The sequence below is a fragment of the Lissotriton helveticus genome, chromosome 9 (assembly GCF_964261635.1).
Source record: "Lissotriton helveticus chromosome 9, aLisHel1.1, whole genome shotgun sequence".
Taxonomy (NCBI): domain Eukaryota; kingdom Metazoa; phylum Chordata; class Amphibia; order Caudata; family Salamandridae; genus Lissotriton; species Lissotriton helveticus.
The window spans coordinates 964939687-965011775 of NC_136070.1; the positions used below are offsets into that span (position 1 = coordinate 964939687).

At 43.0% G+C, this 72089-nt stretch overlaps 1 long non-coding RNA gene across 1 annotated transcript; it reads left to right on the top strand.

Annotated features, from left to right (window-relative positions):
- The first annotated feature begins 22511 nt into the window (after positions 1-22511).
- LOC144783092 (uncharacterized) lies at positions 22512-59599 on the top strand. Its single transcript, XR_013601399.1, has 3 exons — positions 22512-22795; positions 58855-58890; positions 59353-59599. It is a non-coding gene; the product is annotated as an uncharacterized LOC144783092 (long non-coding RNA).
- The last annotated feature ends 12490 nt before the right edge of the window (positions 59600-72089 follow it).

The window sequence follows — 72089 nt, forward strand, 5'->3', positions numbered from 1 at the left end:
ATGCAGCGGGTTAATAATTGTTGACATTGTAGCAAAGTGGGGTTTGCAACACTGCATTCCCATTAAGCATAAATACTAACAAAACTTTCCTTAGTGTAATCAGTAGAGCGGCGCAGGGTCTTACAGACGAAATTCAAGCGCCCACTTTACTGCTGTGACTGCGTAGACTTTTAGAACATTAGCTGGAAAAAGGGCAATATCCTGGTATTTCATTAGAGTCAATAGCACGCGTTGCTCTGTATTTAATCAACCCTTGCTTTGACAGCAGTACCTGCTGTTGCCATGGTCGTGCTAAACTCTACAAAACTCACTGCTAATGGAGAGAGAAATCTGGCCCTCAGGGGAAGCTCATTAGAACCACTGGTGGTCCACAGAGCAGGAGTACTAGAATAATAAATAGGGGGAGCACTAATCAGGATGAAAGGTATAAACTTAGAAGTGAATACATTAAAATAAAGCATTGCTTATGATTCAGCCTCACAACTGGCTGATTATACCAAAGCCCCGTTCTTCCATGTACAGATGTTCCATGGTTTCCAGCTGCATGTCCCAGATGGTATGCATTGATATAGTCATTCGAGGCCCGTGCAGGTAAGAGCAGTGGGGTGGTGAAGCCAGGTTGGGGGGGGGGGGGGGTTGGGGGAATCAACAGACGACCACGAGAGCAAATTAAATAAATAATTAATTTTCCCTCATCGTCTGTCAAAATCCCCCCCTCCTGGCCCCAGCGTTCTTACCTGCACCTGCATAGAGTGACGCCAGTTATTGTGCTAACCTGCAAGAGGGATAAACCGAGTCACCGCTTCCTCGCCAGTGCCGCACTCGACGCCTGCAAAATACAGAAAAGGTGAAAGAAGGAGAAGAAAGTTTAGATGTTTTATCGCTTGCTGAAAAGTAGCAGGAAGTTCCAGTTATCTCACTCATTGGGTGTGACTGATCCATTAGGCAGTGCACAACCTATGTCGGAGGGAAGAAAGGACAGTGGTGGCCAAAGGTATAGTACACCCTATCCTGAGGAAGGATGCCAGGGCTGGACTGGAACCAAACGCAGCCCAAGCAAAACTGCTCATGCTAGCCCTGTCCCCTCTGTCTTCTTGTGCTATGTCTCTCCATACAACCATTCTCTCTTTCTCCTTCTCACCTTCTAGTTGCTTGTCCCTCTTTACCCCTATCTTCCTCCTCCCTCACCCTCTTTCTTTCTCTCTTGAAGCCTCCCAATGCTTGTAGCAAGCTGGCTCGCTATATAGTATATTAAAATGAGGTGCACTGTGCAAATAGTCCAGGTATCCCTTATTAGTGTACTTTAACCAAACAGAGTGTCCTTCCTGTAGCCCCTTTAATATGCCCTACCAGAAATGGGGGGACCTCAAAAAAGGAAGAAGACAAAATGGGTGTGCGATTCCAATGTGTACAATGGTGACTCTCTCTAGTATAGAGTTACTGAGACAATCAAAAAGAATATATATATATATATATATATATATGTGTATATGTATATATATATATATATATATATATATATATATATATATATATATATATATATATATATATATATATATATATATATGTGTGTGTGTGTGTAAAGCCAACCCGCCACTGCGGGTGGGAAGGGAAAAGAAACCCTTTTTCTTTAAATTGCCCTCACTCACTCTAATAGTCACATGCTTAATCATAGGGCCATCCCGACTCCTACAGGTCGGGCTGGGTTCAACCATTTTTCAGGGAACACTTAGAGATATTTTGTAAGGGGCACACCATTGAAGATAAAATTCCTCACCCACTCCTAAAGAAATCTTTAATAACAGAGTGGGAGGGAAGATTAAAATACAAATAAACTTGTACAAAGGATGTGATGGTCCTATGGCCCTAAAATCAGCACCAACATGTTTCAGCCCTTCTTAACTGGCCTAAATAAGTCCTGGTGGGATGTAATGAGGTTACTTCCCCCAAAGACGTGAGTGTGAATGTACCATTTGCCACATGAACTATAAATTAAAAATGGAACAAGCCTAATACTTGCCACCGGTCTGGATGAGGAATTACCTATGCAGAAAATGAGAGAAAACAAAATGTGTACTCATTATTATATTTAATGTGATTACCATTGGGTCACCATTTGCACATGGTACCCCCTGTATCCAAAAAGTTGTGATGGTGTCGGGGTGCCACCCATGTTTCTATAGTTCATATCAACATCATATTAATGTGGTTACATCACACAAAATGTTTGCGAATTCCCACCACACCATATACACTTCAGTGGCTATCACAAGTGCTATGGGTAGTGCCTGTATGCATTATTACATCCACAATCTACTTCCATACTTCCCTGTGGTGTGTCTCACCACATTCATTCCCATCTTTACAATTTAAAAACAAGACTCACCCAAACAACTCGGGGTTATTGATTCTCAAGGGAATGCAGGAGGGAGGCTTTGTAGTCACACACTATGGGTGACAAAGTAATGGTGGTGATAATAGTTAGAAAGATATATATAGCCAAAGTGCTTTGCAACCTCTAGGTCATTATCTCGCCGCTCGAGCAGCCGCTCATTTAGATAAATTATGGACACTTACTTCATCAAAGGTCCTTCCCTGCTGGAACCTACGTTTGCTCATGCTCGCCGGCTAGTGCGGTTTGTTCTCTGCTAAGCCGATTGTTAAATACTCTTGTTTTCGTGCATTCGTAGCCACTCATTGCTCAACAGGTCACGACTGCTTAGCGCACGACTTATTGCTGATTGGCTGTCGCTACGGACTCTGCTTGTGTCGTAACAACAGGACTATGACTCCTGCCAATAATCCTCACGTGTGTGCATGGGAATTCTACGTTGTCCATAGTGCCACGACTACTCTGTCTGATACTCTAGTCTGATTCGTGGTTGCTACAGACTCTTTTTTATCCTGACTACTGCTCTGCGATCTGTGCCGAGTTGTCCGTTTTCAAGTTAATGTCTGCACCACTCCGTAAACATGAGAGAGGTACTCACGTATATGTCACGTGACCCGATGTTTTCTGGGTTATCATGTCTGTGGAATAATATACTTGCTATCAGGATCGCTCACCCAGTGCCGTAATACCGATCGTGCTGTAGGTAAATTACCGTCATACAGTATAAGATAAAAAAAAACACAAACAAAAGGTGAAGGAGTGACAAACAGAGCACTGTTACAGTCTTACGCTCTACCAATAACTTTTATGGCTAGTATCTTGTGAAACCTTCAAGTCGACTATAGGTAATTTCTATATACACACATGTACTTGTTTGAATTAGTTGTTGCATCTGGCTCAGAAGGACCTGCCCAGTGGGTCTGGTTCAAGGTGTTAGTTGGAAATATGGGGTTTCCCCCATATATAAAGCGTGTTTTTTTAAGAGGGAAAGTGTCCTGTCACCGAGGAAGACCTCTTATTGTCTACATTGGTATAAAGCCGATGAATTGTTGAAATTTCTTATGGGAGTGCCCACTCTGTTTCTAATATATATATATATATATATATATATATATATATATATATATATATATATATATATATATATATATATATATATATATATATATATATATATATATATATATATATAGGTGTTTTTTCATGAGCATAATATCATTATGCCTAGCTCATACAGTGGCTCCGAATTCTGTAATGGTCATGTGGGCCGGGCGGGCTGATTGGCATTCAATTGGTTTCACAGTATATTATCACTAAGGCCCTGGACATGGGTCTGGAGGCGGTGTACCCAACGCTGTTCCTTTAATAGCAGTGTTTTGTGAGTGGTACTTGTAGGAATAACTTTCTCAATGATGCTCCAAAGTAGGTCTGTGTCTGTATATTTCTTTTCAAGGAAGTGTGCTGTCTGTTTAGTTGTCACTCTACTGCATCTTATGGTACTCCTGTGTTCATTTATGTGGATCTTAACCTTGCATGTGGTCATTCTGATGTATTTAAGCCCACAGGGGCATATAATTACATAAACTACATTGGCACTGTTGCAGTTTGTGTGAGACCGCTGCTCCCATGGAGTTCTCATTCCAAGGTACAGCGTATTTATTTGGGAAGTAAATGGGCACACCGAACAATTACCACACAGGAACTGCCCCAGAACCGGGAGGAGGTTCCACAGTGTGTTCTGTCCTGTAGTGATTTATTCCTTGTGTCACTATGAACCACTCTGTCCCGAATACTCCGATTTTTGCGAAAAGAGAACATAGGTTTCTCAAAATCCAGTGTATTTGACTTAAGAATGCGCCAATGTTTGTTGATTGTTTGTTTCACAAAGTTAGAGCCAGTGCTATAAGCATTGACACAGATCAATTTTGTTTTGTCTGGCCTGTCAATTTTCTCCAGCAGGGATTCCCTCGGGATGTTGCGAACCCTCTTTTTGGCTTTATTGACAATGGAGGCAGGATATCTCCGAGCTTGTAATTTGGTAGCGAAAATGTTAGCTTCTTTCCTGTAATCTTCCAGTCTGGAACAATTGCAACATATGTGCATAAACTGTCCCACTGGGAGAATCTCACAGAGTGTTCTTGATGAGCGGGTTGTTGTTCCATATGTAGAGATCGTCAAACCATCCCATATACAGGCATGCCACACTTGGGGAAAATGTGCTGTCCATGGAAGTCCCGTGGCACTGGATGTAAAATCTGTCTTCAAAACTGAAGACATTTTCAGTCAGGGCTATCCTTGCCAGTTGCATAATCTGGTCCACAGGAGCCTTCTATTGCCACTCTTCATTACCTAAAATGTCCTGGATAGCACCATGGCTTCCCTCTTGGGGGATACTCGTATAGAGTGATTCCACATCCAAGCAAAGTAATGTCTCTACCTCTGGGTTGTAAATTATGTCTTTGAGAATAGTCAACAGGTCTTATCTTATCTTATCTTATCAAGAATTTATAGAGCGCACGTTCACCCAAGGGTTTCATGGCGCTACAGGTGGGAGGTATATTTGCTTTAGTGACCAATGGTCTCAGGTACCAATCTACAAATTGGACAGGGGTTCCAATATAGACCCGATCCCTGAGACTATCGGTATTCCTGGTGGTGGAGTGCGCCCTTTATGTATTTTAGGTATGGTGTAAAACCACGTCACTCTTGGATCTTTGGCTGTCAGAAACTCCTTCTCTTTTTTATTTATCCACCCTCTTTCCATTGCTGTGTCTAGTAAAGGGCCGATCTTCCGTTGGATCTTGCCCGTTGGATCACTTCAAAGGATGGTATAATTTATTTCTTCCTGTAGAAGTATCAGGCATGCTGCTCTGTAATCCTCCTTATCCTGGATAACGATGGCGCCCCTCTTATCAGCAGGTTTCACCACTATGTTTTCTCTCATGGCAAGTGTTCTCAAGTCAGATGATTCTTGTCTTGTTAAGTTGTTGAACCCATTCTGTTTTGGTTGAAAGTTCTCGAAGTCTTTTATGACTGCTTCTTCAAATGCTATAATTTTCGGTGATATAGCTGATGGGGGTGGGTTGAAAGTAGATTTCTTCTTTAGACTGGTATAGCCTTCTTCCTTAGGGGTTTCCTCTTGATTCATAAAGAAGGTTTTTATACAAAGTTTTCTGAAAAACTCAGCCAGTTCGCATCTCAAAAAGAATTTGTCCATAGCTGTAGTAGGGACAAAACCCAACCCCTTGTTGAGGACATCAAGGTTGCCTTTGGTTAGTTGTTCTTTCGATAAGTTGACCACTAGGTCTACTGGTTTCTCTGACCCACTTGTCACTGATCTTTTGTCCTGCTTCTTGTATTGGTTCCGTTCGGTGGCTCGTCTTGCCATTGTACTCTTCGCGACTTCCATCCTCTTCTTCCCCGTCGTCTACCAAACACTAAAAAATGCTGGTTTGGTTGGTAATACGGCATATTCTGTGGTATATTCTGTGGTATTGGAGGTCCCTGATATGGTGGGGGGCGATGTAGCCTCCTGGCCAGTACACCATCGGATGGTTCTGGAACTGTTGGTTCACAAAATTCCCTCTGTGGAATCGTCTGCGGCCTCTTTTTCCTCTGCTAGAGGCTGAATTATCGCTGGACCAGTCATCCGTATCTGTGTGAGTTGATCCGCTATCGCTTCTTTCCGATAGGTCAATATCCAACTCATTTTTCTTATTGTACCCCTCCATAGTGTATGGATACACACGCTCATGGGAAAATCTTTTTAAATCTGTTTGTAGCTTTGCTATTTTACTCTGGAGTTAGAAGTCTTTGTGTTCCGCAATCTCCTTATTCACGTCCTCACGTTTCTTATTAAATATCGAGATCTTGATCTGGGCATTGAGGTTATCTTCACAAATTTTTAATTTTTTCAGTAAAGCCTCTGATATGCGTTTAACAATATTTATGATCAATATTAGTCAATCGCGTGTACACCCCCACGCGATCAGTGACCATTCCTTTCTAAAAAGGGGATCTTGTAGAAAGATACGTGGCTCGTTGGTTACAATGAGTCTCATGGGAGCAGCATTCCCATGCAGTTACTCAGTCATAACTACACCGTGTAGTAAACTTTTGATCTGCTCCCTTTTAAGTTCTTTTATCTCATCCCAATTTTAAGCCTGACTAAGGCTTTGGGTGATATTAGTATCCGGGAGTAGAGAGGGTGCTGACAAGATGAGGGATGCCATCTCATCTGAATAAGCTAGGCCTGTTAGTTCTGTCATTTTTAGTAAATTATTGTCCTTCTGAGCCAGACGCAATAACTAATTCAAACAAGTACATGTGAGTATATAGAAATGATCTATAGACGACTTGAAGGTTTTACGAGAATCTAACCTTAAGAATTATTGGTAGTGCGTAAGACTGTAACCGTGCACTGTTTGTCACTTCTTCACCTTATGTTCGTGCTTCTTTGTCCTTATACTGTCTGAGGGTAATTTACCTACAGCAAGATCTGTATTACGGCACTGGGTGAGCAATCCCGATAGCAAGTATATTATTCCTCAGGCATGGTAACCCGGAAAACATTGGGTTACGTGGCATATACGCGTGTACCTCTCTCATGTTTACGGAGTGGCACAGACATTACCTGGAAAACAGATAACTCGACACAGATCGCTGAGCAGTAACCAGAGTAAAAAAGGAGTCTGTAGCAACCACCAATCAGGCTAGAGTATCAGACAGAGTAGGTGTGGCACTATGGACAACGTAGAATTCCCATGCACGCATGTGAGGATTATCTGCGGGAGTCATAGTCCTGTGCTACAACACGAGCAGAGTCTGTAGTGACAGCCAATCGGCAGCAAGTCTTGCACTAAGCAGGCGTGACCTGGTGAGCAACGTGTGGCTATGAATGCGCAAAAACAAGAGTATTTAATAATCGGCTTAGCAGAAAACAAACCGCACCAGCAGGGGAGCACAAGCAAACATAGGTTACAGCAGGGGAGGACCTTTGATGAAGTAAGTACCGATCATTTATCTAAACGAGCAGCTGCTCGAGTGACGAGACAATGACCTAGAGGTTGAAATGCACTTTGGCTATGTATAGCTTTCTAACTATTATCACCACCATTACTTTGTCACCCAAATTGTGTGACTACTGGGCCTCCCTCCTGCGCTCCCTTGAGAATCAATAACCCCGAGTTGTTGGGGTGAGTTTTTTAAAAAATTGTAAAGATGGGAATGAATGCGGTGAGACACACTACAGGGAAGTATAATGTGGATGAAAAAATGCGTGTATTAGCCACTGAAGTGTATATGGTGTGGTGGGAATTCGCAAAACGTTTGTGTTATGTAACCACATTAATATGATGTTGATATGAACTATAGAAACATGTGTGGCACCCCAACTCCGTCACAACTTTTTGGATACCATGTGCAAATGGTGGCCCAATGGTAATCCCATTGAATATAATAATGAGTACAAATTTTGTTTTCTCTCATTTTCTGCATGGGTAATTACTCATCCAGACCGGTGGCAAGTATTAGGCTTGTTACATTTTTAATTTATAGTGCACATGGCAAATGGTACATTCGCATTCACGTCTTTGAGGGAAGTAACCTCTTTACGTTCCACCCTGACGAAAGCCCAGGACTTATTTAGGCCGATTAAGAAGGGCTGAAACATGTTTGTGCTGATTTTACGGTCATAGGACCATCTCATCCTTTATTCCCGTTTATTTGTATTTTAATCTTCCCTCCCACTCCGTTATTAAAGAGTTCTTTAATATTTTGTGAGGAATTTTATCTTTAATGGTACATCCCCTTACAAAATATATCTCTAAGTGCTCCCTGAAAAATGGTTGAGCCCATCCTGACCTGTAGGAGTCGAGATGGCCCTATGATGAAACATGTCACTATTAGAGCGAGTGAGGGCAATTAAAAGAAAAAGGGTTTCTTTTCCCTTCCCAACTTCAGTGGCGGGTGGCTTTACATATATATATTCTTTTTGATTCTCTCAGTAACTCTATACTAGAGAGAGTCACCATTATTCACATAGGAACTGCAAACCCATTTTGTCTGTTCCCTTTTTTTGAGGTCCCCCCATTTCTGGTAGGGCATATTAAAGGGACTACGGGAAGGACATTCTGTTTGGTTAAAATATATAAAAGAGGGAGAACGTGTCCTTTCTATCCTCGTGATCGAGGACTTCTCTACCTGCCCTGGAAATGCGTAGTCCTGGGAATTTGTGAAACAGATCCCTCATTAATGTACAGGGGCTTGCTCTAGCAATCCCAAGGGGCTCTGTCTATGGTAGTGTGGACAACCAGCCGTAGGCTTATCAGAGGGGAGTGTTAGGCATTGTTGAACACACACTCAATTAGGAAATCCAACACTAATTTAGAAAAATAACAGATTTTTATATTAATTTAGACACCGAGATCTATGAGATCAGGTAAGTACATTTTGAATTAACGATTTTCAACACACTTAGAAAATACCACTGTCAGATTTGAGGCATGAGCCTCGAACGAGGTAATGTTATCCTATAGGGAAACATACCCTGCATAGGGTCACTTGCAAACAACTTACAGGACTGTTCTTCTGGACTTAAGGTAAGTAGTGGCCAAGGTATGTAAAACAAGCAGCAGTTTTGGGTTACCTGCCCTGGTATGTCTGGGTGCAGAACTGTTGGTTGCAAGAATAGCCTTGAACGCTACCGCTAAGTCAGTGGGTAAAAGTACTGGTAGGAAAAAGGCTGCATGTGCGGACTGTGGGACCAGTTTGGCAGAACCCAAAGGGCAGGGGGGCTCGGCTCTTGAGGGTCTCTGGAGCAAAGGTGCACCATTGGTAGGCTCGAAATCTGGCTCTGGTGCAGTGTTGTTTTACCTGGCGGGTCGCTTGCGTTGAAGGCTCTCACTTTTGGGGTCGACCTGGAGCAGGGGACAAAACAGGACAGCAGGGCCACTCTCAGGGATGGTCTCTTTGGTGCTGAAGTCCCATGTTGGTAGGTTGGTCTTGGCGGTGTTGGTGTCCGGAATGTTCACGAAAGAAGCTTTGGTTTCTGCAAGGGGTCTGGTATCCCAGGTTGAGGAGATGGATCTTACCTTCTGAAGCACAGTGACCTCCTCCTGGGCAGAAGCAGCTTGTATTCGGTAAAAGAGGCAGGCGGGGAGGGTTACGGATGGGACACAACGCAGATTTTGTTATCCATTTACAAAAGAGGCTTGGAGGGGGGAAAAGGGGGGACAACGTAAATAAAACTAAATACAAAATTAAACTTCCCCTCTGGCACATCTAATTGCGCTCTTCCATTCCTTTCCGCCGCTGCAGACAGGCAGAGGCTACCAGCCTGCCCTGCGCCCAATCCTGAAGCTGCTCTCACATGAGAGCAGCTTCAGAATTGGCCAGAGCACCGTAAATGTGAACCTCAGGACAGATTGGGAGTCTGTGCCTGCTCTCTCCAGCAATGCAGCTGGGGTTAGGGAGGGGCCACTACACATGTGATTTTCGGCCGGCTTGAGACAGCCGGCCAAAACCCACATGTGCAGTGCAGGTAAAAGCCACCACTGCCACTCTACCCAATCATAACCCTGGCCCCACCCAAGCCTTGGCACAAGCAAAATAAAACAATATAAAAGAGGGGTTTGAACTCATTTTCTTATCATTTTATTTTGAAAAATGTTAAACTGCTGGCAGGGGGGGCGATTCTCCTCCGCCATAGCGGAGGAGCCACTGCTGCTCCTGGCTGACTGCTGTGTTGGTGGACCTGGTGGTCAGCAGATTGGTAGACGCTGTGGTCGTGCCTGCAGGCTGCAGGGAAGTGGCTTCTCCACTTTAAGAGAGAGGCTGATGGGTTGGTGAAGTGCTGGCAGCTCTCAGAGGCTTTTGGAGGCTGCACAACTGCAGGTCGAGTTGGGTCCTTGCTATTGTTGAGACAGGAGCAAGCAGGCAGGCTTTGGTGCCAAGTACACAGCTAGTCTTCAGTTCTTGCATTCTTCAGCTCTTCTTTGTCCTTCTCCTTCTTCGGTCAGGTGAATCTGAGTTCATGGTGTCAGGGTGCCACCTAAATACTGAATGTAGGGGCTTCAGGAGAGGTAGTAGACACTGGGCTACTTACTCATGGGATTACTGCATCACCTATATGACCACTTCCTGTGGAAAGTGGGTATAACCCTGTCCCAGATTTCTTAATTCTACCAAAAACAAAATGGTGGAACCCTTCCTTCGTGGAGCAATTCAGGCAGCCTACCTTAGGGGTGTGACTAGCCTTGTAGTGCAACACGCCTACTTGCATAGCTAATTTTCCACATGTCCTGGTGCCAAATTAGCCTAAGCGCAAGGGGTGGCATATCCCAGGTCTGGGGAAGCCGGGGTCGCATATCAAAGGAGGTAGGGGCTTTGAAGTCCCTGGCTTTGGTGTGCAGATTTCCTAGCCATCCTGCTGAAGGAGGGTTAAACACCGTCCTCCAGAGCAGGCATTGTTTCTGGCCTCAGAGAGTTGGGCTCTCACCTCCAAGCCATCAGACAATTGCCTGTGGTGGCAGGCTGCCAATACCAGTCAGCCAGCACACTAGAGGACTAGTAGGTTTTCAGGGGACACCTCCAAGGTGCCCTCTGGGTGCATGTCATAATAAATCTTGTACTGGAATCAGTACCGATATATTAAGACAAGGTGTTTGATACCAAACACAATCGGTTTCAGTGAGGCCATCATGTAGCTGGGGAACTCGTAATGACCGGTGCCTAGTACATGCACTGTTCACTTGTACTATCTAGCAATTGAACTAGACAGAACAGGGGCATGTCTGCTCATGCAGATATGCCCTCACATGTAATATAATGCACCCTGCCTTATGGTTACAAGGCCTGCTGTAGGGGTGAAGTACATATATTACATACAGTGACTTTGGCATGTTACACAGTAAGTGTGCCATGTCGTGTTTTCACTCATGGTTTGCACCATGGCACGCAGTCTGCAATGGCAGGCTGCATGCAATTTGTATGTGGTGTCCCTTAGGGTGGCATAATACATGCTGCAGCCCTTATGGACCCTCTGTCGTACGCATGCCCTTGGTAAAAGGGGTACCACTTACTAGAAACTTACAGGGGTGCCTAAGTGTGTACCATTTGGTTTACAATTAGTATATTTTAGCGTATTTTAGGGAAAGAGCACTGGCACCGGGGCCTGGTTAGCAGGTTTGAATAACGCAAGAACAAGATCAACCCCAAATAAAGGAGGTGAGTCAGAAATGAACAGCAGGATACAATCATACACCTTGTGAGTTTGGCATTGTCAATGGTGGTTGGCAACCTACCCAATCCCTTCACCGTGGAAAAGGAGGTAACAGCCACTGGACCGGACTTCAAGAAATCAAACACATTCACAAAAGGCATTCAACATCACACTCAGTCTAGATTACACTTGGAGGGCTTAGAAGAACTTCCCTCGTGTACTGATATGAACAACTAGAATGAAACCAGAGACCACACATAAATGAAAGAAAGTTCCTGATGTACAACCACTAAACATTTATCAGCATACCACAAACAAGACATATGTGGTCATCAATGGAAAATGTTAGGACAGTGTTAAATCATTCATATCTCAGATTGCATAAGAATATAAAGAATACCCACAGAGTAGATTAAGGACCACATTGAAGACAGGTCTCCTTGGCTGATAATAGACTGACTGTCTGGCAGACTCCCTGATCTGAAACGTCTTCTCCGGATCCCACGGCTCCCTTCTGTTAGTGAACGGGCTATGTTACTTCAGTCTCTTGCATACACACACACCTACTGCTATGACCCTTTGTTGACTAATTCATACAATGGAACTACCAAGTTTTGAAAAAGCTCTAGGCCTGTGAGTAAAGGAAGGGGCGAAACACGTGTTGGCTGTTCTCTTCTTAATTTCACCTAGACATACGACATGCAAGAGTGTAAAGAACACTAAAAACTAAATAAATTAACTAAAAAAGATTAAAAAATGGGATTATGAACAGCCTGATTGATGTTCTGTGCCACCTATCTATTCTTCTACACCAGGGGTCTCCAACCTTTTGTGTAGTCAGAGCTACTTCTGGCCAGTGAAAATCATCGTGAGCTACTGAACCCGAAGCAACTTGCGCATTTTTCCGAGAGACCCCCCACACCCAGTTTCATTGACTTTAAGCCTAATTTCATCAGAGCCCATACTGTGGTTTGAACAAAATACCCAAGACAGGCCTGACTTAAGAGTTCCGTAGAACACCAAAAGGCCACTCGTTTTCCCCTTGTTTTTGTGCCCCTTTTGCCTTCTGTTCTACTTGTTTTTCCCTCGTTTTTTGTGCCTTTCTGCCCTCTGTTCCACTCGTTTTTGCTTAGTTTTTTGTGCCCTTCTGCCCTCTGTTCCACTCATTTTTTGTACCCTTCTGCCCTCTGTTCCACTCGTTTTTGCTTCGTTTTTTGGTGCCCTCCTGCCCTCTGTTCCACTCGTTTTTTGGGCCCTTCTGCCCTCTGTTCCACTCATTTTTTGTGCCTTTCTGCCCTCTGTTCCACTAGTTTTTTGTGCCCTTCTGCCCTCTGTTCCACTCGTTTTCCCCTTGTTTTTTGTGCCTTTCTGCCCTCTGTTCCACTCGTTTTTTGGGCCTTTCTGCCCTCTGTTCCACTCGTTTTTGCTTTGTTTTTTGTGCCCATCTGCCCTCTGCTAAACTCGTTTTTTGTGCCCTTCTGCCCTCTGTTCCACTCATTTTTTGTGCCTTTCTGCCCTCTGTTCCACTCATTTTTGCTTCATTTTTTGTGCCCTTCTGCCCTCTGTTCCACTCGTTTTTGTGCCCTTCTGCCCTCTGTTCCACTCGTTTTTTGTGCCTTTCTGCCCTCTGTTCCACTTGTTTTTTGTGCCCTTCTGCCCTCTGTTCCACTCGTTTTCCCCTTGTTTTTTGTGCCCTTCTGCCCTCTGTTCCACTCGTTTTTTGTGCCTTTCTGCCCTCTGTTCCACTTGTTTTTTGTGCCCTTCTGCCCTCTGTTCCACTCGTTTTCCCCTTGTTTTTTGTGCCCTTCTGCCCTCTGTTCCACTCGTTTTTTGTGCCTTTCTGCCCTCTGTTCCACTCGTTTTTTGTGCCTTTCTGCCATCTGTTCCACTCATTTTCCCCTAGTTTTTTGTGCCCTCCTGCCCTCTGTTCCACTCGTTTTTTGTGCCTTTCGTGCCCTCTGTTCCACCATCGCTTTCTGACGCCTTGTCAGCCATCCCTCCCATGGGATCCCTAATTCCACCATTGAACTTACCTGCGGTGGAAGGCACGCCTCCTGGTGTTGCAAGGCACGTCTCCTGGCTGCTGCTGGCGTTGGAAGTCACGTCTCCATAACGTCACAAGAGCCAGACTCTCACGAGAGGAGTCTGCAGCTCCAGGAGAGGAGCGTCATCCTTTTCGCCCGCCCCCACCCCAGCTTAGCTCCAATCCGAGCGGCTTGTTTGGGTGAGGGCGGGCAAATGGAGCCGGAAAGGCTAATAGGCCAAAATACCACCAAATACTACTGAAGGGCTACACAAGCTACTCCCGGGGTCTCCGCGAGCTACCGGTAGCTCGAGATCGACCGGTTGGAGACCCCGGTTCTACACTGTCTATTGAATCTGTGAGTTAACCTGAGGTGTTAGCATTCTTTTTATTCTTATGCACAATTGTCTGGAATAGGGTGTCCTATCCAAGGTTACCTGAATACAATAATGCACCAGCCCAATAAATTGGATAATGCTAGCAACTAGCTATATATTGGAGATTCAATGATCTGGGGCTCCAGCTCCAGCCACGTTTCTCCTATATCTAAGATGTATAATGGTAGGGTACCACAATATCTTACCTAACATATGGTCTGACAAAAATAATGTGCACTAATTATAATTTATAAAAACGTGGCTCGTTTTTAAGCAATATTTGGTGTGTGATATGTCTTCTAAAAAATATTTTTGCTAATAATATTCCAATATACACCAGTCACTGCACTACAAATGAATGATACAGAAAACACTGTTGGCAGGGTGTCACTGTGCCAATGCTATACGTAACTGCAGATGTTTAGTAATCAACCACTTTGTACAAGGGGCATGACTATCTATCTATCTATCTATCTATCTATCTATCTATCTATCTATCTATCTATCTATCTATCTATCTATCTGTCTATCTGTCTATCTATCACAATGTTAGTAAATCACCCCACAGCTGTGAATACATTTGTGCACGCACTTATTAAAACACAATAAAATGACTTAATTGCTCTCAATTGTAACCTGTACAAGGGATTCAACATATCCTGTGCTGCAATGGCAATACAAGGAAGTACATACTATTCCTAGGGCCTGGCTGTGACAGCCAGACACTGGCAGTACATCATACTTGTGTTTCCAGACAGTCACAACATTTTTTCTGACTATCTGACCCTCGATTATGTGAGAATCAAGTAGACTGACACTTTCCCAGGCACATGCGTCAGTGCGCATGGGCCTGCCAAAGTCTATAATTTAAATAAGGCTTAAGGGCTTACTTTATGCTAGCTCTAGCCTTCTTTCCTCGATGGTTTTGCAGGACCCCCTCCATATGCCATACAGCAGCGTAATTATTTTAATGCAGCCTGAGATACGTAGGGTATCAGCCTTGTAGTTCATGGGGCTGCATGTAATTTATCTGATCCCGGCCTCACCACCCCACCTTTTCTCAAGTCACCTAAGGGTGGCATGGGATCAGCAAACATCAATAAATCCCACCCCTCCCTGTGATGAGTTGATAAAAGGTAGGGTTACAGTGCAAAAGTGGCAACATAGCACATGAAGATACCGTGTGTCCGGAACTATGAACCTGTCTGTCTGGGGCCTGGAGGAAAGATTAGGCAGCACTGAGCACAGGAGGCTGTTGAAGGGGCTAGCTGGGGATGCCAGTAGCATGGGTAAGGCAACCATCATGAGAAATAAAGCTTTGGCCAAGCCAAAAGGTTTTGCCTATGCAAGAACTATTGGCTTGGGCCATGGTGTTTTTGCCATATTGTACACCAGCGTGGATGCTGTTCAACTTGGCTAAACGTTAGTGGCAAGGAGGAGAGTTGGGTGGTGTTGTAGAGTGGAATGGCCAAGAGTGGAGTAGAGTGTCATAGAGAGGAGTGTTGTGTATTGGAGTGGCACAGTGTGGAGTGGCATAGGGTAGAGTGGACTAGTGCATAGTACATTGGCATTGAGTGTTGCATGAAAGAGTTCAGTGGTGCAAAGTACTGTAAAGTGGCATAGAGCACAGTGGTGTAGAGTGGAGTGGCAAGAGTGCAGTGGCATATAGTGGTGCAGAGTAGAGTGTATATATAATTCTGTAGAGTGCAGTGGCGTAGTGTATAATTCTGTAGAGTGCCGTGGAATACAGTGGAATGCTGCAGAGCGCAGTGGCATGAAGTGATATCGAGCAGAGTGGCATCGATTGCAGAGGTGTAGAGTGTATTGGCATAGAATGCAAAAGTCCAGAGTAGAGTGGCATAGAGTTCAGTAGCGTAGGGTGCAGTGTTGCAGAGTAGAGTGGCTTAGAGTGCCGTGGTGTCGAGTGCAGTGGCATTTAGTTCAGTGGTACAGAGTAGAGTGCAGTGGCCTAGAGTGCAGTGGCATAGAGTGTAGTGGTGTAGAGTGCAGTGGTGCAGAACAGAGTAAAGTGTAGTGAAGTACAGTGGCATGGAGTGGCGTAGAGTAGAGTTGAATGGTGTTCAGTGCATTGGCATAGAGTGTTGCAGACTATGGTGGCATAGAGTGCATTGGCGTAGAGTCCAGCAGCATAGAACTCAGCAGCATACAATGCAGCATCGTAGAATGCAGCGTTGTACATCAGAGTGATGAATATTAGAGAGCAGTGGGTGGAGTGTAGTGGTTTAGAGTGGGGTGGAACAGAGTAGAGTGCCATAGAGTGCAGTGGCTTAGGGTACAGTGGCGTAGAGTGCAGTGTGCAGAGTAGAGTATAGTGGCCTAGAGTGGAGTGGCATAGACTGAAGTGGTGTAGAGTACTGCAGAGATGCAGAGCAGAGTGACGTAGAGTGTATTAGCATTGATTGCAGTAATGCAGACTAGAGTGATAGAGAGTTTTGTGGTGGAGAGTACAGTGTTGCAGAGTAGAGTGTCATAACGTGCAGTGGTGTAGAATGGTGTAAAGTGCATTGGTGTAGAATGCATTGGCATAGAGTGGCATAGAAAGCAGTGAGCAAAGTACAGTACATTGGCATAGAGTAGAGTGGCATAGAGTGAAGCGATGCAGAGTTAAATAGAGTGCACTGGTATAGAGTAGATTGTTTCAGAGTTGAGTGAAGATGAGTGGTGCAGGGTAGAGTGCAGTGGCATAGAATAGAGTGGCATAGAGTGTAATGGTGTAGAGTACAGTGGCATAGAGTGCAGTGGTGCAGAGTAGATTAGAGTGGTGTATAGTGGATTGGCGTAGAGTGCAGGGGCATAGAGTTGAGTGGTACAGAGTAGAGTGAATTGGCATAGAGTGCAGTGGTGTAGAGTGCAGTGGCATAGAGTACAAGGTTGCAGAGTGGAGTTGTGTAACATAAAGTTGAGTGGCCTAGACTGGAGTGGTGTAGAGTGCAGTGGCAAAGACTGCACTGGTGTACAGTAGAGTGGCGTAGAGTGCATTGGCATAGAGTGCAGTTGTTCAGAGTAGAGAAGAGAGGAATAGAGTGATGTGGCATAGAGTGCAGTGGCGTGGAGTGGAGTGGTGCAGAGTGGAGTAGAGTGGAGTGGAGTGGAGTGCAGTGCAGTGGCACAGAGTTCAACGGCATTGAGTGGGGCAGAGTAGAGGGCAGTTGCGTGGAGTGGTGGAGAGTAGAGTGGAGTGACGTAGAGTTGTGTATGCTTGGTGTGGTAGCACATTGCCATTACAGTCAACATATTTTCAATTGAAATGACCATTACATTTGCACATGCATACAGTTTTAATAATAAAACTCTACAGCGCACAAACAATAATGTGTGGAAATGGCATCACCTAGCTTACTGATTTGTTTTTATCATAATAAGTATTTGTTTGCAAAACACTTCAGATTAACAAAAAAGTTGCTTCATTTGTGCATTTCAAATTCTGATGTATTAAGAAATACTTGTGCAGTTTATTTAGATGTTGTTGTATGCTTGAAAAAAACTTTTTCCTGCCCCCAGTATCCAGCAAGATTGTCACTTAAATCCTTTCACTTTAATGACATGTACTGGTGCATGTTGGCAGAAAAAACAACATACCTGGGCAGAGGTTGCCCACGCAAATGGGAAAAAATGTGGTCCCCGTAGTGTTCATTTTGAGGGATGGGAGAGTAGCCCTTGTGTGAACACAGGGCCATGCCCAATGTGTTTTTCAATGTGCTATTTCTGCATAAACCAATGCATTGTTGACTTCCAAATTACATTTGCCTCATGTACGGCTTAAATGATATACAATACCTTCGTGCCTCGTGATTATGCTGCACTGCTTATTTGTATTTTTTGCCTCATAAAATGTAATAAAAAGATTTATATTAACAACAATCTTTCACTTTGAAGTCAGAGAAAGAAAAGTAAACACCCACCTCTCTCCAAAGACAGAGCCTGACAGTTAACCTCTGCCTTAGAAGTCACAGCAAATGTGACAAGATAAGAATAAGATTTACAGGCCTGTTAACAGAAAGGAGCACACCTGGAAGAATACAAGGCGAGGTAGTCTGGCCGCAGCATTCTGAATCATTTGCAGTCTGCGGATCCGATTTGCAGGAAGTCCCAAGTAGCGACTATTTGCATAGTTCAGATGAGATGTAATTAAGGCATGAACTACCGTCCTCCTGCAGTCCAATGGGAAGAAGTGGAGGAACTTCCTCAGGGTTCGCTGTTTCCAGAAGCAAGAGGAGTCGTCCTGCTGAATCTGGGACTTACAAGAAAGGTCATTATCAAATCTAAATATCAAATTTCTCACCGAGTCGACTGGCTCAGGTGGAGGATTCAGTTCTTGTGGCCACCAGAGCTTAGAGGGTGTAGAGGGCCGTTGGTTGAAGAAGAGCATCTTGGTTTTCTCCGAGTTCAGCTTTAGGCAATTTTGGGTCATCCAAGCCGAGATGTTACTCAGACACCTTCTGAAGTTGACAAAAGCAGCCTCTGATTGTTCTTTAAAAGAGAACAGAAGCAGGGTGTCAGCAGCATAGGAGATCACCTTCACCCCGATGGATTCAACCAAGGCTGCAAGCGGAGAAAGGTATACATTGAAAAGAAGAGGACTCAATGCTGATCCTTGGGGAACCTCACAAACAAGGGGCTTCTCGGAAGAGACGAAGGGGGTTAGAAAAACTTGTTGTGACCGGTTCTCAAGGAAGGACTGGATCCAGGACAGGGCCGTGCCCCGAATTCCCAAGTTTAATTCTCTCCAGGAGAATCGGATGGGCCACAGTGTCGAAGGCCGCATGCAGGTCCAGCAGCGCAAGCATTGCTGCGTTGCCCTGGTCAATAGTCTCATAAACACTGTCTGACCCTTCTAAGATTGTTAGCTCCGTACTATAGCCTGCTCTAAAGGCAGATTGTGAGTCGGGGAATTGATTGTTAGAGTCTAGGAATTCCGAAAGTTTACTCTGGACTATCTGTTCGACAATTTTCGCCAGAGCCAGCAGAAGAGAGATAGGTCTGAAGTTTTTATAATCTGCAGGGTCGGCGTCCGGTTTCTTAAGGATTGGCAGTAGGAAAGCCTGTTTCCATGCTGCTGGAAAAATGCCTGAACTTAAAGAAGAGTTCCAGATCTGGTTCACGGGGGCATTAATACAGGGGACAAGAAGTTTGAAGATTACCTTCCAATAGTTTTTTTATGGAAGCATCAAGAGAAAGTGGACGGAATTCGGTCTGTTATATTCCATATGGGTACCTTCAATAGGGGCAGGTAACACTGCAACCTTTCACCTATATCCTTCCTTACATTTCATACATAACGGTTCATAGGGTCTGAACTTTTACCTAGATACGACACTGCATTCAGAACGCGGGGGTTTCCCTGGTTCGATACATTATGCATGAGGCTTCTTGGAAGCACAGTTGTACTCACAGCAGGATGAACATCTCCTATATAATATCTATGTTAAAGTTCAAGCCTGACGTCATCCTTTATGCCGACACAGTAACACAGCAAGGTAGAACCCCTGGGGAGACCTGTGGGTATATATACATCATGTCTTTCTTAGACAGACAGAGTAGAGACCGTGACTTTCTGGCTGACACACTGACGTGAGACGCTGAGGTTCCTGTATGCACACCCTCCAGCTAGCAGTGGTCTAACATCCCTTGCGGGATGTCCAACTCGAGACCAGGACGGGGTCCAATATTCTCCCCTTTCTCAGGTAATGGGGCTGACTAGACCTTAGAGGGATTGTTGGCATAACGCATAACACCTAAACCGATGCTAGGTACATTTAGGTACATCTAGTTAGGGAGACATCGTAGGAATACGCACTTTCTTATCATGTATTTTATGTACTTGTATATATTCATGATTACTGCAAGATGGTAGAACTGTATCATCCCTTTACTTTCGTAGTACTGCTGATCATATATCTCTGCTACTGTCTAATGGTTGTTACAGCAAATCTATTCTACATTAGAATAGCAACTGTTCAATAAACCCTTGTTGAAACGCCCAGACTGTTTAGTCTGTGTATTTCTGAGACAAACTAAGTGAGCATGAGTGACTGAGCGAAAAGTAGTTTATTGTTTCACAATCCTGAGGGATCAGGGTTGTCATGTTCTGAGGTTGCCAGAAACTATTCTCTCCCCAATAAGAGGAGACTCTAGTGGTACTATGAGCTAGCTTAGGCAAAACAGGCTAACATATCCGGTGGTTGTGCTCGGAACCTGTCTGCCACCAAACCCACAGTTTATGTTATCCGAACGCGCAGATCCTGTGTAGGATATATAGGAACTACACGACAGGTCCATGACTCAATACTGTACCTAATAGCGTTATGCGCGGGCAGAGACAAGTTGGACTGGAAAATGGCGTAGATAGATTGAATTTTGTCCTGGAAAAAGTTTGACAATACAGCACAGAGGGAGGGGGAGGGAATCACGGTACTATCAAGAGCTGCTAGTTTGGTAAAGCATTGAACAATTTTGAATAATGCTTTTGCTGAGTTTTCGGCTAATTTAATCATGTGTGTGAAGTAGTCCTGCATAGTATTATGCTTAAGTTTGCAAAAAGTTTTTTAGGGCCTTTCGGTAGGAGAGCTTGGCTTCAGGGTCGTATGATTGTCTCTAGGTGCACTCCCATTGTTTACGTAGACTTTTCTCAGCTCAGCGCTCTGAGGAAAACCATGAGGCTGACAGTCTCTTCCTGCAGGTGTGAATAATCAAGGGGGGCAACTTTGTCGAGGGCATTGACAACCCAGCTATTGAAGCTTGCTGTATCTTCATCAGGGTTCCCTGACAACTTAAGGGGGGCCGTTTAGAGTGCATTTCCAGGGAAGCTTTCTGAATGTCCCCAAGATGTCTTCAGCAAACCAGACAGCTGGGTTGTCTGGTAGGCTTAGACCTAAAAAGGGAGTTGGGGCTGGGCAAGTTTCCTGTCTGCAGTGCTTAGATGCTTTATAAACAAATAATGCAAAATAAACGGTATTAAAACATGCCCAGTCAGACCACACCTGTTTCAAAACCATTTATTTTTACATGTGGTTGGTTGTTGCCTCCTGCAGTGACATGCACGAACAATACTGACCTTCACGATGTAGGGGCAAAGGGGTGAGGCGTAGGCTGTGGCTTGGCGCAGGGAGACCAGTACATATATGATAATGACTATTCAAAAATCAAAACAGAGAATTTCTTTATAATGCGACGGTCACAACAAATTTCAGTTTAGTAGATTACATTATACCAGATCATTAAATAGCGTTGTTATAATTGTTTCTAATCATGAACTTAAGAACATTCATGCCCCACCACTACAGCTCTGACAGTAAAACTGTTGGTGCACCAAGAAGAAAGTCAGTTTTCTTTTGCCCCTTATACATGGCATAGTGTGTTTCTCTCAACTGAGTAACATTATTCTCTTTTGTTGTTATGCAGTGCGTGCCCCGAACTGATGGATGTGAGGGCGCTCTCATCTGGCAATAAATGAAAAGATGGCACTGTGAATAAAAAATAATTGGCTAAGATCACATAATATGTTCAAGCGGAAGCCAAAGTCAAGGCATTGGTTTCCTGTATCTACATTGTTCAATTAACCTGCTTCATGGTTATCAGTTTCTCTCTTCCATTTTAGATCAAAACTTAATGCTTCGTGTTTAACTATTTGATGCGCTAAATCAGTGCACAGTGTTAAAGACACCCGGGCTATGCATGCTTCACAAGGATTGGTGGTCGTAGTGTTTGGGGAGAGTGATTTTACACACCCTTGGGCAGTGCATTGAGAATGTTTGCTCCTTAAAGCGAAAAGTCTTTATTCATTGCCATCTATTCTTGATTTAATCAATTCACCCACTCCTACCCCATCACATTATTCGTTCATTCATTGGGCCATGTAGCCATGTCATTAATCTCCTCCATCCACACAGTATCCCTGAAGGCAAAGCTGGCTGGGGCCACACCATCATAAACACAGTGCTTACCCCACCTCTAGATGAAGTGGGTGAGTCGAAATAGGTCTCTAAATAGGGCAGGACATCCTGTGCCCTGGAAGTCAATGATGCGGGTAAGGTTATAGCTGACGGCAAGCTGGCCGATGCTCCACCTTTGTAAACACTCACCTTGAAATGCGACCCGTGAACCAGGAGCTAGGTGGAAGGGTACTCGCCAGCCACACCTTTAAATAAGGCTCCAAGTCAAGAAAAATACTGGGTCACATCTACCCACAGAAAATAATTGTAGAGGTTCAGGTTTTTGGAAAGCGTAAAGGCATTTTTCATTGCTCTGCCACACGGCCAAATTACTCTTGGAAGATCTGCAATATCGTGATTTATTTTCATTGGCCGACGTTACAATTTTTCACAATCTCACGTGCGCCAACGAGCCAAGCAGTTGAACTGTCAGTGGTGCGTCACGCGGTTAAATAGTGAGTGACAGGCGTGGTCACGAGGTCTGCGCCGCTGGTTAGCGCGCGATGTCTTGACTGTACATTACGCCAAGGCCCATAAAGCGATACACAAGCTTGAGAAGGGGGCTTATCATAATTTGCTGAGTGAAATGGCTCCCCTTTTGAATTCTCACTCGGGCTGATTGCTGGTAATTGTACAGCGTTTACCTGTAATTTCGGCTGTCAGCGTTTCCCGGGCTGCCGGCTCGTGGCGTGCCAGGAGGAGCGTTGCCTTTCAGAGCCCTCTCCTCCCTGAGGAGAATCCTCCACTCTCACGGCAGACGAGACGAGGCTGGGATTTGCCACTTCTTAAAGTGTGTCCCCCTTGGGAGTGAAAAGAGGAAGGAGAAAGGTAGGAGGAGGAGGGTTAAAAACAGTCTGTCTGGGAAACGGTGCAATAATAAATTGCTTAATGTTTGTCTCAGAGCTGGAGTCTTTCTCTTCCAGCGAAAATATCAAATAGTCTGCCTGCAAGTTATTAGCATCAGGAAACCTTTCCTCACCCGGTGGTGTGGGTTGTAAACCTACATTGGATGTCTGTCTAGTTGGCTACGCTTCGTCATGCCAGTTGGCACCAGCGAGTAGAACCAAGGAGGCCAGAGAGCAGCTAAGCATGCAAACGCCCCAGTTAATCCCTGGGTTGAGTTGAAACTCCCACCAAACTCCTTTAGGACCGTAGTGACCATCTGTCAGAGAGAGGGGGGCCAAGACAAAACATATGGCTACAAAGAAATTACACGATGTAATCCTCAGTGGTTTGCCACTATATTCTGGTTTTAATATTAACCTGCTAAAATATTGTATCCATGATTTTCGCTAAAAACATACCATCAAGGTACGTATATAGAGGACAATATAGATTTACTATTCTTAACCCCACATCTAGGGCCAGATGTACAAAGCATTTCAAAAGTGCCAAATAGAGGTGGGTGAGCCAACAAATTAACATGGAGAGTTAAACCAGAACCGACCCACGGGAATGGCTTGACTCTTAGAGCCTGTCAACGAGCCGAGCCCTGATAATGTTTACTGTAAATCATACAACAAACATCACGAAAAATATGATAAAGTCTCTTCAAAATTCAAAAACATGAACCATGACACCCTGCAGACACGTCTCACATTCGGGGGATTGCAGAAATAAATGTCATGGCTGCATAGAACTACCTGATAGACAAAGATTGGGATGCTGCACTTTAGTCCGCTCCCTGTAAATTGTTGTTATGGATGAGTAATTCCATGGTTGGCATATTTGATTTACTTGTCAGTCCCTAGTACAGTGTCCTGTTTGTGCCCAGGGCCAGTAAATTAAATGCTGCTAGTGGGCCTGCATCACTGATCGTGCCACCCACACAAGCATCCTGTAAATGTGACTCAGATCTGCCACTGCAGTATCTGTGTGCAGTCTAGTACTGCCATGTCGACTTGACAAGTGCACCAGCTTACCAGGCACTACCCTTCCCTTTTCGTATATGTCAGTCACCCCTAATGTAGGCCCAAGGTACCCATGTGGGCAGGTTGCAGTGTATGTGAAAGGTATGACATGCCCTGGTGTGTGTGGCATGTCCTGATAGTGAAATACTGCCAATTTATTTTTTCACTATTGCAAGGCTACCGGTGCCCATAGGATAGAATGGGGAGTTTATTTATAACATCTTATAAACATAACTACCCCTAGGAACAAGGATGGAAAATAAAGTTTAGTATGCCTGAGCTCAGAATATTAAAATGCATCTTTGAGTGAGAGTGATTTTTACATTCTGTGCTTGAAAATGCCACTTTTAGAAAGTAGGTATTTTCATGCTTAGCCATCCAGTGTGCCTCTGCTAGGATGTGTATTGACTGTCTGGCTTTGGAGTGACAGGGGCTGGGGCTGTGCAGTGGCTCCAGAGAGTCTGGATGAGTCTGGGCTGGGCTGAATAGACCTGGGCTGCATTTAGAGTAGGGGGAGGAGATTTCCTTTCAACTGAATGGGCCTAGTCTGCCTTCCACAATGCTGTCTCCACCTCCTGCCAGGAAGCTGCACCAGAGAGGACAGAACTGGTTTTGACTGAGCACAGAGCTTCTCTGCCACCAGTGAACAATGGATTTTGTTGTATATAATATTGGGTCCCAGACCTCAGAACTTTAGATCACTTTTGGGACTTCAAGAGGAACCTCTGCCAAGGAGAAGAGCTGGAGAAACTGGAGGAGGACTACTACCCCTTTGATGTGTGCTGTCTGGGGTTGGCCTGCAGTGGCTGTTTCCCACCAAGGAGAGGAACTGTAAGTGCATCCTGCTTGAGAAAGTATCTCCAAGGGCTTGAATTGGAGTTTGCCCCCTGTTCAAGAGGTCTCAGGAACAGCAAAGACCTCACCATCCTTCTGGGCACCGTCTCTGGTTCCGCTGGTTCCAGTTGCCACAGAAGAAAAAAGAAGCTAACTCCGTCACCGAGTACGTCGCAGACTCTGTTCTGAAGGCACAGCAGAGAGCAGCGCCTCACTTTGCAACACAAGCCTTGTCTCTCCGACTCCATCAACGAGCCGCTGCTTGCACCACATCCTGTGGGCTCTGCATCACTTCGCTGCACGCTGCACAGACATCACAGACTCCGTTGCTGCCCTACTCGAACATCAACCAGCTCTGTTTACTAATTTCAGATAAAGGGCCCAATTACGATCTCGGTCGTAAAGCCTCCGACCTTAGATTGTAGGTCTTACAACTGAGATCGTCAGTTTTAATTCCGACCGGCTGATCACAATACAGCCGGTCGGAATTGAAACCGGACGGTCATTCTGGCTGGCTTCCGACAGGCTCCAGGAGCCCGTCTGCCAGTCGGAGACCAGCCCGTAATCCAAATGGAAGGCGTTTCCGCCTTCTGGATTACGATGCACGGTTTCGGCAGGGTTTCCATGCCGGCCTTTCCGACATGGAAAGCGTGTTTGGGGGACACCTAGCACGGCCCAGCTCTGTTTTTGGCCTCTGGTTAGGGGCCAAGGGGGCGCCATAGGTGCCCCCTTGTTGATCCCTGCACCTTGTGGCAGGCACCTCATGGTGCAGGGATAAACACAGACTCCCATTCCTCTATGTGAGCTTGTGTTACGGCCGTAACCTGAGCTTCCATAGAGGAATAGGAGTATGTAACCTCACCATATGCTGTCGCATTGTGATTAGGCGCTCTGGACCGCTGACCGGAGGTCTGTCGGTCCTGTTTTCGCAACGTGTCGACATCAAAATAAGACCCTTAGTTGTCGAGTGGATTATTTTGTGTGACCAAATTGGTTGCACTGTATTGAGATTATTTTGTGTTTGTGTACTCCCTCATACCTTTCAAGCTGATTGAAAGACCATCTGGCTGAGTAGGGATGTCTGAGTGGGACAGCTGTCTCAGCAGCATCTGGAAAATGGGTCGCACTGCAATTAAGCCCTATCCCCTCAACAATATTACTGGCTGGAATTTTCAGCCAACAAAGTTGGGTCTGTATGTTGCAGGACAAAGTAAATTCAGCTGTGGGAGAACCCTCCCACCTGTGATTGGGTGGAATGGAAATCTGTTCTAGAATTCTGTCCCATCCAACTTGCAATTGGGCCCCATGGTTTTTTGTGAACTTCATGTGCTTATATTAGGTTACTTTCAAGTTACGTATGTTCACCACTTGTATTGGGTGTCTTTCACCCCTTTTCTTGTGGTATACATATGCTCTGCTTGTGTAATGCTTGGTGTACATATGCTCTGCTTGTGTAGTGTTTGTATAATTTCATGGTCATAAACACCGGCAGACTAACGGACTGATGTAGACTTTGCGGGTTCTCTTTCACAAACATTGATGAATAATATATCCCATCAGCTTTATTACAAGTGCATCATAACCTAGTGCCCTTGTAATAAGGCGGACAGAATATCTGCCACTTTTGTGATAGAGTACCTGTCCACCAAAATGTAAATGCAATTGTAATAAGATGGTCGAGATATCCATCACATGTGTGACAGAGTACCTACAGTCAAACTCTAAGACATGTGCCTCTCCACACACACATGCACACATTCACATGCATGCAGCTCACATCAAATCTGTCTGTCTTCTTTATTATGCCAGGCTTTGTACAAGTCAGAGGTTACCACAGAGAGAGCAGCAGCAGCAAGGAAACATAGCAGATGAATAACTGATTCCACTCTGTTTTATCAAGGTCCCCACCCACCCTAATTGACTGAACCTGACAGTTCATCTGGTTTATATATTATTTCAACTATTTTATGGCATGGCTGTGGTCAGGCATGGGTGAAGTGATGTATACCTTTATTCTGCACTCTATCTATGACTCGATACAGCCATGGTATTTCCCCCCTTTCAGATAGAGATAGGTCATCATCAAGTTACAGAACTTTAGAGGATTTTGGTAAAAACATTAAGGCCCTTACTATGATGATTTGCCGTTTCATTTTTGACTGCCGCATTACAATGCAGGTGGTAGAAACTGAAACCGGCGTAAGCCTGTCGGAAAGTGACATTAGGGGCCCCTAGCAGGGCCCCCTTCATTCTGTGGACTCAGGTTGGTGGCCAAGTGGGCACCTATGGTGCCTTGCTGTTAATCCCTGCACCGCGTGGCAGGCACCTTGGGGGGCCTGCCACGCGGTGCAGGGGTGGACAGATTTTCCCATTTGTCTATGGAAGCTTGTGCTACGACCGGTTTATGGCCACAGCACAAGCTCCTATAGACAAATGGGAGTATGCGACCGCACCATGTGTGAGCGGATTGTAATTGTGGTGTCAGTACCGCAGACCGGAGGTCGGTCGGTCCTGAGACTGCAAAGGTGTCGGGCAGATGTAAGTCCGCTCCGACATCGTAATTAGGCCCTTAGTCAGAGGCCTTCCGCTGAGTTAAAAAACTCGGGGGTTTCTGATACATGGTCACATTTTGTAGAACGTCTGCCAGCTGGTGCTGATACATGGGATTGTGTGGTTTAGGTACCGGTGATCCACCAAAGACCAAGTTAACCTGAAAGAATGACATGAAGCATTGATGCACAGGTATTAAAATAATAAAGAGCTCACAAGAGACTATGTAGTTCTTTGGCTCTGGTGGGTCAATCAGAAATAGCCAAGACTCACTCTGCAAGACCATTTTCCTGTTGAGAGTAAAACACAACAATTCAGTCTTGCTTGCTCTGTTTTTAGATTATTCTGCCATCACATGTGAAGTAAGCTGAGCGCTAGTTTCCAATACTAGTGAATTAGGATGGAAAAGGCTCCCTGCATGGTACCGGAGAACGTTCACCCCCACCCCAAGTCCCCAGGTAACAGTGTGCTGGTATTATTTGAGTTTTGGCTTAGGAACCAAAGGTTCACTGACAGAATATCAACCTAAAAAATATAGATGTAAAATATTTCGCGGGAAAAATGCAAAAATATTGACTGCCTATACTTAAAAAGGTAAGTACAAAAATATCGAAAAAAGATATATAATTTACAACAATAGAGTTGTATTAAATATCAATTTTTAAATATTACCTACTGGCGGTCGCCAGTAGGTATATATAGTTAGGATTTTTTCCCTATGGGATTTTTGAAAATTCTATGTCTAATAACTTTGGCGTTTGTGGACGGAATTGGCTGAAATTTTCTGGAAAATGGAACATTTTGTTTCTGAGCAGCCCCTGGAAATTTGGGGGGGGTTCGTCAAGGGGGGGCCGAGAAAAAAGGGGGGTCCCAAAACGTGTTTTTAACATTGAGTTTTCCATAGGGCGGTTGGCCTCACTTTTAGCCCGAACGGCTGAATGGATTTGCATGAAACTTGGCAAAATTGTAGGGACTGGTAGCCCGATGTGCCTTTTCTAGGTCTCAATATATGTGCTCCAGTGGATTTTGAGAAATTAACGTTTAAAAAAAGATATATATCTGTAAGCGCGCTCCGGGCAGCGCTCCGGTCCGCGGACCTTAAGCGTACCGGAACTTCGCGTAGCTAAGCTGATTGGCTCTCCGGTGTCTGTCAACATTCTAAACAGTCCGGAGCGGCCGCCATCTTGTCTCTCGGTAGGATTGAGAGACAAGAGGAGGCCAAAACAAAGGGGGAAATAACCATAAGGGGGCATACTAGATCCTCCCTGACCCCCTAGGTTTAATGTGGAGGTTTTAAAAGGGCCCTGCGGGGCAAAAAAAACAAAACAATTTTTTTGTTTTTTTTGCGTGGGGAGCGCCCGGTCCGCGAACCGGGAAGCGTTCTGGGCAGCGTACTGCAATGAAAAATGAATGATAGACTTTTCAAATGCTGTATGTTAATTGATTGTTGGTTTTGTTGATTATTTTTTATTTTCTTTATTTTTTAAGCATTTTTTTTTATTGTGATTGTGTTTCATAATTTATTAAACTTTCTAACATTTCATTGTCAGAAATTTCATAATTATCATTGAATATACATTGTAGTCTCTGAGGGTGTAAAATGTCCTCATTTTCAAGGAGGTTATCTACTGCTTGTACACATTGCAGTAGTTCTTTGTCTAAAGTTTCATCGAAAAATTCAATATCATTTTCATCATTGATTTCTTGGCTGCTCTCTTGCAGGACAATTTGAAATTCAACTTTCTGTTCGCCTTCCATTTTGCCTGAAATTTAGATTAAAAAAATATATATTAGTAGAGATAGGGCACTGTTGGGATTAATTTTGGGCAGTGTATAGTATCAGAGTGGAAGTAGGAATATAAAAAAGTGTGTGTGATTTAACGTAAGTAAATTCATAATTATACAAGAGAAGCCTAACTCCATCCATAACTATAACAGAGAAGTCTATCTAAATCTATAACTACTACAGAGGGATAGTATATAACTATAAGAAAAAGTTTACCATATTAACTTATAGTGCACAATATACTTCAGTTTTAAAAATAAAAACTTACCTTTAGATAGAAGTTGAAGGAATTAGTGAAAATCCTATTGAAATGTACAGCAAGAAGTAGTAGTCAAAATGGCTGTGTTTTCTTCTCTTCCTTTATATATATTCAGGTATATAACCAATCAAATGTCAGGTAAAAAAAGTAGAAAATGAAAGTAACATTTTAATTGGTTGTCAATTCCAACACTTCAGATGTGTTTTGTGAAGTAATTTACCTCACGGTATTTAGAGAGGTCTACAGGCTAAATGGCTAAATGGAATTCCAATCAAATTTGTGAAAATGGTAGGGATTGGTATGTAGTATGAGCTAGTCTATATTTGGTGAAATTGTCTCCAGTGGCTTTTCTGTGAACTACTTTCCCACCTTTTTTGATGGTGCGCTTCCCAGGGAGCGACCCGGTACGCGAACCGTTGAGCGCCCCGGTTCGCGAACCTTAAGCGTAACGGGAGTCCACCATTTTGTGTTTCGGTCGAATTAAGATACAAGATGGAGGGCAAATAATGTTCAGAATGGGTAGAAGGGGGCACGGTAGACTTATCTTGACCCCCTAGGTTTTGTGAGGGTGGCTGAGGAGGCCCATATGTGCGATAAAAAAACATTTTTTTTAAAAATTTCGCGAGGTTAGCTCCCGGTTCGCGTACCGGGTAGCGCCCCAGGGAGCGTACTTTGTTGAAAATTAGTGAAAAATGTTAGAGTAAAATAATAATTGTGAGTGATCAGATGTAGGGTAGCTCTGAGAAGAGCTTTTGGGTTTATGGTACATTTAAGTACTTATAAGTAGGTACCAATGCACATTCTTAAATTCAGAGTGAAAATTCTGTTGCCCTCATCTGAGAAGTGAACTCCATCTCCTCTGTAGATATCTTGCATGTAGTAACACAAGTTATTGTTGTACAGGGAGACCATTCCATGGTCTCTCATGTAAGCTGAAACAGATTTGTTTACATGCTTCCTCGACTTCTCAATTTGTGGACAAAATTGGTTTGACCACCTCCATTTCTGTCTTTGGCATATATTTGAATATACCAAGGCAGTCTGAGGAAAAAGTGCCATCAATTGCTCAAAGGTGTCCTTTAAAAGCATTTCCAGACCTACACCAGTCAAAGTGCCCAAGTCATTACCTCCACAGTGCACAATTAACAGGTCAGGTTTGGGCAAATGCATAAAGGTTTTCACCAATGGTATCAATTGGTGACATTTTAATCCTCTGTGGCCAAACCACTTAATTTCCACATCTTGTAAATTGAGGTTAGGTAAATTCCTGTTTTCAGTGTACCTTTGAGCCCAGTGAATATAACTATGTCCAACAATCCAGACAGAAAACATGGTGAGAGAAGGTTCTCCTGCAGTCAGATGAAGTGTGGCAATGAAATGGCAGTTGAAAAAATGAGAGTTTAAAATGAAAAAAACTGTGGAGTTTCTGTGTTCATGAAGCAGTAACAGTGATTGGTGGATTTTGATTGCTGAAAACAGAAAGTTAGGGTGCACGGATGAGTTATTTGAAAGATGTATTTTGAATGGTCAATAAAAAATCATTAAATGAAAGAATGCACTGGATATGCAGGTGCACTGAGAGTTCAGAGTTCAATTGCAACATTGTTGTGTGAACTTGCAAACACCAGAAGTCTTCCAAGAGGTGGTTGCCATGCAGAAAAGGCAGAAAGGGCAGAGGGGGGAAGGGTTTTCATTTGAAAAAAAGTGAGGGAAGAGTTTTGATTGGGTGACATGAGAGATATGTGTGAAGAATTACAACATTTCTGTGCTTTTGATAGCTGCAGACTCTGGAGTGCATACCTTTTGCTCTGCTGAAGACAAATTGGTGTGTTTCTGAGACTGTTTTCAAACTCAAAGTATTTGCTAAGGTGAGAAAATATTTCTTTAATTTAGATAGAGAATAGTGTGCTTTAAGGAGAAAATTATGAATTATGTGGCGCAAATTGCTTGTAAATATGCTCCCACCTGTGCAAGGAAAATTTAGATTTTTAATGTTTGTGTTACATAGCCATGTTAAAAGTGATACAAACATGCTGCAAAGGCAATTAAAAAACGCTTTTATGTGTCTTAAGGACATTTTAAGTAATTTTCCCATGTGCAGTGTTTTGAAATTATGATTTGAAAATCGTTTTTGGGGAAAAGGAATTGTTTTTAAATTTATGACAAGGACATAATGGTGTATGCTTCTTTATAAGGCAATTGACTGTCCCTGATGTTATTTTTCCCATTTTAATGTAAGACCTTTCTCTGTGGCGCAAATTGCTTGTAAATATGCTCCCACCTGTGCATGGCAAATTTAGATTTTAAATGTTTGTGTTACATAGCCATGTTAAAAGTGACCCAACCATGCTGGAAAGGCAATAAAAAAACACTTTCATGTGTCTTAAGGACATTTTAAGTAATTTCCCTGTGGGCAGTGTTTTCAAATTATGAATTGAAAATCGTTTTTGAGGTAAAGGAATGTTGTTAAAATTTATGTGCGCCATATGCCCCCAAATTTCTTTTTCAGGGGTGCAGCAGGGTGTTATTGAGACACCCCTACACCTTTGGAAAAATTCCTAATTTGCGATGAGCTAATTGCTAATTGCAAATTGCACCTTCTTTCATATGGGCATCCTGGCGCATGGAAATGAATGGGTAATTTGCAATTAGCAATTTGCTCATTGCAAATTTGGAATGGTAAAGAATCGCTATTTATTCCTTAAAATTCGCTATTTTGGAAATGCAAAATAGTTATATGATACATATGGCGGTTGATGTCTAACAAGATAAGAAGCTTAGGGATAGATTTATGATGACTGGCGCAATGAAGTGGACATCACTTACTTCATTGGTAGAGCTTTACATGTATTATGTCCTCTGTATTCTTCATCAAGCGTAACTTTAATCTGCAATCCTGAGTAGGCCTCACCTTAAACGAACCTCTGGATAGGCCACATCTTATCGTCATCCTGAATTAATCATTTAAAATGCTACGGACAGATTTATGATAGGTGTATGCCTCTTTTGCGCCACTTACAAAACACTGTCCATGGGGAAATGACTTAAAATGTCCTTAAGACACATGAATGTGTTTTTTTAAAGCGTTTGCAATTTTTTTGGGTCACTTTTAACATGGCTATGTGACTCAAACAGTCAAAATCTAAATTCACCATGCACAGGTGGGAGCATATTTACAAGGAATGTGCTCCATGGGGAAAGGTCTTATAATGTAATATGGGAAAAATGACATCAGAGACACTGAAATGCCTTATAGAGAAGCATACACCATTATGTCCTTGTCATAAATTTGCAAACCATTATTTTTCCCCAAAAACGATTTTCAAATCATAATTTGAAAACACTGCACATGTGGAAATGACTTAAAATGTCCTTAATTCAAAATTTGCTATTCCTTATTTTGCGATTGCACTGAAGGATTTGCAAATTTTGCGATTCCTTAAATGCAATGTATCAAACAAAAAATATGTAAAAAATGACATTAAGGATTTGGAAACTACCACCAACTTCTAGTTTGTGGTAATTTGCGAATTCTTTTCAAAAAGCATTTTTTTCCAAAAAACAAAAGGTGCCATATGACGCCCATACATGCCATTAGGGCATGTATGTGCGCCATATGCCCCAAATTTCTTTTTCAGGGGTGCAGCAGGGTGTTCTTGAGATACCCCTGCACCCTTGAAAAAATTCCTATTTTGTGATGAGCTAATTGCTAATCGCAAATTGCACCTTCATTCCTATGAGCCTCCTAGCCCATGGAAATGAATGGGTAATTTGCAATTAGCAAATTGCTCATTGCAAATTAGGAATGGTAAAGAATTGCTATTTATTCCTTAAAATTCGCTATTTAGGAAATGCAAAATAGTTTGATGGTACATATGGTGGTTCATCTGTAACAAGATAAGAAGCTTAGGGATACATTTATGATGACTGGCGAAATAAAGTGCAAATCACTTACTTCATTGGTAGGCCTTTACATGTATTATCTCTTCTGTATTCTTCATCAAGCGTAACTTTAATCTGCAATCCTGAGTAGGCCTCCCCTTAAACAAACCTCTGGATAGGCCACACCTTATCGTCATCCTGGATTAATCATTTAAAATGCTAGGGACAGATTTATGATAGGTGTATGCCTCTTTTGCGCCACTGTGCGTCACTTTTATGATGCAGCGGCGGTGCAAAAGATTTGCTATGAGGCGACAAAATTACAAATTGATGCTTTTAGGCAGACATGTCATGGTGTAAAAAAAACGTACCACATGAAACCGATGCAGCAGTGATGCAAAAGATGCACCATGTTGCAAGACAGGCCTCACTTGGGGCCATATGTATCAAGCTAATTAGCATTCGCAAAGATCAAAATTCTGCGAATTTCGGCCTTTGCGAATGCTAATTAGACAAATGGTATGTATCAAACAAGTTTGATGCAAAATAAGGAATAGCAAAATTTGCTATTCCTTATTTTGCGATTGCACTGAAGGATTTGCAAATTTTGCGATTACTTAAATGCAATGTATCAAACAAAAAATATGTAAAAAATGACATTAAGGATTTGGAAACTATTGTGGTAAATTGGTGGTAATTTGTGAATTCTTTTCAAAAAGCTTTTTTTCAAAAAAACAAAAGGTCCCATATGACGCCAACACATGCCCTTAGGGCATGTATGTGTGCCATATGCCCCCAATTTTCTTTTTCAGGGGTGCAGCAGGGTGTTCTTGAGACACCCCTGCACCCTTGGAAAAATTCCTAATTTGTGATGAGCAAATTGCTAATCGCAAATTAAACCTTCATTCCTATGAGGCTCCTAGCCCATGGAAATGAATGGGTAACTTGCAATTAGCAATTTGCTCATTGCAAATTAGGAATGGTAAAGAATTGCTATTTATTCCTTAAAATTCGCTATTTAGGAAATGCAAAATAGTTTGATGGTACATATGGCGGTTCATCTGTAACAAGATAAGAAGATTAGGGATAGATTTATGATGACTGGTGCATCACCAGGGATGTGTCAGTCATCCTGTGCCGCTGTTCCGCCACCCATGGTGTGCTGCATTTACAATGCGGGGCATCATGGGGCAAAAATGGCACAGATGCGTGATGTATCTGTGATGTAAAGGTAGTGATTGCTGGAGTTGTATCGCAAGTGCGATGCAGCTCAAGCAAGGCTCAGGGGTGCCCCATCTCCACAATGTTGCGTCAAGACCTATGCCTGCTTAAAGCAGGCGCAGGGTTTTGACGCAGTTTTCTCCTATCTGATTGTAAATACGGCACACCATGGGTGGCAGAGCAGCGGTGCACGTTAACTGGTGCATGCCTGGGGATGTGCCATTTAACATAAATCTGCCCCTTTACATTTAAGTATGTGCAGGACACACAGAGTCGGTGAGGCTTATCCAAGGTTAAGAAGAGATGAGTCCTGTTCACTGAAAAATTAGACATAGTCTTCACCTGATCAGCATTGCTGGACATGGCTAAATAATAGCTGCAAAATATTACTCTTGTTAAACAATTTTACTATTATAATCTCTGAGATTTGTCTCTTACTCTGCAACATCTCATTGTTGTTATCTTTCTTTAAAGATAAAGACAACATCAACATGAGTGACAATCTGCAATCAGTTGATTTTGACCTCATCATTGAACTTGTAATTGAAACATCAGTGGATGTTGATCCATTGGATGATTTAAATCCTGAGGATGAAGAAGAGCGTGATGAGGATGCAGATTTGTCCGAATTATATGACATAGGGTGGGAAGCTGACCTGCTTGAGCCTATGGAAATATAAACATTTATTTTTAAAATGTATAATTAATAAAAAGTAAAAATGTAAACCGTTTAATTTAAAAATAAAGACACCTTCAAAAACAGGTTATGTGTAGTGTCTTCAATAAAATATTAAAATATGCTCATAAAATTAGATCAGATTCACATATAAAATAGCACAGGTAACATAAATATAAATGTCATTTCTTTTCTGCTATTTCTGTATTGTAAATTTGCCAAGGACTAAAAAATCTTCTATTTAAAATGTCAAGTAGTGTGTTAAGTTTTTGATCATTGTTATTGATTTACTGTTTGGTAATAATGGTTAATAACATTTTTTATTATATTTTACCACAGATTCAACTGCAGATCATTTCAAGATTTCACCATGCCAACAATAGAAAGACAGAGAAAGGCTGCAAAACGTCAAAGACAGCAGGTGAAACAAAATAAGCAGCAGTCCTCTAACAAAAAGATTTGTCAAGTCACGAAGAAAGCACCGGGTAAGAGCACAAAATATTTCATAAGAAATATGTGTAGTAAAAAAAATATTACTACAGAAAATGTTTCAGTCCATAAAAAGATAAGCAAATCAAATGGAAAGGAAAGGCCAATCAAAAATGTTACTGCTAGAGCAAGAGATAACTCTGTGCATGATAGTAGAAGGAAACAACAGTTTAGGGACATTCGTAAACGAATGTTCCGCAACAGGATAATTGGCAATTTGTTAAAAAATATTAAGAAAGGTCAACAGAAACTGGTTTTTTATAAGAGAAAAAAAAAAGTTGAGAAAGTTATTGATCAGGCATTTGAAATTAAACGTAAGTTATTTATTTTGATAATCAATAGAATTAGGAAGCTAAACAAGGCAATTTATGATTTCAAAAGAAATAGTAGATGGAAGAGAATAGTTAATCGTAGTAATTTTTGTGAAGTTTTTTCTGGAGAATGGATGCATAGTTCAAGCTGTGAGGCATTTTTTAATGAAGAGAGTTATTTCCAGGATAATGATTTGGTGCATGCAGTTGACACCAGTGGTCGTGCTTATGAAGTGAAAGATGGTTGTCCAGTTGAAAAAGAAAAACTTGTGACAACAGAGGCAGAAGAGGTGTTAGGTAATGAGGTTTTAGGAAGACGTGCTAAGGGTCCTGTGTACACCTGGAAGTGTAGTAGTATTTGCAGTGTGCGACAGGATTCCATCAATTTGCTTTGTGATTTTGTACGGTCATTTAATAAGAAAAGTTTGAAGCAGAAAATGAAGTTGTTGCAAGAATTAGATCCTTGCAGAGTGAGAGAAGTGACAGGTTTGCATGGTCATTCACTGGCTTGTCTTTCCAGGAGAGTATGCCAGAGTGTTTTTCATCATTTCAGGATGCTAGCTGTGCATCATAATAAAGTGAGGAAATTAGTTAGAATGTTGTATTATGCTAAGAGTCCAGCAATTATGCTTAAACAATTATGCGCTGCTCTTTTGCATGGTTCTGAAATAGATGTGAAGAACATATGTGAAGAAATTGAGTTTTGTTACTTTGGAAGTAAAGAGGAGAATGTTGAAATTGACCCAGAAGAAGAGGGTAATGTGGAAGATAGTGTACAGGTTTCCAGTACAGATAATTTCCAGAGGGAAATTGCGACGTTTCAGGTGAAATCAAGTGAGAGGCCTAATTTCACTTGTGTGTGTTGTCGACGCACTTATTATAAGAATCAGACTAAGTTAGTGGATTTATATGCAAAAAGTGAAAGGGAAAATAATAGTGAATGGAAGGATTTTGCAACATACTTGATGGTAGAAAATTGTTTTGATTTGGGATTCGATCAACGTGTGTGTACTTATTGTTGTTGCAAATTAAATCAAAACCAGATGCCTGCTAGAGCAGTTCATAATAATCTGGAATTGGTTGAGATTCCTTCTGAATTGAAGGATTTAAATACTTATGAATCTATTTTGATTCAAAGTATCCATCCCTTTCAGGCTATTGTAAGAATGGAGCCAAAGACAGGGAAATTGCCTCCATCAGATTTACAGAGAGGATTAAAGGGAAGAGTTGTTTATTTGCCTCTAGATTTGAAGAAAAACATTAACACAATCGGAGTAGAAAAAGTGGAAGAGGAACCTCTGGTTATCTTAGTTAATGGGGTTCCGACAAAGAATAAGAAAATATGGCAAGATTTAGTAGATGTTAGGAAAGTTAAAAAGGCAACATTGTATTTGAAAAAAAAAAATACTATAAGAATGTATATGTTGCAGAAGAGGAAGTAAGTGAGGAAGAGGATAGCGATTTGTGTGCTGGTCAAATTGAGAAAGTAGAACCCTCTACTAGTGAAGAAATATATGAACATTATAGTGTTCATCCTTTGCATTCCAAGGAAGTCATGGGGAATGCTATTGAGTTGTTTCAAATGAAACAAGCCAAAGGGAGTCCCATTAGTGTTTGGGAGGAAAGTTTGGAAGCTCGGTGTTTCCCACAGCTTTTTCCAACAGGTCAGGGAGGAAGATATGATGAGCGACCTCATCAAATTCCTGCTTCTGAATACCGGACTTTGCGATTGTATGCAGGAGATGCTAGGTTTCGACAATGCATTCCCTATTTGTTTCATCTCCTGTTTGAAAGCGATCTGTCTGGACTGTCATATGCAGTGAACCACATCTTGAAAAGTGGTATACACATGCAAAACATCTCGGCAAGTGACTTTATGGATAAAGTCAATGTCCAAGACAGTATTTTGGATTCTCACCTGATTAATCTCATGGCGTGTCAGCGTGGTACTAATGAGTACTGGTACCGTCGTCATGGTGATTTAAAATGTATGCTGAGAAACTTAGGTACTCCCACATGGTTCCTCACTCTGAGCTGTGCCGAGTATGGCTGGGAAGACTTACTTGAATTTCTACGAGAGGCAAATGCTAACGTAGATAACATCGAATTCAAGACTCCCGGAGAACTGTGCTCTTTGGATCCAGTCAATGTATGTAGGTACTTCAATCATAGATTTGAAGCTATGATGTCTTTCATCATGAATAAGAAGAATCCACCTCTTGGAGAGGTGTTGGATTTCTTCTGGAGAAAGGAGTACCAAGCAAGAGGTGCTCCTCGTATACATATGTTGCTGTGGATCAAGGATGCACCTAAATTTGGAACGGATCCAGAAGACTCAGTGATGAGTTTCATCCAACAGTATTCTACGTGTGCTGTTCCAAACGCAAAGGAGAAGAAAAGCCTAAGAGAAAAAGTTCTGCGTTTCCAAAGCCATCGATGTGGAAAGTACTGCCGTCGTAAATTCCGAAACAAGGACAAGTTCTACACCAAATGTCGTTTCGGCTTTCCACGACCGGTGATTTCTAAAGGAAGAGTAAACAGTTTGATGTCTTCGCTGCGACACAATGTCATGAAGAAATCACCTAAAAACACATACAATTTGAAGAGGAACGAAGAGTCCAAGTACATCAACGACTACAACCCGGTGATTTTGTCCATGTGGAATGCTAACATGGATATACAGTTTGTGGCTGATAACTGTATGGCTGTGGCTCGGTATGTGACGTCTTACATCACCAAAAAAGAGAAGACAGAATTGAAGGATATGTGGGAGGACATTTCCCATGAAAAGAGCCTCAGCAAGAAGTTGTACAGTTTCAGTCTGAAGATGTTGTCGCATCGAGAAATTGGAGCTTACGAATGCTCTGACCGGTTGTCTTCAGCAAGTCTCTATGCCAAGTCCAGGAGTATCGTTTGGGCGAGTCTTGGTCTTGCTGCAACGCGTAATCGAGTTCTGAAACCTGTGCGGGAAATTGAGTATTTGGCGGAAAAGGAGCCAAACAGTACCGACATTTTGAAGACCAACATGTTGGATACATATTATCCAAATAGAAGCAGTCACCTCGACAATGTTTGTCTGTATGAGGTTCTTCAAAATTACATATTCAAGAGGAACATCAAAGAAGATACTGAGAAAGGAGTGTATGCTGTAATAGGAAGTGAGGGATGTCTGGTCAAGCAAAGAAAATGCCACTTGGTAAACCATCGAAAATTGAGTGGCGAATCTCCTGAAAAAAAGGAGTTTTTCTATTTAGCACTTTTGCAACTTTTCAAGCCTTGGCGTGCAGAAGAGGAACTGCTTGGAGATTTCCTCTGTTTCGAAGACTCTTTCAATGCCGCCAAGGAGACCATAGAATGTCCTGCTTTTCCCAAATATGTAGAAATGTTGAATGCGGAAATTGAGCAGGAAGCAACGATTGCAGCCGAGATTGCCAGAGACAGTTCTCAGGACAGTCAGAGTTCTGCTTCATTGAGTCAGGATCCACTAGGAGGACCTGTTATCGAAAATGAAGCTGCCACTGCCATGAATGAAGTGGAAAGAGCCATGGCACATGCTCAGGAGGATGCGGTTAACTTAGAAGAGTTGGAAAGACAACTCAACGTTGAGCAGAGGAAAATATATGACGAAGTTACCATGCAAATTGATCATGGATTAAGTCATGACAAGAAAGAGTGCTCATGTACGTCGTTGAAGCCTGTCCGACTGTACGTGAGTGGAGAAGCGGGAACTGGAAAAAGTTTCCTCATTAAAGCAATTTCATGCTATTTGCAGGAAAGGACAGAGTCATCGCTGTCTTGTGTTGTCACCGCTCCAACTGGACTGGCAGCACATAACATTAAAGGGATTACTTTACATCGTTTACTGATTCTGCCAGTGGAGCATGACAACAAATTACAATATCACAAGCTATCTGGAGATGCTTGTTTTGAAGTTTCAAGAATCTTGAGGAAAATGAAACTTCTTATCATTGACGAAGTAAGCATGGTTTCCAATGTCATGCTTGCCTTTGTGCATTTGAGAATGCAAGAAGTTCTCAAAACAGAGTATGATGTGTTATTTGGTGGCAAACACATCATTGTTTTCGGAGATCTTCTGCAGCTGACACCAGTGAAAGGGCAACCTGTGTTCAAAATGCTCACGCATGAAGATACCAGGAAGTGCCTAGGCAGCATTGGCAACGTCAATATATGGTTAAACTTCAATTATGCTGAACTGCATGAAAATATGCGTCAGGCGAAGGATGAAGTTTACAAGACTATTCTACAAGATGTTAGAATTAGAAAAGTGACCGAGCATGGGAAAGAAGCTTTACATGCACGATTACTGTCAAATTTATATCCAGAACAAGATGTTGTGCCTGAGAATATTTTTCAGAAAATTACTGAGAAGAAATCTGGAATATGTTTGATGCCAACTCTTGCAGAATGTGCCAAATTCAACAACAAAATGTTGCATTTAGAAAAGCAAGAGATTGTGAAACTGGAAGCTATTGACAGAGTAGAGCATATGGGATCAACAATTATTTTGTCTGAGAATCTGAAAACAAAATTGGATTCATTAGAGAAGAGTATATCTAAAACTGCAGGTTTTGAAAAGACTCTGAATGTGTGCTTGAACTGCCGTATAATTTTAAGAAGGAATTTACATGTTGAAAGAGGTCTGGTAAATGGATCAATGGGTAATGTTGTTGATTTTGTAAAATACAGAAATAGAGATGGAATTGAATTTTTAAAAATTAAATTTGATGGCATTGAGGAAGTACAGCTAATTGGTCGTTGCTCTGCTAGATTTTTGCTTGTAAAAGACTTATATGTTCGCCGTAAGCAGTTTCCTGTTTGCTTGGCATATGCGGTGACAATCCATAAATCGCAAGGTTTAAGTGTAGACAGTGCATTGGTGAATATTGGCAGTTCTGTGTTCAAGGAGGGTATGGCATATGTGGCATTGTCACGAGTTAGAACTTTATCGGGATTGTACTTGATTGAGTGTGATGTCACAAACATTTGTGCGGATCTAGATTGTGTTAAGGAATACAATAGGTTAAGAAGAGAGTATGCGCCACATTTGCCTCAGTATCCTTTGTTTGAGAAACGTGTGGTAGGCCGGAAACGAAGAAATGTGACCAATACTGGGGAGGTTGTAGCAAAAAGACGAAAAGTCGATGAACCTAAAATTACAAGCAGAAACAAAAAGGATTCTGTTGAAGATGTTGTTGGTTTTCAATTTGAAAACAGTTCTGGTGTCAACTGCTATGCTAATGTAGTGGTTAATGTTTTGTTTTCTCTAGAAAATGTAAAAGAAGAGATTGTGGTCAATTCTGATCAAAGATTTTGCAGTTTGTTAAATTCTGTGTTAGAGAAATGTAGCACTGATAGAAGAAACATAGAAAGTGTGTCTGAAATTCGAAATCTGTTAGACAGATGTTCAGGCCAAACACAATTCTCTCAAAATATTCAGCAAGATTGTCAGGAGTTTTTAATGTATATGCTTGATGTATTGCATGCTGAAGGTGTAGATGTAGATCAGCTGTTTGGGCTTTCTTATCAATGGCAGCATGACTGCGAGAACTGTATGGTATCAAGTACTACTAGTGTAGACTCAGAAAGATTTATATATTTAACTTTGCCAGACAGTAAATCAGTCTCCTTTAATAAGCTAGTAAAAGCAGCTGATCACAACATGGAGTGTAGCCAATGTAAATCTGAAATGATGTCCACATTATTTATACGAACATATGGCCAGTATGTCATTTTAATGTTCCAACGATGTAGGCCTGATGGAACAAAATTGACAACTTTAATTAAAAATGTTCTAGCTTCGCAGTTGTCAATATCAGGAAGGACTTTTGTAACTGCAGCAATTATATATCATGACGGCCCTTCAATAACATCAGGACATTACACAGCTTATTTAAAGTCTAGAAATGGCTGGTCATTCTGCAACGATTCTGTTTTAATTTTCAAAAAAAAATTGCCGTATGACCTTAAAAACTCTTACCTGGTGTTTTTAAAACCAAAATTTTAGGGAAATAATCTCGGGATGTGCTCTGTGGAATTTCAAGAAGTTCTAATGGCTCCTACACAATTTGGCCTTGAGGATAAGTGTAGTTCAGAGACATAACTTCTAACCATAAGACTGGACGTGATTGAGAAATAAGTGCACTTTGAATGAGTTCAGAAAAACGATTTCTTTTTATAAGCTAATTGAAGCAGCCAATCAAAACATAGAGTAGAGGGAATGTAAGTCTGCAACGCTGTCTACTGTTTTACATTGCTTTGTGATTGAAAGTGATGTAGAGAATTAAATAATTGTAGTAGTCATAGAGTTAGTGTAAGTCTGCTTCATAGTAAGCAGTATCAGTGTCATAGGAAATGTAGAACATGACTGAGCAAGAAGGGGAAGATATTACTATTCCAGGATTGTGAAAATGATCTTCAACATTTTAATTCTGAAAGTTGCGGAAATGCCAAATGACGGGATTGGCTTACAAAAAATCCAAGAGTTATAAATGGGTCTGACAAGATTTGGCCTTGTGGAAACTTGTGGTAGAGAGCAAGAAGTCATTTATTGCATGTAACATGTTTTTAAAAACGATGGAGATTTTCTTTCAGAAAGTGGCGGGCTGAAAGTAATAACAGCACAAAAGAGTGTAAGCTGTTCATAGGATATCCTTTGACGTCATGGAAAGTAAGTTAACTTTAAGGAGTTCTGAATTCTGATTTCTTATGTTGTATGGGTTTTTTAAACACAATCATTTTGATTGTGTTTTTTTTCCCCGCTGTTATATGATGAATACCTTCAAGTCACTGTTTTTAGTGAATTTTGATACATTCTGAGAACAGCAAAAATAAACCATTTAACATGTATAATTAATTCTGTACTGTTTGCATTTATGATGTATATGTAGAACTGTGTAGGAGGCATGGAGAAGGTGAGGCTTCTGTAAGTGTCAAAGTTGTTGCATGCAGTGCTGCACTTCTGCGTATTCTTTCATATGCTAGACTACATCTGCACAATGAGATACCTAAGCAAAGGAAACACAAGTGATGTGATTGTGAAATGAGCAAAATAAATTGCACGTATTTCAATTACATCACCTGTGTTTCCTATCATTACGAATCACATTGTGCAGATCAAGTTTAGGTCTGTCCAGGGAAACATAGGAGGCTTGGACTTTGTTCAAGAGTGCAGTGGACATGACTCACTTCATTGGTAGACCTTTACATGTATTATGTCCTCTATTCTCTTCAACAACTCGAAATTTCATCTGCAACCCTGAGTAGGCCTCACCTCAAACAAACCTCTGGATAGGACACATCTTATTGGCATCCTGAAGCAATTATTTAAAATTTTAGTGTCTTGCGACACTTTTCTGAGACAACAGCAATGCAAAAGATGCACCATGTTTTAAGATAGGCCTCACTTCATCTGCATCAAGATACTGTTAGTTTAAAATGTATATCTTTAGGACTGTGTAGGGGGCCTGGAGAAGCAGAAGCTTCTGTAAGTGTCAAAGTTGTTGAAAAACTGTTTGTCCTTCAATCTTTTCCCTTGTCTTTTGTAATTTTTAAATACATGTTTTAATATTTTTGAAATGTTTGTTCTCTCTTTCACAGATTGAAAGTATAAAAACAAAAAGTGAGTAATTTAACGACAATTATAAGGTAAATGCTTTGTACTCTTTTCGTTACATTTCTATCACATTCACCTACTATTAGTTCCACTGCTTCATTTCTTTAACCCTCAGTTTCCTGCCTTTGCTACTTCCCTCATTCCTTTCTCTATTACCTACTTACTCAACTCCTTCCACTCTTTTTCTCAGTCCCTCTCTTCTCATAGTTCCTCACTCTTGTTCACTCACTCCGTCTCTATTACTCTTAGTGTCTTTGACTGATCACTCTATCACTACTTGTTCATAATGCTTTCTCTGTGTAGTTGAAGCACACTAAGGGGCATATTATGAATACAGCCAATAAAATTATTGCTCTTTTTATTGGCAGAAAACTGGTGCAAAAGTGGTTTTAGCGGCAGTTTTCTGCCGCTAAAAGCAGCTTTAGCGACACATTTCTGCCAATAAAAGCTGCAAAACTTTTATTGCCTATGTTGATGATATGGCTCTATGTTACTTACATTTCTTTGCTGTTTCAATTAATCTTTTTCTGTTATTTTTTGTTTTCTGTTTTCTATTTTTTCTCTCTGTTATTCCTCATGTTTTAATCTTATTTTGAACATTCACTCACATTCTCCAAGAAACTCTTCTTTGTTAATGTTATACTCTCTTTTTTTTTCTTTCACTTCGTTATCTATTTTGTTTTTCACAATTATACCCTCTTCCGTCTTTTCTTCGGTAAATAGATCTATTAAACAGTATCTCTTCTTTACTCCCTATAGCTGTCTTTCTTTTAACATCACTCTGTTTACTTTCCTTATACTTACTCTTTTTTTTTTTTTTTGGGTTAGCTCCCGGTCCGCGTACCGGGAAGCTAACCCGGGAGCGAACCAAAAGAAATAGAGCTTGCCAGAGTGCTAAACATTCTAGCAATTTTTTTTGAAAGGGAAGGTAGTTCTGAAAAGAACTTTTTTTAAAATATTTTTGTTGTTTTATATTTTTTTTTATTTTTTGAACATTTTTTGTTTTTTTTGTATTTTTTGAACGATTTTATATTTTTTTTGGGTTTTTTTGGGGGGGGGAAACAACAAAAAACAGGCGTTGAAAAGGGCTCAACAGGAGCAAAAAAAAAATTACTGGGGGCGGTTAGGGCAATCATGGTGTTCATACGCCAGGTTTATAGCATTGATGCTCATGTTGCCACAAGCTAACAATGCACGACAGTGCATACAAGAGTGAATCATGTGCCCAAAATTTTCTTGAATATTTGGCACAGTTTCCCGTGCCTCTTCTGATGTTAATGCAATTGGTAATCTTGGTCTGGCCACAGGAGTTGGTCTTGGATTGTCCTGCATATCCCTTATTTCCGCCCGGCTGTAATTGAGCGGATGCTTCCTTGTCATGTGCCTGTGCATTGTGTGATTTCCGTAGCTATATTTCTTGTCCGTCCCTCTGGACAATTGTTCTTTGCATATGCGGCAGGTGACATACCTCGCATTGACTTTTTTTTGGCCACGAGGGATCGAATAAAACTGCCAGATGAAACTGGCTTTCTTTCTGGAAACACGGGGCACCTCTTCTAAGAACTGTGGTTCTTCTCCCTCCTCATCCATTTCTTCCTCTTCCTCCTCAGTGTTGGTCAGGACCTGGGGAGGTGGTCCTCTCTTCCCATGAGGAGGTGGTGGTGGTGGTGGGGGTCCACCAGCTGAAGCTACCAATGAAGCCATTTTCCAACAAGCAAAATAGGTCTTCCTCTCACAATGATGAAAGTCAGAGTGAGGAAAGAAGGAGGGGTTTTCATCATTTGGGAAAAACAATAATTCTCAACCAATGAAAAGTGTTATTTTTAGGTTACCTGACCTAGCCTTACATCATTATGAAACCAAAAGTGAAATGAACCAATGAAAAGTTTTATTAACAAGTCACATGACCTCTCACGCTCATGTTACGCGCTGCGGAACGCGCCCCGGTTAGCTTCCGGGTCGCTAAGCTTCGCGCCTCGGTCCGCGCCCCGGGACACTTCCGGGTGCGCTAACGCGGTACGTCACAAGACGCATTACGCGGCAACGCGATACGTCGCGCTTTCGCGACGCGCCGCGGATCGCTTCCGGGGAGCTGCGTTTCGCGCCTCGGTCCGCGCCCCGGGGCACTTCCGGGTGCGCTAACGCAGTACGTCATAAGACGCATTACGCGGCAACGCGATACCGTCACTAAGTTGATTTTTTACCGGTTCGCGGACCGGGTCGCGGCATCAAATTGAGCTAACGGGAAGCTTCCCGGTTCGCGGACCGGGAGCGAAACAAAAAAAATATTTAAAAAAAATTATTAATAAACATATAAAATATATTTTTGGATTTAAATAAGAATACATTTTACAGCTATAGATATTTGCTATTAAAAAACCATTGAAATTCACTGAAAAAACCATAGGTTATAAACCATATATAGTTAGGAATTAGCATTTACAAAACCTTGAAAATTCACTGAAAAAACCATAGGTTATAGACCATATATAGTTAGGAATTAGCATTTAAAAAACCTTATTTTACTCACACAAAACCAATGAAATTCCATATATAGTTAGTTGTACTAACTATATATCACGCACCCGCAATCCACTGCTGATGATGTCACATATTACATCATTCATGACATGGTCAGTGACATCACTGATGACATCACTGATGACATCTCAAATGACATCACTGATGACATCACTGATGACATCTCAAATGACATCACTGATGACATCACTGATGACATCATCCAGTGACTGTATTTTTCTGTAAAGTTAAAATATGTCTTACATATTTAAGAATGAGTGGATGTATAAGTGTCTGGATGAAGGATTTAGTAGGTGCATGACTGACTGTATGAGTGAGTGATTAAATGTGTCTCACTGAGTGCATGGGTTAGTGACTAAACTGTCTTAATTTGTGCATCATTATGTCTGTTGTTCTGTAAACTGCTGCATGTGTTGATCAGTAGCTATATGAGTAACTATATGGGTTATTGATTGGTTGCCCAAGCATTTGTATGGGAGACTGAGTGTGTGTGTGGGTGGCTGGGAGGTGTATGACTCTGTGCATAGATGTATGGGTTCAAAAGTGCATGTGGAAACAGCTGTATGGGCGGTTGACTGTGTGCATGACTGTATTGGTGAGTGAATGGATATCTCAGTGCTACATGTCAAAGTAAGTACATATGTAAAATACAGTACATGTGAGAGTTGACATATATAAATAACTGTGCATAAGAGCCAGTGAATGTGTGAGTGGCTGTATGGATCATTGTGCTCTTGTATCCAGGATTGTATAAGTGAGTAAATATGTTTTAGTATATGTTTGAATAAGTAAGGTGTGTATAACTGTATAGTTGTGAAAATGGAGGTGTGATTGATTCTTTGCATGACTGACTAGGTGTGTAAGTAACTCCATGGATGAGTGACAGTCTGTGAGTGTCTGTTTACACTGAGTGTATCTAAGGTTATATTAGAGTCTGAAGAGGTTCATCGTATTATCACATGAATGATGTCATCAGTGATGTGATCAGTAATGTCAAATGAGATGTCATCAGTGATGTCATCAGTGATGTCATTTGAGATGTCATCAGTGATGTCATCAGTGATGTCATTTGAGATGTCATCAGTGATGTCATCAGTGATGTCATTTGAGATGTCATCAGTGATGTCATCAGTGATGTCACTGACCATGTCATGAATGATGTAATATGTGACATCATCAGCAGTGGATTGCGGGTGCGTGATATATAGTTAGTACAACTAACTATATATGGAATTTCATTGGTTTTGTGTGAGTAAAATAAGGTTTTTTTAAATGCTAATTCCTAACTATATATGGTCTATAACCTATGTTTTTTTCAGTGAATATATATATAATTAAAAAATTCAAAATAAACATATATTAAATATTAACATTAATTTATAAAAATTAAATATATTTAAATGTATATTTTAACAACTATAACAATAAACATTCTTTTAAAAATGTGGACGCATTTATATATATATATATATATATATATATATATATATATATATATATAAATGAACACACATATATACAAAAAATATAAATGAACTAATATTTAAAAAAATAATATAACTTAAAACACTGTAAATGATATCATACTATCAAAAATATATGTATACATATTTAAATATACCCAAAACATAAAATATTAAGAAAGGAAACCAATTTAATTTAAAATAAGAAGTAAACAACACATATTTTTACAAATAATTTACAAACAACAAATATTGACATTTTAAAAAGAATATTGTTATAATAAATCTAACATATAATTATATAAATTACAACATAAAATAAATAATTAAAATAAATACATATACATTTCCCACTACATTAAAAAAACATTTTTATACTAAATAAAAATTAGTACTCCTACCTAACACAACACAACTGTAACAAAATTGTTTACATCACACAAAAATAGGATTTACTAAGTACAATCAATATAGAATTTATTAAAATATAACTTTGCAAAATACTACAATTTACTATTCCCAGTACAATTAACACAACAATAAATTTATAATTAACAAACAATAATTAATATTCCTACTCCAGTCAGTGCAAGTAGGGAAAGTGTTGGATTGCGGAGGGGCAAAATGTACTATTCCCACTCCAGTCAGTGCAACATTAAAAACAAATAAAATACCGTAAACAAATTGGAAATAATATCTAAAAGTAAATACATTAAAATATATGTTGAATATAAAATACAAATATATTTAATATTAAAAATGTAAAATGAATTTACTTTCCATCCATACCCCTACAAAACCCGCATCTAAAAGTAGTATTTAACAAGTAATTAACAAAGAAAATAATGTATTCCCCTCCCTTTACATCTATAAACCCCACAACCCCAAAAACATTTAATTAAACAATTATATTATATTATGTTATATTATGAATTTATGCAGCGCACGAATACCAACGGCATCTTGGCGCTTACAGACTAGAAGCGAGCTGGAGCACTGTTCTTAGAACAGCCAGGTCTTAATGGCCATCCTGAAAGATGTCTGAGAGGGGAGACTTCTGATGGTAATGGGCAGGGTGTTCCAGAGCTTTGTGGCATCCACTGTGAAGCTGCTGCCGCCCCAATTAGACTTAAAAAATCTCTGCAAGAGTATCAGTTTAGCCCCTTCTGACCGAAGGCATCTGTTTGGAGAGTACCAGTGCATTGACTGCCTCAGGAACTGAGGACCTGTACTGTGTAGTGCCTTAAATGTGATACACAAGGCCTTGAAACTTAAAACGACTCTTGACTGGTAGCCAGTGCAAACTCTGAAGGTGCTCTCTCACTGATTGAAATATGGGGATCCCCAGGAGGAGCCTTGCTGTGCGTTCTGAATCATCTGAAGCTTGTGTAACTGCTTCTCGGGTATTACGAGATATAGCCCGTTACAAAATCCAGTTTGGTAAGGACTAGAGATGTGACTACCGTTTTCCTGCTTTCTGCTGGGATCAAAGGTAACATTTTCTTAATCGCTTTGAGTAGATAGAAACTGGATGAGGAAACTGCATTGAAAAAAGGTGCACCACAAAGTTCTTCAAACAGTAATATTATTAATATAATGAGTCGCGAAAAGATGATGTTTTTCTTGTTTTTCAAAGTTCTTTATTTTCAATCTTTAACACCATACAGCCGATGCGTTTCGTCCCGAAGGGACTTCTTCAGGGCTTTTAGATTGGAAGAAGATGCTTCCAAGTAAGTCTTCAAAGGAGAAATTCCGTGGGGCTCCTTTCCCAGTATCAATGTATCTTAAAATGATGCAAATCCTGGACTAAGTCTTCTAATCCGACTTTCCAACGTCTGGAGTTAATAAAGATGTGGGTGAAACGGATTACATCTGGTTGTGTGCCAGCTTTGCCACGAATTAGAAAGGAATTTATTGACGATCCGGGTAATCTGTATTGGTTTCTAATGTCCTCCGGCTAAACAATTCTGTAAATCACTGGGGCCAGGATGCAGGCACTGATGGCCAGTAGACCGATCGTGATAAATCGTCCTGTAATCATCCACAGAGCCTTCGCCTTATCCGAAATACGTAATCCGATCAACCCAGGAAACTGCATTGACTTGAGCTTCGAAGTTCAGTTTCTCATCTATCACCACTCCCAAATTTTTCGTTTTAGGGACCGGGATAGGTACTGTTCCCAGGTCATCCGGCCACCAAATCTGAGACCAGCTAGGGGAGTAGTTGTCAAACAGGATTTTTCCCAAGTTCAGCTTGAGGCAGTGCGCGCTCATCCATAGGTCGTCTGCTATCATACAATCCCTAAATCTATTTACTGGCGGTAAGGTATTTTTACAGATAGACAGGACAATTTGAGTATCGTCCGCATAGGATCTTAGTGCCATCCCAAACGACCTAATTAGTGCCACCAATTCAGATACGCATACATTAAAAACTAGTATAATTATCAACGAATTAATTATTATTAATGCACAATTATTTATGAATTAATAAAAAATACATTACTTTCCACCCTTTACCCCTGTAAACCCCACAACCAACACCTAACACAAATTAATTACACAATTTACATAATTAATTATCAATTAATATTAGTTTACAACTTACTATTAAGTATTTAAAAATAAATTACGTTCCACTCTTTACCCCTATAAATGCCACAGCCTGCAAAAAACATTTACATAAAACACAATTAACAACATTAAATATCAATTAAGTGGATAATATTCATAAAAAAAATACTTAATTTATTTTAGTTAAATTACTTACCACCCTATACACCTATAAACCCACAACCTGCTACACAACTGAAAAAAACACAAAATTAAATTAAATTAAATTTCATGACTACTAAAAATGTTACTAATATAGTAAGAAACATAAACAGTTATTACCCAAGACAATTATGTCATATACATTAAAAAAAATACAAAAAAATAACAATAATGAAAAAAGATATTTTAAACAACTATATTTTTACAAACAATACTAATGGCTTCTATATTTTAAAAATCAATATTAATTACCTGAAAATCGATATTTTTGACAACGATATTCTTGCAATCAATATTTCCATTCCACAATATTTTTCACTCAATATTATGGTCAGTCGAAATTTTTAACTCGATATTCTGTCTCACCACCTGACCCAATTATGCATGCTTGTAAGAGCCCACTGCAACTAAGGCCCTCATTGCGTTGTTGGTGGAAACTTTCTGCCTGACTCCGTCTGAGAATTAGAACCGACCAACTAGTGATCAGCAGTCCTGCGCGACCGATTACGATGCGACCAAATGGATTCCCATTGACTTCTATAAGAACCTGTGTTCTGCTCAACAACACATGCTCCTATGGGGAACTGGGATGTCTGTGTAGAACCCTGCACCCTGTCGCAGGCACCCCATTGTCTCTGCAACACCGTGCAGGGATTGATAGGGAGGTCACTCAGGTACCTCCTAGGCCCCGAACCGGAGGCCGCAGGATGAAGGGGGGCCTGCCAGAGGCCTCAAAAGTAATTTTCCGACAGCCTTTTCGACAGGATGACTCGGAAAGGCTGTAGGTAACCGGCATCGTAATCACTTGGTCGGAAACACAGTTCGTAGAGCTGTACGATGCGGTTCTGACCGACACAAATTTTCCGAGAGCAAGTCAGAACTAATACAGAAAGACCATGCGGGTTACAATCTGACCATCAACATCATAATTGGTTGGGAGGATTGTAACCCGACCGAATAGGTCGGAAGGGTTCCGACATGGTCTATGGGAATCCGACTGTCAGGAGGAGGCTTTCCGCCCGACATCGTAATGAGGCCCATAGTGTGCAAACCACTGTTGGGCTCTGCAGCCTGGGTGGGCACACCACATGCAGCCCCATTTTTCTGAGTGACTATCGTCAGCTCACTAGGCTGTGGAGGACTGACAGTGGTAGCAGTGAAAGAGTTATCTGCAGGGCAGGCCTTTTGACCTAGACTCTGCACTGGGCGATGATTGATGGCCTCTCCTGTTTAAAGTGTCTGTGAGACCCCAGTAACTATTTCCTTTTCTCTATCCAGGGGAACATATTTTCCATGTGTATTTTTACCCCATGTATGTGTAGCGGGATAAGCATGACGCATGTCTGCTGTGCTTGACTGGTGCTTCCTTGGAATCTATTTTGGGTTGCCTGTGAGTGAGTGGTACATAAGATGGAAGATTTAGGAGAACCTGTAAGACAGCAATGTGAATTGCAGTGCTTCTCCAAAGCATTCCTGGGGTCCTTTGCAGTGAACCAGACTAGGGTGTGGAGAATAAGATACAGATGGTTCCTTTTATAGTGTAGTTACAGCAATTTTACCCTTTCTGGTTCCATTGTTTGGGCCACGCTATCCCTTGAAAGAGGAAGAAAGGCTCCATTGTTTCAACCACAAAAGAGCTTTGAACTTTTGCATTGAGGTTCAAGGGCACAAAGAAGGGTAAGACTTGTAGAAGACAACAATTGCAAGGTGGATAGTTCTCCGCATCAACGTCTGGTATATGTTCATCTAGAGACTGCTCCCAGAGGTCTCCAGAAGGCATGCTACCAGGACCAAAGCCACCACCACCACACATTGGCATGTAAAATGCCCATTTTAGAAATCTATCATGCTGCAAAGTAGGCGCAATTTCACCCATTTACCAAACACTTCTGCCTTGATATTCAGGTTCGTCGGGGAGAGACACTTTTCCTTTTTGATCCTCTCAGAGTTTCTAGTCTGAGTTTTTCCATGGATCCACCACCTTGGGTGATATTACTTTGGTATCTAATCACAAGGTGAGAAATCTGCAGTTGTCAGTCAGTCAAGTCAGCTTTATTTCGATTAATAAAAAATCATAAAAAGCACACAGACACAGTAACATAATCAGGGGAATACAATTGCAATAAATTGATGATACTGTTTAAAATTGAGCAGTTTAAAATATTTACATAATTTTAAAAAAAAGACAGTTTTTCAGTAATTTCATAAATTGTCACTAGTGGTGTTATGTTGTCTATTCGTGGTACATTTTTTGAAACGATAAGCAGCCACCAGAAAATTTGCAACACCAAACATTATTAGCGGGGAATCTAACTGCTTAAGGTGAAGAAGAGCTGGTTTCGCTTGAACAAACCCCTTGTTTTTAAGTAGTGGGATAATATATTTTTTCCTAGGCAAGGCATGAAGATTACAAAAAAACATGAAATGTAGAGTGTCCTGCAAAGAATAACCATCGCAATTACATACAGGCAAATCCTCGGGCTTAGCCCACACCTTAGAGTCATTTAACAGGAGGTGAATCTGGTAAAATCTTAATTTAGTAAGTAACCAGCGGTGAAACGGGATTGACACAACTTTTAAGTAAGGTTCAATAGCAATGGTAGTCTTGGAGATATAGTGCTCCCTCACTGTTTGTTTCACAAGTTCACTGCTATCCCGCTCTAATTCTCTGTGTTTAATAAAAGTCGTTTTTAGCCATTCCAAGTCGGCTTTAACAATGCATTCAGGTTTAGAAAATAAATCAGGGCGGCCCAGGGAGCTTAGGGTATTATTAATGTATGCTAACCACGGAATATTTTTCATCTTGTCCATGCGTAGGCAGTCCCTTAAGATTGTATGATTCAGGGTTAGGTCAGGGTTCAACCAAGTTTTAAGCCACATCGATATTGGGGATTGTTTAATGATGTCACTTATGTACCCCTGGCCTAGTTCCGTGTGGACAGAAAAAGTAGCCGTGGATTGTGGTAGACCAAGAAGCATACGTAGGATTTTATTTTCCTCTACCTGAATCGCTACTACGTTGTTGGTGTAGCCCCATATAGAAGCCCCGTACCTTGCTATAGCAATTGTTTTGGCTCTGTAAATTGCTAGCATGGCTTCTGTAGGTTTGCCGCCCAGTCGTTTTGCAAAACCTGCGATAGCAGCCGCAGATCTTTTCATGGCATTAACTTTTACCGATGTTTGGGGTCCCCATGTGCCATTTTCGTCGTAAACCACCCCTAGATAGGTAAAAGTTTTTACGCTGGAAATAGGTGTGTTTGCGCAAAAAAAGGACTTCAGCTTTTTGTTCTTCCTCCCACCCACTGACATGACATGTGATTTGTCTGTATTAATTTTTAGGTCGAGGGAGGTCATGAAGGCGTCAAAAGCCGTCAATAGTCTTTGTAGTCCAAGAGGTGTTCGTGCCACAAGCACGGCGTCGTCCGCGTAGAGGAGGACCAGGGTGGACAGGCCTCCAAAACGCGGGACGTCTAATGTCGCCAGATCCAAGAAGGATTCGAGATGGTTTATGTACAATGTAAACAGCAGTGGGGCAAGGATGCAACCCTGTCTCACCCCTCTGGTTGACTTGAAACCGGCGGTGCAAACTCCCCCCTGTGTCATCCTGATTGAGGCTTCCAGATCTCGGTGCGCCTCAGCCAGAAAATGTACCAAAGAATGGTCCATCCCCAGATCCAAAAGAATTTTCCACAGCCTGGACCTGTTAACCAGGTCGAAGGCAGTGGACAGATCCATAAACCCTAAGTAAATAGAACCACTTGATGCCATGGTGTACTTTCCTAGGATCAGGTGTAGATTAAGGCACTGGTCCTCAGTCCCCCTTCCCCTTCTAAACCCATATTGGGCATTAGATAGGATATTATTGCTGGCAGCCCACTCATCGATTCGTGCCAGTATCACTTTCCCCAAGATTTTAAAGGAGGAATCGATGAGTGAGATGGGGCGATAACACCTTGGGTCTCCCCGTTGGCCTTTCTTGAAAATAGGAATAATGGTTGCCTGTGACCAGGAAGCAGGCAGATTATAAGTGGTGGCAGTATTGAAAACATTGGTCAAGATATTGGCCCAAAAAGGGGTATTAGCTTTGTACATATCGGCTGGAACGCCATCTGGGCCTGGAGCTTTTTTCCCTTCGGTGTTGGTTATGGCCTTTTCAACTTCTTCCACGGAGAAGGAAAGTGCCGACTTGGGTGAATTAGTTGCGAAAAAAGTGGGAATTTCACAGACATAATCACTCCTATAGATGATTTTGAAGTGAGCTAACCAATCTTCCTCACTAATGTTGGCCTCCAAGTTGTCATTAACCTCACCGGTAAAGAGGGGGTTATTTATTATGGCCCAAAAACTGGCACTATCTCTTAGTGTTGCCTTTTCCATGAGTGCCGACCATGCGTCCTTTTTAATGGCATCTTTACGTGCATGGGTAATACTTTTGTATTCTTTTCTTAATCTGGACACTTCCCCCTTATCCCTTGGTGATTTTTTAAGTTCTGCCAGGAGTCTAGTGTGTGCTTTTGAGCAGGCTCTATCGAACCAACCCTTGTGTGGCTGAGCGTTCTTTCTGGCTTTAGCAGTGAGTTCATTAGAAGCTAATGCACACAGAGTAGTGTAAGCAGGGATCACTTCCTCCCCCTGTTTTGAACTGTCTAAGCAGATATCAATTTCTTTACGGGCTTTACATATTATATTGTTAAAAAAGTCTTCAGGGACTACTTTGGTCCACTTCACCCTTCTACCTTGGTCCGTGGACCGCACAGCCGAAACTAGCGGTTTAATGTTTCCTTCCTTGATCAAACCAACAGAGTTAGCGAGTTCAAGGATGACTGGATTGTGATCACTAAACGCAGCCACAGCTGCATTATAAAAAAGAACCAAATTTAATAAACCAGGGGAAACAAAAATATAATCTATAATAGATTCAGAATTTCTTGCACTATATGTCATGACACGATCACTGGTATCATTAAACCCGGGTTCATAAAGATCAACAGTAGATAAAAGATTTTCTAGGGCATGACCTTTTGAGCTGTGTTCAAAGTGTTGGTAATGGGCTGATGTGGGACAATCTATATCTTCTATATGGCAAGAGAGCCCGCAGAGATGGGTGTTAAAGTCCCCCATGACTATGATGTGCATAAAAGTTGTTTGACGTTCTGTGTGATTAATCAAAAAATGCTCTAAGGAGCTGAGGTGCTCGATCGGATCTCCGTCTAATACGGAGTTATAAAAGTTAATAAGAATAAATTTGAGATCGTTGGCTAAACTGATCTCTAGACATAGAAAGTTGGGGGAACAGGTAGCTATTTGTTTAACAGTTCCCGCCAGGTGTACAGTAATCAAGATCATGAGACCCCCTTTGTCCCTACCAATGTGAGATGTGGTGGCTGGGACAAAATAGGATGTGTACCAAGGGACCCAAAAATTGCTATTGCAGTCCCATGTTTCTTGCAGGGCTATGATGTCGTATTGATTTAGGAAATTAAGCCATGCACTATCCTCCCTCTTTGAGCGGAGCCCGGCTATGTTCCAACTTACTATTTTAAGCCTTCTACTAAGATTTCCTGGCAGGGAATTATCCACTGAGGGTAGAGTAGGTGGTGGGACATTAAGGGTTGGGCGTCAGTTCTGCTCGGCAGCCCAAGTCAGAGGCGTGAATCTGTTGTGCAAAGGTATAGGTCTGTTTAGGGCCGATGATGTATATGTACCAGATTTAAAGTTGTTCGACCTATTACTCTCGGTCCAGCTATAGTCAGGTTCCTGAGAAGAGTACACTAATTGAGTAGGCCAGGGGGTTATCCGGTCGTGTTCCTTTCCTTGGGCATGGCCCTTATTCAGGGTTAAGTGAGGTTTGATGATGGGGTAAAAAAAGCCCAAAGGTACCGCTCGGGGCCCAGCATCCAGTCCTTCCAAAGGTGAAGCGTCCCATAATAGTCTACTCGCTTCCCCAGGATTATTAAAATTAATTATCACACAATCACCCTCTGCTGATTTAGTTGTGCGCCCTATCCAACCCACCCGCCGGGCTGAAAGAATCGCACTAGAAATATCATTGTCACCTGAGCAAATAGAATTGGACCACGACTTTACCCTTGCTAACAGTTGGGGCGATTGTTCGTACTCTCCTGGCTTAAGTGGAGGAACATTAACCAGAATGGCTACAAAAGGTACAGCCTCAGGCGGCAAATTGATTATAAGTTGACGTGCCGAGCCAGGTAAGTTGGGTGACTTCTGATATACCGGGGTCTTGTTTTTAGAGGGCAGAGAGTTCCCTCCTGTTGTACTGGGTGCGTCTACCCGGGTGGTGGCTAGGCCACTAGGAGAAATGGTTGCCGGGGCAGGTAAATTAAGTGACTGCTGTTGTACCGGGGTCTTATTTTTAGCGGGCAAAAAGTTCCCTCCTGCTATACTGGGTGCGTCTGCCCGGACGATGGCTAGGCCACTGGTAGAAGTAGTTGCCGCACACTTGGCTGCTGGGGATTCTTCTCTAGATCTTTTAGAACCACCAGTTGGCTGAGTACAAGAGGGTCCTGATGCCACCGGCGTATTCCCTTTAAAAACAAACATAGGAGGTTCAACGGTTTTTAGGCATACATTCAAGCGCTCGCATTTCCTTAGAATACCATCAACACACTGATGTAAGACGTCAATAATGTCTGAGGCGATTTTTGTTAGCGTGGGTTCAACCTTTTCTGTAATAGCTTTTTCCACCATGCCTCTAATTGCTCTTTCCAGTGAACCCATAGTGCCCTTTCCTCCCTTGGGTTTATATATGTACTTTTTCTTGTACTGTCTCTTAGCTAATTTTGGGCGTGCAACAATGCTTACTCCAACGGTACCAGAAGGGATTGGAGTCACCCCAGTAGTCTGAACGGTGGCTGGGATAGGAGAAGTGACAGTCTCATTTGGTGGACCAGTAACAATCCTTGGTTCAAGAGGGATAGATGTAATACCCCCCTTGTTGTTCATCGATGGATCTAATCCCAATTTACGTTCGGTCCTAGCGATTTCTGTGGTCAATTTCCCCACCACCGTAGTTAGAAAGGATAGGATACTATTTGAGTTCCTGGGTGCTTTTACCTTTGGAGTCCCACCAACAGCAGCAGGGGAGGGTAACTTTCTCTTACCCATCTTGTTCTTGTGTCCTGGATCCTGGGTGTAAGGGGATAGGCCCGTCCCGTCCCTCGTCGGCCCCGGACGGCCACAGACGGCCCCGCCCTTGTCCCGGGCTTCTCCCGCGCGCGCGACTCGCGGTGCGAGAGGGCGCGAGAGGCTTAGAGCCGCCTCCTGTCGCAGCCTGCGCGTCAGGTGTGCGCCTGTGTCCCCGGGGTTGCTGGGGGTTGAAGTCCTGCCGTTTCCCTCACGGCTGCCCGATGGCGGTGTGCTGCAACGGAGCCGGAGGTCTCCCGTTGCTCCCTCTGTGCCCGCAGCGAAGATTTTAGTGCCACAGCTCCCCGCAGTGCTCGCTGCCGCGAGAGGCTTTGAGCCGCCTCCTGTCGCAGCCTGCGCGTCAGGTGTGCGCCTGTGTCCCCGGGGCTGCTGGGGGTTGAAGTCCTGCCGTTTCCCTCACGGCTGCCCGATGGCGGTGTGCTGCAACGGAGCCGGAGGTCTCCCGTTGCTCCCTCTGTGCCCGCAGCGAAGATTTTAGTGCCACAGCTCCCCGCAGTGCTCGCTGCCACGAGAGGCTTTGAGCCGCCTCCTGTCACAGCCTGCGCGTCAGGTGTGCGCCTGTGTCCCCGGGGCTGCTGGGGGTTGAAGTCCTGCCGTTTCCCTCACGGCTGCCCGATGGCGGTGTGCTGCAACGGAGCCGGAGGTCTCCCGTTGCTCCCTCTGTGCCCGCAGCGAAGATTTTAGTGCCACAGCTCCCCGCAGTGCTCGCTGCCGCGAGAGGCTTTGAGCCGCCTCCTGTCGCAGCCTGCGCGTCAGGTGTGCGCCTGTGTCCCCGGGGCTGCTGGGGGTTGAAGTCCTGCCGTTTCCCTCACGGCTGCCCGATGGCGGTGTGCTGCAACGGAGCCGGAGGTCTCCCGTTGCTCCCTCTGTGCCCGCAGCGAAGATTTTAGTGCCACAGCTCCCCTCTGCAGTTAGAACTAGTCAACAGAAGAACATGGTATTTACCTTTGACAGACCCTCCAGGATTTCGCGATTTCGCGATTTGCCGCGAAATCGGCACTTTTGTGAAAATGCCGCAATTTTTGCAAAAGTGCCCACGAAATCAGCACTTTTGTAAAAATGGCACGATTTTTACAAAAAGTGCCCACCACCAGTAACTCAGTTCAGATTAAACTCATTTCCTGTTTGTGAAGGATGTTTCACGTGAGACCGTTTTTTTGTGAGGGGGTGATTGGCATCAGTGCACCTTGCATACATGTCACTTCTGCAGTTTTCACACAGGTTCAGTCAGAGCCATCATCCAGACGCTAATCCTATCACACTAAACTTGGAGACCGCTGTCTTACTTGAAAGCTGGTGCATTCAGAAAGGGGACGGGGTAAAAGCTCTCCATCTGTGGTGCTGATTGTATGGTGCTTTAAATATTTTACTACCTTTTCTTTTTTCTGCAGGTACGAGGTAGATGACATTGACGAGGAGGGCAAGGAGTAAGTGTGGATGTTCCAGGGCCATGTTGGGACCTTAGGGTGGACATGTGTGAGGGTTGTGCATATTTATGGTGTAAGCCATGTTCTATATAGCCGAAATCAGTGCATGCCTAGTGCCCTTACTTTAACTGGAGTGGGCATATTTCTGTAACTTTCAATCGGCTATTGGGTTTTATGGAAGTGTCTCATCTATGGTGGCACAGCCAGGCACCATTTATTGAGAGAAAACGAATGTTGGTAGTAGTGGGCACCATTTGTTGAGGGAGGTGTATTTGGAACAGCTTTTTGGGCCCTTATTGTTTCTAACTAGGAAATAATTATAATTGAATGGCTGGATTCATCATTTTTATGCAGTGATGGTGTAGTGCAGTTTATGTACGGTGCTTATTTTGATGGTGCTGTAGAACAAGTGTGCATATCCAGAAGAATCTCACCGAGCTATCAAATCCTATTCAATTTCAGGGTAGGTGTCTCAAGATTCCCATGCTGGAACCAGTGATGGCTGTAGGGAGGTGCAACTGGTGCTGTTGCCGTCAAAGGGGAGCCCTCTGCATGACAGACTGGAGAACTTTGTGTGGCCGACATTTTTTGAGGGAACAACTCCCTCCATGCTGCACTGGCTTCAGGACAGCAGTTCCCGTGTATCAGCGGGATGACGTGGACAGAGATGTCATCCCCAGAGACCAGCCGGTCATTGGATATCCGCTAGCATAGCTTCATGTTGTTAAATAACTAAAAAAACTAAGATCTCTGTGTTTTCATTGTAGGAAAAAACGCCAAATAAAATGCCGCCAAATTGCCGCTAAATTTCCATATTTGTGCGGCTAAATTTCCATTTTTGTGCCGCTAAATTTGCTAATCCATGCCACTATATCAGGGGGGGTCTGCTTTGATAATGTTTATTCTGGTGGATACTCTATCTAACTGCAGATTCCTCACCGACCCTTCCACCTCCATGTCACAGAACAATAGGCTCTTTCTAACATCTTAACAAGGTACCAATTTGGGAATGTGCAAACTATCAAATCGAATTATCCATTGGCTCTGCGTCTGACGGCGTGGACAGAGTTCAGAAAAAAAATTATTTCATTGTGCAGGGGTGGTGAGTGTATGTGGATTTAGAGTCACTTCCAGCACCAGAAGGAGTATACATAAATCCGCATGACACCACTTACCTTGGCAGGAGGGAATTGATGAAAAATCTCTGGATGCAGTCTGGTACCCGAGTGTATTCACAAGGTGAGGAAGCTGCAGTTAGATAAAGTATCCACCAGAAAGAGCGTTACTGAAGGTAAGTAACTTGTTCATTTTACATTCCTGCTTTGAGATGATAAGTATTCTTAAACAAAATTGTGGTCCTTTTAAGGATGTGTTTATCCTACACTCATGATCATTTCTGTGTATTTGCATAGTATAATCACAATTAAGATTCCAAACAATGAATATGTCATGCAGTGTCTGTGGGTAGTTAAGAATACAGAAGTTATGTTAAGTTGCTTAGGTCAATGCAATTCTTTCCTTATTGTATTTAAATGGCTCTCTCCTTCCTTTCCATTCTATGCATGCCTGTTCCTTCTGAGAACAACCTTCCCATAATCAGATTAAAGTTTGCTTTAATCTCTAATAATGTATTGCAGCAAATTGCCCAAAACTATTTTCAAAGATCGCAACCTGCCCTTTTTTGGTAAGTAATGCCCCTGCAACCTAACAACACCTAAACTCCTCTAGCTCATCATCCAGTAATATCACCAAACATCTGCAGGAACTCATGTATCCCCATTTTACCCTCTAATGATCACACATAACTCCTATTACTTTAATCTACCACAAATATACTGGATTGACTGCATGGAATGGTTTGCATGAGCACACAAGACTAATCCCAATAACCAATAACAACCTGCTGTACCACTTATCTTGGGTTCCAGAGCAGTGCCCTGTCAAGCGTAAAGTGCTTAAACACCTGGTATGGGGTAGCAAGTGCAGCACAAATGCAATTACAATTACAAAACAAATGCCCCAACTTCTCCTAACAGATTAAACATGTAAGGTTGCCTGAGAATGTCTTGTCTTGCTTTTTTGCCTGTTGTTGGTTTGTATATGGTGTGTTCATGGTATTCAGAATTGTATGAACAACCTTTTCTGTGTGAACTCTAAGCACATAGTGTGATTCTAGTATTTTACTGGAAGGAACTAATGCTAAAATGTGATAGACCAAAGAACATGGCAGGAGTTACCACTGGCTTTGAGCATATTGTGATTCTACCAGAGTTAAGTATATTCCTTTATACCTGTCCATCCTTCAACTCATTTGCTTTGCTTTTGCACTTGTGGTTATTTTACATGTCATTGACAAATCATCTCGCTTTTGCACAGGTTTGTGTTATGTCCCTAGTCTTGTCTTGGTGCATACATATTATATCTCTGTGAGAGTCTGTATAAATAGTGTGCCCTGTTAGTTTGCTATGCTCTTACCTCACTTCCCATCTGATGTCCTTTGTCTATTATCTCCGTATTTTGGGCATGGCACCTAGATCTCCTTTCTCTTCCACATTTTTGCCTGGTTTTCCACATCTTTACTGTATCAAGATGTATCATGTTCCTCTTTCACTCTTGTTCCGCTCTCAGTTGTTTTTCTTTCTCTTCTTTGTACCATTTATGTTTGCTATCTCGCCAAGTATTTGCCATGCTTGTTTCCTCTTACCAAATGCACCTAAATTCCTCTCTACTTTTTGCCAGGATTTATAATTTTCACCTCTTCCTTTCTTTTGTATCACTGTGCCAAGACTCCATCGTGGATGTCTCATAACTTCTGTCTCTAGAAGTTTTTTTTTAATTCTCCTATAGTTTCCCCTTCTCCTCGATGGTATGCCTTTCTCCATTTCCTTTTTTGCCATTCCTTTCTCCCATAGTGTGCCCTGTTACTGTTTGCTGTTCTTTTCTCCCGTAATGTGGCTTGCTGCTGTCATAGCCCTATCTACCCAGATTTTAGCTTGTTAAGACGTATAAGTCACCATCATCCTTTGTTGTCTCACTGTTCTCTTTCAGGGCTTGGCAGACCACAGACCTCTTGAACAAGTGTGTCAGCATTGTATGATTTGCACGATGAGACCAAAAAAGCGGCCTCGCAGACAGGTCCATGTAGTGGGTTTGTCCCACATGTCCAGGTGTAAATAGGTAGATTCAGTAGACCGGAACAGGTGCATATAGATGGTAGTTTATTAGTAGATAAGATGATACAAGTTAACAAGTTAATAGGATAACAAGTTAGTAGGCCAACAGCCCCACCAGGAGCAGACCTATTCGCCGCTCAGCCCATCCTCAACTGTGTCTCTCATGTGTTCAACATTCCACATATCAAGATTCCAGAGAGAACTCTCACACAGGGCTGATCAGCTAGATGCTGGTAAATAGAAACAACATGAGGATACTACAGTCCACTAATGCAAATTAAGAGGAAAGGAAAGAGGATGAGCACATTTCTGAGATAGCACAAGATAGAGCTGGTGACACCTCTTGTTGATATTTGCAAAAAACACAGTTGATGGACAGAATGTAGAACAATGTCATACATTCACCCCAGTACAAGGATCTGGGCCTAAATCCATCGTTTTTTTGCACTCCACATCACCCTGGGTTAGACACTGGCTATATGCAAATCAGCTCTGACCCTGTGCCTCGTGGGAACAGTCCAGTCCGAACTACCAAGCCATGTCTTTCCCAGACCGGTATCAAGCATCCAAGGACCGGTTTCTGGCTATCAGCCTTCATTCAGCCTGGATAGCTTGACTCCAGTGGTGTGGAGAGCCTGGGACTCACGTCTGAGCATCCCCAGCCCACTCGGGGTGAAAATTGCAAAAAACACAGTTGATGGACAGAATGTAGAACAATGTCATACATTCACCCCAGTACAAGGATCTGGGCCTAAATCCATCGTTTTTTTGCACTCCACATCACCCTGGGTTAGACACTGGCTATATGCAAATCAGCTCTGACCCTGTGCCTCGTGGGAACAGTCCAGTCCGAACTACCAAGCCATGTCTTTCCCAGACCGGAATCAAGCATCCAAGGACCGGTTTCTGGCTATCAGCCTTCATTCAGCCTGGATAGCTTGACTCCAGTGGTGTGGAGAGCCTGGGACTCACGTCTGAGCATCCCCAGCCCACTCGGGGTGAAAAGTGCAAAAAACACAGTTGATGGACAGAATGTAGAACAATGTCATACATTCACCCCAGTACAAGGATCTGGGCCTAAATCCATCGTTTTTTTGCACTCCACATCACCCTGGGTTAGACACTGGCTATATGCAAATCAGCTCTGACCCTGTGCCTCGTGGGAACAGTCCAGTCCGAACTACCAAGCCATGTCTTTCCCAGACCGGAATCAAGCATCCAAGGACCGGTTTCTGGCTATCAGCCTTCATTCAGCCTGGATAGCTTGACTCCAGTGGTGTGGAGAGCCTGGGACTCACGTCTGAGCATCCCCAGCCCACTCGGGGTGAAAATTGCAAAAAACACAGTTGATGGACAGAATGTAGAACAATGTCATACATTCACCCCAGTAAAGGATCTGGGCCTAAATCCATCGTTTTTTTGCACTCCACATCACCCTGGGTTAGACACTGGCTATATGCAAATCAGCTCTGACCCTGTGCCTCGTGGGAACAGTCCAGTCCGAACTACCAAGCCATGTCTTTCCCAGACCGGAATCAAGCATCCAAGGACCGGTTTCTGGCTATCAGCCTTCATTCAGCCTGGATAGCTTGACTCCAGTGGTGTGGAGAGCCTGGGACTCACGTCTGAGCATCCCCAGCCCACTCGGGGTGAAAAGTGCAAAAAACACAGTTGATGGACAGAATGTAGAACAATGTCATACATTCACCCCAGTACAAGGATCTGGGCCTAAATCCATCGTTTTTTTGCACTCCACATCACCCTGGGTTAGACACTGGCTATATGCAAATCAGCTCTGACCCTGTGCCTCGTGGGAACAGTCCAGTCCGAACTACCAAGCCATGTCTTTCCCAGACCGGAATCAAGCATCCAAGGACCGGTTTCTGGCTATCAGCCTTCATTCAGCCTGGATAGCTTGACTCCAGTGGTGTGGAGAGCCTGGGACTCACGTCTGAGCATCCCCAGCCCACTCGGGGTGAAAATTGCAAAAAACACAGTTGATGGACAGAATGTAGAACAATGTCATACATTCACCCCAGTAAAGGATCTGGGCCTAAATCCATCGTTTTTTTGCACTCCACATCACCCTGGGTTAGACACTGGCTATATGCAAATCAGCTCTGACCCTGTGCCTCGTGGGAACAGTCCAGTCCGAACTACCAAGCCATGTCTTTCCCAGACCGGAATCAAGCATCCAAGGACCGGTTTCTGGCTATCAGCCTTCATTCAGCCTGGATAGCTTGACTCCAGTGGTGTGGAGAGCCTGGGACTCACGTCTGAGCATCCCCAGCCCACTCGGGGTGAAAATTGCAAAAAACACAGTTGATGGACAGAATGTAGAACAATGTCATACATTCACCCCAGTACAAGGATCTGGGCCTAAATCCATCGTTTTTTTGCACTCCACATCACCCTGGGTTAGACACTGGCTATATGCAAATCAGCTCTGACCCTGTGCCTCGTGGGAACAGTCCAGTCCGAACTACCAAGCCATGTCTTTCCCAGACCGGAATCAAGCATCCAAGGACCGAATTCTGGCTATCAGCCTTCATTCAGCCTGGATAGCTTGACTCCAGTGGTGTGGAGAGCCTGGGACTCACGTCTGAGCATCCCCAGCCCACTCGGGGTGAAAATTATTGCAAAAAACACAGTTGATGGACAGAATGTAGAACAATGTCATACATTCACCCCAGTACAAGGATCTGGGCCTAAGTCCATCGTTTTTTTGCACTCCACATCACCCTGGGTTAGACACTGGCTATATGCAAATCAGCTCTGACCCTGTGCCTCGTGGGAACAGTCCAGTCCGAACTACCAAGCCATGTCTTTCCCAGACCGGAATCAAGCATCCAAGGACCGGCTTCTGGCTATCAGCCTTCATTCAGCCTGGATAGCTTGACTCCAGTGGTGTGGAGAGTCTGGGACTCACGTCTGAGCATCCCCAGCCCACTCGGGGTGAAAATTGCAAAAAACACAGTTGATGGACAGAATGTAGAACAATGTCATACATTCACCCCAGTACAAGGATCTGGGCCTAAATCCATCGTTTTTTTGCACTCCACATCACCCTGGGTTAGACACTGGCTATATGCAAATCAGCTCTGACCCTGTGCCTCGTGGGAACAGTCCAGTCCGAACTACCAAGCCATGTCTTTCCCAGACCGGAATCAAGCATCCAAGGACCGGTTTCTGGCTATCAGCCTTCATTCAGCCTGGATAGCTTGACTCCAGTGGTGTGGAGAGCCTGGGACTCACGTCTGAGCATCCCCAGCCCACTCGGGGTGAAAATTGCAAAAAACACAGTTGATGGACAGAATGTAGAACAATGTCATACATTCACCCCAGTACAAGGATCTGGGCCTAAATCCATCGTTTTTTTGCACTCCACATCACCCTGGGTTAGACACTGGCTATATGCAAATCAGCTCTGACCCTGTGCCTCATGGGAACAGTCCAGTCCGAACTACCAAGCCATGTCTTTCCCAGACCGGAATCAAGCATCCAAGGACCGGTTTCTGGCTATCAGCCTTCATTCAACCTGGATAGCTTGACTCCAGTGGTGTGGAGAGCCTGGGACTCACGTCTGAGCATCCCCAGCCCACTCGGGGTGAAAATTGCAAAAAACACAGTTGATGGACAGAATGTAGAACAATGTCATACATTCACCCCAGTACAAGGATCTGGGCCTAAATCCATAGTTTTTTTGCACTCCACATCACCCTGGGTTAGACACTGGCTATATGCAAATGTGCCTCATGGGAACAGTCCAGTCCGAACTACCACTGGAGTCAAGCTATCCAGGCTGATGAAGGCTGATAGCCAGAAACCGGTCCTTGGATGCTTGATTCCGGTCTGGGAAAGACATGGCTTGGTAGTTCGGACTGGACTGTTCCCATGAGGCACAGGGTCAGAGCTGATATGCATATAGCCAGTGTTTAACCCAGGGTGGTGTGGAGTGCAAAAAAACCGATGGATTTAGGCCCAGATCCTTGTACTGGGGTGAATGTATGACATTGTTCTACATTCTGTCCATCAACTGTGTTTTTTGCAATTTTCACCCCGAGTGTGCTGGGGATGCTCAGACGTGAGTCCCAGGCTCTCCACACCACTGGAGTCAAGCTATCCAGGCTGATGAAGGCTGATAGCCAGAAACCGGTCCTTGGATGCTTGATTCCGGTCTGGGAAAGACATGGCTTGGTAGTTCGGACTGGACTGTTCCCATGAGGCACAGGGTCAGAGCTGATTTGCATATAGCCAGTGTCTAACCCAGGGTGGTGTGGAGTGCAAAAAAAACAATGGATTTAGGCCCAGATCCTTGTACTGGGGTGAATGTATGACATTGTTCTACATTCTGTCCATCAACTGTGTTTTTTGCAATTTTCACCCCGAGTGTGCTGGGGATGCTCAGACGTGAGTCCCAGGCTCTCCACACCACTGGAGTCAAGCTATCCAGGCTGATGAAGGCTGATAGCCAGAAACCGGTCCTTGGATGCTTGATTCCGGTCTGGGAAAGACATGGCTTGGTAGTTCGGACTGGACTGTTCCCATGAGGCACAGGGTCAGAGCTGATTTGCATATAGCCAGTGTCTAACCCAGGGTGGTGTGGAGTGCAAAAAAAACGATGGATTTAGGCCCAGATCCTTGTACTGGGGTGAATGTATGACATTGTTCTACATTCTGTCCATCAACTGTGTTTTTTGCAATTTTCACCCCGAGTGTGCTGGGGATGCTCAGACGTGAGTCCCAGGCTCTCCACACCACTGGAGTCAAGCTATCCAGGCTGATGAAGGCTGATAGCCAGAAACCGGTCCTTGGATGCTTGATTCCGGTCTGGGAAAGACATGGCTTGGTAGTTCGGACTGGACTGTTCCCATGAGGCACAGGGTCAGAGCTGATTTGCATATAGCCAGTGTCTAACCCAGGGTGGTGTGGAGTGCAAAAAAAACGATGGATTTAGGCCCAGATCCTTGTACTGGGGTGAATGTATGACATTGTTCTACATTCTGTCCATCAACTGTGTTTTTTGCAATTTTCACCCAGAGTGTGCTGGGGATGCTCAGACGTGAGTCCCAGGCTCTCCACACCACTGGAGTCAAGCTATCCAGGCTGATGAAGGCTGATAGCCAGAAACCGGTCATTGGATGCTTGATTCCGGTCTGGGAAAGACATGGCTTGGTAGTTCGGACTGGACTGTTCCCATGAGGCACAGGGTCAGAGCTGATTTGCATATAGCCAGTGTCTAACCCAGGGTGGTGTGGAATGCAAATAAAACGATGGATTTAGGCCCAGATCCTTGTACTGGGGTGAATGTATGAAATTGTTCTACATTCTGTCCATCAACTGTGTTTTTTGCAATTTTCACCCGAGTGTGCTGGGGATGCTCAGACGTGAGTCCCAGGCTCTCCACACCACTGGAGTCAAGCTATCCAGGCTGATGAAGGCTGATAGCCAGAAACCGGTCCTTGGATGCTTGATTCCGGTCTGGGAAAGACATGGCTTGGTAGTTCGGACTGGACTGTTCCCATGAGGCACAGGGTCAGAGCTGATTTGCATAGAGCCAGTGTCTAACCCAGGGTGGTGTGGAGTGCAAAATAAACGATGGATTTAGGCCCAGATCCTTGTACTGGGGTGAATGTATGACATTGTTCTACATTCTGTCCATCAACTGTGTTTTTTGCAACCTCTTGTTGATATGACATGGAACTATTTTCCCTCCTCATTTTATTTTATGAAGTATAGTACCGCTATAGTTAAGATTTGTTGTTCCGCCTCTTTTTATATAAACAAAAATCAAGTACATGTAATTTTAACTTCACAGCTTCTTGTCCCTCAATGAAATGTATCCTCCCTTGTTGCAGTGACAAGAGAAGGAAAAATAAAGGAATTCCTTTTCTGAAAGCAGGTCTTGTACCACAATTAGGCGAGGCTATGTAGATGCCTTTGAGTACCACTAGAAGGGGCTGCCGAGTTGCAGGTAGTCGCTAAAATTGCCCTATTGCTTGGGGAGTGGGAGCCCACAAAAACTAAATGTAATCATGCCTTACACTCTGAAAATCATCTTGCTCTTGATGGTTACAGAGTCCTAAACGTGTAATTTGTATTCCACAATGAAGCATGCATGCTAATCAGAAGCAGCAAGAGGTTGCTGCTGCTACTCCTGAATTGGCCCTTTGGTACCCATGGCTATGCATCTCCTACCGTTGGTCCTAGGGTTGATGGAGATGTGAGACAGGAGTTATAGAAGGGAAAGGAAACAGGCTCTGACAATCTTTTCTTGCTGTTCCTTATTCCTCTCTGTGGTCAAGAGGAGGCTGATGAGGGTGTACAATTTTTGATGTCATCCTGATTTGAAATGTATGATGTTGCTTTTGCTATTGTTTGCATTTTGGCAAATCAATATCCAAGCACCCTGGACACATTTAGATGTTAGAAAGCCTGCCCTAGAGTTTTTGGTGTCCTTGGTAACATTCCCAAGTACACCACATCATATCTGTGCTATGAACAGCAAGCACTGAGATGCAAACCGACCACATCCACAAACACTGTCAGAGATTCCCATCCAGCCTCTGACACTTGTATAGAGCCACGCAATCAAACACCCGGAGCCCGATACACTGCCTCTCGCAAACAATGCACACACTCCAAATTTGACATTCATATTTCTATAGAAACTGATGGACAGTGCTTATTCTGAGGATTACGTCTAATTGCAGATTCATTACCTTGTGAATACCACCAGGTGCTAGACTGGTTCCAGACGGGATCCAGAGAGTTTTCATAGCAATTCCGTCAGGCGCTGGTCGGTGGCATCGTGCAGCTCCATGTCGAGTCTGTCCTGCAGCGGAAAAGACACCTGAGTCACATATAGCCACCAATCCTCAACACTAACATCAGTTCCTTTCTTTCCATGCCTTCCCACACTGATCTGGAGCTCTCTGAGATCTTTTTTCAGTTAGGCAGAAGGTTCTTTTCCAAAAGATTTTCACAGTGTGGTACGGACAAGCCTCCCGAAAACTGACAGTGTTCAACTCTAAAAAGACTGCCATGAAAAGATATCAGTGGCAGACCTAAACAAGGTCTGTATCTGGTGTCTAGGCTCATCACATGGCTCAAAGTTGTGCAACAGCTGTGCTCGGATGAACCTGAAGGCCATCCAAGACTGTGAGGGCTAGCTCTACATCACCGAAAACCACCAGAAAGAGAGTAAAGGCTTGTCTCTCTCAAAGTCATGAAGCCTGAGAGATGTAGTCTTCCCACTCTCGTGTTGTCAGGTAAGTCAGTCAAAGAAGCAAAAGAAGTCAAAAAGTGATTTCCCTTCTTCCCACCACTTTCTTCAAGGGAAGACGAGCAGAGATCAGGGTGTTTCCCGATCTCAGCCCCACACCTTGGAAAATGTTACTCAACTCATGCCGATTCAGCCTGGATCCATTGGTGACTGCGCAACAGTCGAAGCCTTCAAAAAGGCTATGCCTTTGGGCCCCAAGAATCTGAAGAGGGCTCCTGGTGGGCTACCACCGGTGGATCCATCATGGATGCCTCTTGATTCTGTTTCTGGGTCTGCCCCGAATCTGGGGCCAAAGCCTGTTCTGTCTAGTTACCCCGCACAGAGATTCTGGGCGAGTCCCGATACTTCAGTGCCACTGACCCCTGACGAACCACCCACCTCAATCTCAAACACAACCCTTCCAGCCTCATTCAAACTCAGAAGAGACAGCTCCACAGTGGTTCTCTAACCCTGAACACCATGATGATGATGGGGATGATCAGTCTCAATTGTATGTAGAGGAGAATATATTTTTGGATCTCAGTATGTCCTCTGATGCCAGCTTGAACTCTCTGCCTCGCTCTTTCACAGAAGAGTTGGCATAATTTGCCATTGTTATTAGGAGGACTGTGGAAGTCATCAACCTCCATCTGTCCTCAGTGGAGGTGACAACAAATGTCCTAAGAGAAATTTTGCTGCTGGGACAGACTTCTTCAGAGTCTCTGTTACCTTTCAATGAAGCCCTGGGAATACCTTACTGAGCACTGGAGCAAAATGTGGCTCTTGCCCAGCAGGTTGATCTTTAATTATTTCCCCACCACGCCTCTGGGCAGATACCTAAAGGGTAGGAAGGCTTTTAGAAAATGGTTGTTCTGATCAACTAGTTTAGCCCTCAGGTTAATCAACTATAGTTGCCTTTTGGGACCCTGCTCATATGTGTTATGGGACATGATGAGCGAGATTTTGCCAGGGACCCCAGATGACCTTCATGCCAATTTGTCACGACAGTCAAGACATGGTACAGCACATCATCAGGTCAGAGCTGGACATCACAGATACAATACTCTGGGTAGGCAGTTGGTACCAGTGTGGGGCTTTAACGCCACGCATGAATAAAATCCACAGGCTTCTCTAGTGGCATACAAGTGTCACTGATGGACATGCCAATCGACTGCACCTGTCTGTTTGGGGTCAGGGTACACTCTCCCTGGAGTACTTCAAGAAAAACAGAACCAGACCATTCTCCCTTGGTCTCGCACAGACTGTGCAGCAGAGTCCCCAATATTACCACCCTTTTCGAGGCTTCAGAAGGGGCATCCAGCAGAGAAAACACTGAGGCTTGCAGCAGCAGACCTCCTAGTCCTTTTAAGAGAGAAGGCGGGGATCTAGCCAACAGTGTCCATGCTCACAGGGCCAAAGCACTTTCCAGTCCCCAGCCTCCCTGCCACCGCTTCAAAATACCTTAGTTTGCCCTCTACAACACACTGTCACCCTATCGGAAGGCAGTATAAGTTACTACCTCCAATGTTGGCAAAGCATCACATCAGACAGATTGGTGCTTCAAATTGTTCGGGATGGTTGCACCCTATCCTTCCTCTCAACTCCTCCGCACCTGCCACCTACACCACGTCGACTCTCAGAGGACCACTTGTCCATCTTCCAAAGAGAAGATCATCCCTCTTGGACAAGAGAGCCATCAAGCAGGTGCCAGCATCAGAACAAGGGTCTGGACTTCCTGCACTTTGTTCTATTCTAAACCTTTGCCGTCTGAACTTCTCCCTCAAAAAGGATAAGTTCAAGATACTCACCCTGTCTCAAGGTCTGCCTGCCTAGATCCAGGAGACTTGATGATAACGTTGGATTAGCCGGATGCCTATTTCTACATCGCCCTTCAATCCCACAAAACTACCTGGGGTTTCAAGTGGTCAAAGTGCATTTTCAGATCTCTGTGCTTCCAGTCGGCCTCACCAGTGTCCCTTGGGTGTTCAAGAATATGATGGTTGTGCTTGCAGCATATCTTTGGAAGTTGGAAATATCAATCTTCCCATACCTCTATGACTGGCTGATCAAGGTGAGCTTGCCTCAGTAAGTCGTGGACCACCTCCAGATGATGTCTAACATCCTTACATCTTTTGGGTCTTTGATTACCATGCCAAGGTCATACCTGAATCATTCTCAAAGACTCCCCTTCATCAAAGCCATTCTGGATATTGTGCAGTTTTGAGCCTTCCCTCCAGCTCAACGAGTCCAGGACATTTGAACTTTGATCCTGATAGCTTAGTCTTTGAACTGGGTTTCACTGAGAGCAACTCCGAGACTTCTTGGCCTCTTTGCTTCCTGCATCCTGCTGGTGGTCTTTGCCAGGTGGCAGCAGCAAGCTCTGCAGTGGGATCTCAAGTCCCAATGGCTCAGCACCAAGGAAACGTGTCAGATTCCATTCAGGTGTCTGAAGAGACTGCAAAAGATCTTGAGTGGTGGTTGCTAGATCGCAAATGAAACAGTGGCAGATCTCTCTCCCCACCTCAAACAGAGCTGACGGTCATGAAAGCTGTATCGTTCTGGGTTGGGAAGGCCACCTGAGAGAGGTGTAGATCAAAGAACTATGGTTTCTGGCAGAGACATAGCTCCCCATCCTGTTGTTGGAGTTACGGGGATTTGCTTGGCACCAAAAGCCTTCCTTCCGCCCATCAAGAGAGAATGAATCCAGGATTCACAAACAAAATTACCACTGTGTTGAATTGCAACAAGCAGGGTAGCATGAG